The sequence below is a fragment of the Opisthocomus hoazin genome, chromosome 21 (genome assembly GCF_030867145.1).
Source record: "Opisthocomus hoazin isolate bOpiHoa1 chromosome 21, bOpiHoa1.hap1, whole genome shotgun sequence".
NCBI lineage: Eukaryota > Metazoa > Chordata > Aves > Opisthocomiformes > Opisthocomidae > Opisthocomus > Opisthocomus hoazin.
The window spans coordinates 14,179,007-14,248,187 of NC_134434.1; positions in this window are offsets into that span (position 1 = coordinate 14,179,007).

Consider the following 69,181-nt stretch of genomic DNA (forward strand, 5'->3'; position numbering starts at 1 on the left):
GACGTTCGCACTTTCGGAGACGGGCTGGGAAAGGAGCCTGGCAGAGACACCACCATTCTAAAGGCTACGTTTGAAGTTTCGAGTGGCAAGATAAGCAAGCAGCCCCAGTCTCTGTGCCTCTGTGCAAGCAGTGCCATGGGCAGATGAGGCTGAGCAACAGCTTTCCAGGCTAGCCCCTTCTGGCTGCCATCTACCTGCATACATTCGCATTTTAAGAGAAGGGTGCGAAAGGAGCCTGGCAGGAACACCAACTTTTCCAGGCTACGTTTGAAGCTTAAGGTGGCAAGACAAGGAAGCAGCTTCAGTCTCTGTGCCTCTGTGCGAGCAGTGCCATGGGCAGATGAGGCTGAGCAACAGCTTTCCAGGCTAGCCCCTTCTGGCTGCCAGCTATCTGCAGACATTCTCACTTTCAGAGCAGGTCTGCAAAAGGAGCCTGGCAGGGACACCACCATTCTCAGGCTACTTTTGAAGTTTGAGGTGGCAAGACAGGCAAGCAGCCCCAGTCTCTGTGCCTCTGTGCGAGCAGTGCCATGGGCAGATGAGGCTGAGCAACAGCTTTCCAGGCTAGCCCCTTCTGGCTGCCAGCTACCTGCAGACATTCGCATTTTAAGAGCAGGGCTGCGAAAGGAGCCTGGCAGTGAAACCACCATTCTCAGGCTACGTTTGAAGTTTGAGGTGGCAAGATAAGCAAGCAGCCCCAGTCTCTGTGCCTCTGAGCAAGCACTGCCATGGGCAGATGAGGCTGAGCAACAGCTTTCCAGGCTAGCCCCTTCTGGCTGCCAGCTATCTGCAAACGTTCGCATTTTAAGAGCAGGGCTGCGAAAGGAGGCTGGCAGGGACACCACCGTTCCCAGGTTACTTTTGAAGTTTGAGGTGGCAAGACAAGCAAGCAGCCCCATTCTCTGTGCCTCTGTGCGAGCAGTGCCATGGGCAGATGAGGCTGAGCAACAGCTTTCCAGGCTAGCCCCTTCTGGCTTCCAGCTACCTGCAGACGTTCGCATTTTAAGAGCAGGACTACGAAAGTAGCCTGGCAGGGACACCATCATTCTCAGTCTACTTTTGAAGTTTGAGGTGGCAAGACAAGCAAGCAGCCCCAGTCTCTGTGCCTCTGTGCGAGCAGTGCCATGGGCAGATGAGGCTGAGCAACAGCTTTCCAGGCTAGCCCCTTCTGGCTGCCAGCTATCTGCAGACGTTCGCATTTTAACAGCATGGCTGCGTATGGAGCCTGGCAGGGACACCTCCATTCTAAGGGTACGTTTGAAGTTTCAAGTTGCAAGATAAGCAAGCAGCCCCAGTCTCTGTGCCTCTGTGCGAACAGTGCCATGGGCAGATGAGGCTGAGCAACAGCTTTCCAGGCTAGCCCCTTCTGGCTGCCAGCTATCTGCAGACATTCTCACTTTCAGAGCAGGTCTGCAAAAGGAGCCTGGCAGGGACACCACCATTCTCAGGCTACTTTTGAAGTTTGAGGTGGCAAGACAAGCAAGCAGCCCCATTCTCTGTGCCTCTGTGCGAGCAGTGCCATGGGCAGATGAGGCTGAGCAACAGCTTTCCAGGCTAGCCCCTTCTGGCTGGCAGCTATCTGCAGACGTTCGCATTTTAAGAGCAGGGCTGCGAAAGGAGCCTGGCAGGGACACCACCGTTCCCAGGTTACTTTTGAAGTTTGAGGTGGCAAGACAAGCAAGCAGCCCCATTCTCTGTGCCTCTGTGCGAGCAGTGCCATGGGCAGATGAGGCTGAGCAACAGCTTTCCAGGCTAGCCCCTTCTGGCTGCCAGCTATCTGCAGACATTCTACTTTCAGAGCAGGACTACGAAAGGAGCCTGGCAGGGACACCACCATTCTCAGTCTACTTTTGAAGTTTGAGGTGGCAAGACAAGGAAGCAGCCCCAGTCTCTGTGCCTCTGTGCAAGCAGTGCCATGGGCAGATGAGGCTGAGCAACAGATTTCCAGGCTAGCCCCTTCTGACTGCCAGCTATCTGCAGACGTTCGCACTTTCGGAGACGGGCTGGGAAAGGAGCCTGGCAGGGACACCACCATTCTAAAGGCTACGTTTGAAGTTTCAAGTGGCAAGATAAGCAAGCAGCCCCAGTCTCTGTGCCTCTGTGCGAGCAGTGCCATGGGCAGATGAGGCTGAGCGACAGCTTTCCAGGCTAGCCCCTTCTGGCTGCCAGCTATCTGCAGACATTCTCACTTTCAGAGCAGGGCTGCGAAAGGAGCCTGGCGGGGACACCACCATTCTCAGTCTACTTTTGAAGTTTGAGGTGGCAAGACAAGCAAGCAGCCCCAGTCTCTGTGCCTCTGTGCGAGCAGTGCCATGGGCAGATGAGGCTGAGCAACAGCTTTCCAGGATAGCCCCTTCTGCCTGCCAGCTACCTGCAGACGTTCGCATTTTAAGACCAGGGCTGCGAAAGAAGCCTGGCATTGACACAACCTTTCCCAGGATACGTTTGAAGTTTAAGGTGGCAAGAGAAGCAAGCAGCCCCATTCTCTGTGCCTCTGTGCGAGCAGTGACATGGGCAGATGAGGCTGAGCAACCGCTTTCCCGGCTAGCCCCTTCTGGCTGCCAGCTATCTGCAGAGGTTCGCACTTTCGGAGCAGGGCTGCGAAAGGAGCCTGGCAGGGACACCAACATTCCCAGGCTACGTTTGAAGTTTCAGGTGGCAAGACAAGCAAGCAGCCCCGTTCTCTGTGCCTCTATGCGAACAGTGCCATGGGCAGATGAGGCTGAGCAACAGTTTTCCAGGCTAGCCCCTTCTGGCTGCCAGCTACCTGCAGACGTTCGCATTTTAAGAGCAGGGCTGCGAAAGGAGCCTGGCAGGGACACCACCATTCTAAGGCTACGTTTGAAGTTTAAGGTGGCAAGAGAAGCAAGCAGCCCCAGTCTCTGTGCCTCTGTGCGAGCAGTGCCATGGGCAGATGAGGCTGAGCAACAGCTTTCCAGGCTAGCCCCTTCTGGCTGCCAGCTACCTGCAGACATTCGCATTTTAAGAGCAGGGCTGCGAAAGGAGCCTGGCAGGGACACCACCTTTCTCAGGCTACGTTTGAAGTTTGAGGTGGCAAGAGAAGCAAGCAGCTCCAGTCTCTGTGCCTCTGTGCGAGCAGTGCCATGAGCGGAAGAGGCTGAGCAACAGCTTTCCAGGCTAGCCCGTTCTGGCTGCCAGCTATCTGCAGACGTTTGCACTTTCGGAGCAGGGCTGCGAAAGGAGCCTGGCAGGGACACCACCATTCTCAGGATACTTTTGAAGTTTGAGGTGGAAAGATAAGCAAGCAGCTCCAGTCTCTGTGCCTCTGTGCGAGCAGTGACATGGGCAGATGAGGCTGAGCAACAGCTTTCCAGGATAGCCCCTTCTGGCTGCCAGCTATCTGCATATGTTCGCATTTAAAACCAGGGCTGCGAAAGGAGCCTGGCAGGAACACCACCATTACCAAGGTACGTATGAAGTTTGAGGTGGCAAGACAAGCAAGCAGCCCCATTCTCTGTGCCTCTATGCGAACAGTGCCATGGGCAGATGAGGCTGAGCAACAGATTTCCAGGCTAGCCCCTTCTGGCTGCCAGCTATCTGCAGACATTCGCATTTTAAGAGCAGGGCTGCGAAAGGAGCCTGGCAGGAACACCAACATTCCCAGGCTACGTTTGAAGTTTGAGGTGGCAAGACAAGCAAGCAGCCCCAGTCTCTGTGCCTCTGTGCGAGCAGTGCCATGGGCAGATGAGGCTGAGCAACAGATTTCCAGGCTAGCCCCTTCTGGCAGCCAGCTACCTGCAGACATTCACATTTTAAGAGCAGGGCTGCGAAAGGAGCCTGGCAGTGAAACCACCATTCTCAGGCTACGTTTGAAGTTTGAGGTGGCAAGATAAGCAAGCAGCCCCAGTCTCTGTGCCTCTGAGCAAGCACTGCCATGGGCAGATGAGGCTGAGCAACAGCTTTCCAGGCTAGCCCCTTCTGGCTGCCAGCTATCTGCAAACGTTCGCATTTTAAGAGCAGGGCTGCGAAAGGAGGCTGGCAGGGACACCACCGTTCCCAGGTTACTTTTGAAGTTTGAGGTGGCAAGACAAGCAAGCAGCCCCATTCTCTGTGCCTCTGTGCGAGCAGTGCCATGGGCAGATGAGGCTGAGCAACAGCTTTCCAGGCTAGCCCTTTCTGGCTTCCAGCTACCTGCAGACGTTCGCATTTTAAGAGCAGGGCTGCGAAAGGAGCCTGGCAGGGACACCACCATTACCAGGCTACGTATGAAGTTTGAGGTGGCAAGACAAGCAGGCAGCCCCATTCTCTGTGCCTCTATGCGAACAGTGCCATGGGCAGATGAGGCTGAGCAACAGCTTTCCAGGCTAGCCCCTTCTGCCTGCCAGCTATCTGCAGACATTCTCACTTTCAGAGCAGGACTACGAAAGTAGCCTGGCAGGGACACCATCATTCTCAGTCTACTTTTGAAGTTTGAGGTGGCAAGACAAGCAAGCAGCCCCAGTCTCTGTGCCTCTGTGCGAGCAGTGCCATGGGCAGATGAGGCTGAGCAACAGCTTTCCAGGCTAGCCCCTTCTGGCTGCCAGCTATCTGCAGACGTTCGCATTTTAACAGCATGGCTGCGTAAGGAGCCTGGCAGGGACACCTCCATTCTAAGGGTACGTTTGAAGTTTCAAGTGGCAAGATAAGCAAGCAGCCCCAGTCTCTGTGCCTCTGTGCGAACAGTGCCATGGGCAGATGAGGCTGAGCAACAGCTTTCCAGGCTAGCCCCTTCTGGCTGCCAGCTATCTGCAGACATTCTCACTTTCAGAGCAGGTCTGCAAAAGGAGCCTGGCAGGGACACCACCATTCTCAGGCTACTTTTGAAGTTTGAGGTGGCAAGACAAGCAAGCAGCCCCAGTCTCTGTGCCTCTGTGCGAGCAGTGCCATGGGCAGATGAGGCTGAGCAACAGCTTTCCAGGCTAGCCCCTTCTGGCTGGCAGCTATCTGCAGACGTTCGCATTTTAAGAGCAGGGCTGCGAAAGGAGCCTGGCAGGGACACCACCGTTCCCAGGTTACTTTTGAAGTTTGAGGTGGCAAGATAAGCAAGCAGCCCCATTCTCTGTGCCTCTGTGCGAGCAGTGCCATGGGCAGATGAGGCTGCGCAACAGCTTTCCAGGCTAGCCCCTTCTGGCTGCCAGCTATCTGCAGACATTCTACTTTCAGAGCAGGACTACGAAAGGAGCCTGGCAGGGACACCACCATTCTCAGTCTACTTTTGAAGTTTGAGGTGGCAAGACAAGGAAGCAGCCCCAGTCTCTGTGCCTCTGTGCAAGCAGTGCCATGGGCAGATGAGGCTGAGCAACAGATTTCCAGGCTAGCCCCTTCTGACTGCCAGATATCTGCAGACGTTCGCACTTCGGAGACGGGCTGGGAAAGGAGCCTGGCAGGGACACCACCATTCTAAAGGCTACGTTTGAAGTTTCAAGTGGCAAGATAAGCAAGCAGCCCCAGTCTCTGTGCCTCTGTGCGAGCAGTGCCATGGGCAGATGAGGCTGAGCGACAGCTTTCCAGGCTAGCCCCTTCTGGCTGCCAGCTATCTGCAGACACTCTCACTTTCAGAGCAGGTCTACGAAAGGAGCCTGGCGGGGACACAACCATTCTCAGTCTACTTTTGAAGTTTGAGGTGGCAAGACAAGCAAGCAGCCCCAGTCTCTGTGCCTCTGTGCGAGCAGTGCAATGGGCAGATGAGGCTGAGCAACAGCTTTCCAGGCTAGCCCCTTCTGGCTGCCAGCTACCTGCAGACGTTCGCATTTTAAGACCAGGGCTGCGAAAGGAGCCTGGCAGGGACACCACCTTTCTCAGGCTACGTTTGAAGTTTGAGGTGGCAAGAGAAGCAAGCAGCTCCAGTCTCTGTGCCTCTGTGCGAGCAGTGCCATGGGCAGATGAGGCTGAGCAACAGCTTTCCAGGCTAGCCCCTTCTGGCTGCCAGCTATCTGCAGACGTTCGCACTTTCGGAGCAGGGCTGCGAAAGGAGCCTGGCAGGGACACCACCATTCTCAGGATACTTTTGAAGTTTGAGGTGGAAAGATAAGCAAGCAGCTCCAGTCTCTGTGCCTCTGTGCGAGCAGTGCCATGGGCAGATGAGGCTGAGCAACAGCTTTCCAGGATAGCCCTTCTGGCTGCCAGCTATCTGCATATGTTCGCATTTAAAACCAGGGCTGCGAAAGGAGCCTGGCAGGAACACCACCATTACCAAGGTACGTATGAAGTTTGAGGTGGCAAGACAAGCAAGCAGCCCCATTCTCTGTGCCTCTATGCGAACAGTGCCATGGGCAGATGAGGCTGAGCAACAGATTTCCAGGCTAGCCCCTTCTGGCTGCCAGCTATCTGCAGACATTCGCATTTTAAGAGAAGGGCTGCGAAAGGAGCCTGGCAGGAACACCAACATTCCCAGGCTACGTTTGAAGTTTGAGGTGGCAAGACAAGCAAGCAGCCCCAGTCTCTGTGCCTCTGTGCGAGCAGTGCCATGGGCAGATGAGGCTGAGCAACAGATTTCCAGGCTAGCCCCTTCTGGCAGCCAGCTACCTGCAGACATTCACATTTTAAGAGCAGGGCTGCGAAAGGAGCCTGGCAGTGAAACCACCATTCTCAGGCTACGTTTGAAGTTTGAGGTGGCAAGATAAGCAAGCAGCCCCAGTCTCTGTGCCTCTGAGCAAGCACTGCCATGGGCAGATGAGGCTGAGCAACAGCTTTCCAGGCTAGCCCCTTCTGGCTGCCAGCTATCTGCAAACGTTCGCATTTTAAGAGCAGGGCTGCGAAAGGAGGCTGGCAGGGACACCACCGTTCCCAGGTTACTTTTGAAGTTTGAGGTGGCAAGACAAGCAAGCAGCCCCATTCTCTGTGCCTCTGTGCGAGCAGTGCCATGGGCAGATGAGGCTGAGCAACAGCTTTTCAGGCTAGCCCTTTCTGGCTTCCAGCTACCTGCAGACGTTCGCATTTTAAGAGCAGGGCTGCGAAAGGAGCCTGGCAGGGACACCACCATTACCAGGCTACGTATGAAGTTTGAGGTGGCAAGACAAGCAGGCAGCCCCATTCTCTGTGCCTCTATGCGAACAGTGCCATGGGCAGATGAGGCTGAGCAACAGATTTCCAGGCTAGCCCCTTCTGCCTGCCAGCTATCTGCAGACATTCTCACTTTCAGAGCAGGACTACGAAAGTAGCCTGGCAGGGACACCATCATTCTCAGTCTACTTTTGAAGTTTGAGGTGGCAAGACAAGCAAGCAGCCCCAGTCTCTGTGCCTCTGTGCGAGCAGTGCCATGGGCAGATGAGGCTGAGCAACAGCTTTCCAGGCTAGCCCCTTCTGGCTGCCAGCTATCTGCAGACGTTCGCATTTTAACAGCATGGCTGCGTAAGGAGCCTGGCAGGGACACCTCCATTCTAAGGGTACGTTTGAAGTTTCAAGTGGCAAGATAAGCAAGCAGCCCCAGTCTCTGTGCCTCTGTGCGAACAGTGCCATGGGCAGATGAGGCTGAGCAACAGCTTTCCAGGCTAGCCCCTTCTGGCTGCCAGCTATCTGCAGACATTCTCACTTTCAGAGCAGGTCTGCAAAAGGAGCCTGGCAGGGACACCACCATTCTCAGGCTACTTTTGAAGTTTGAGGTGGCAAGACAAGCAAGCAGCCCCAGTCTCTGTGCCTCTGTGCGAGCAGTGCCATGGGCAGATGAGGCTGGTCAACAGCTTTCCAGGCTAGCCCCTTCTGGCTGGCAGCTATCTGCAGACGTTCGCATTTTAAGAGCAGGGCTGCGAAAGGAGCCTGGCAGGGACACCACCGTTCCCAGGTTACTTTTGAAGTTTGAGGTGGCAAGATAAGCAAGCAGCCCCATTCTCTGTGCCTCTGTGCGAGCAGTGCCATGGGCAGATGAGGCTGCGCAACAGCTTTCCAGGCTAGCCCCTTCTGGCTGCCAGCTATCTGCAGACATTCTACTTTCAGAGCAGGACTACGAAAGGAGCCTGGCAGGGACACCACCATTCTCAGTCTACTTTTGAAGTTTGAGGTGGCAAGACAAGGAAGCAGCCCCAGTCTCTGTGCCTCTGTGCAAGCAGTGCCATGGGCAGATGAGGCTGAGCAACAGATTTCCAGGCTAGCCCCTTCTGACTGCCAGCTATCTGCAGACGTTCGCACTTTCGGAGACAGGCTGGGAAAGGAGCCTGGCAGGGACACCACCATTCTAAAGGCTACGTTTGAAGTTTCAAGTGGCAAGATAAGCAAGCAGCCCCAGTCTCTGTGCCTCTGTGCGAGCAGTGCCATGGGCAGATGAGGCTGAGCGACAGCTTTCCAGGCTAGCCCCTTCTGGCTGACAGCTATCTGCAGACATTCTCACTTTCAGAGCAGGGCTGCGAAAGGAGCCTGGCGGGGACACCACCATTCTCAGTCTACTTTTGAAGTTTGAGGTGGCAAGACAAGCAAGCAGCCCCAGTCTCTGTGCCTCTGTGCGAGCAGTGCCATGGGCAGATGAGGCTGAGCAACAGCTTTCCAGGATAGCCCCTTCTGCCTGCCAGCTACCTGCAGACGTTCGCATTTTAAGACCAGGGCTGCGAAAGAAGCCTGGCATTGACACAACCTTTCCCAGGATACGTTTGAAGTTTAAGGTGGCAAGAGAAGCAAGCAGCCCCATTCTCTGTGCCTCTGTGCGAGCAGTGACATGGGCAGATGAGGCTGAGCAACCGCTTTCCCGGCTAGCCCCTTCTGGCTGCCAGCTATCTGCAGAGGTTCGCACTTTCGGAGCAGGGCTGCGAAAGGAGCCTGGCAGGGACACCAACATTCCCAGGCTACGTTTGAAGTTTCAGGTGGCAAGACAAGCAAGCAGCCCCGTTCTCTGTGCCTCTATGCGAACAGTGCCATGGGCAGATGAGGCTGAGCAACAGTTTTCCAGGCTAGCCCCTTCTGGCTGCCAGCTACCTGCAGACGTTCGCATTTTAAGAGCAGGGCTGCGAAAGGAGCCTGGCAGGGACACCACCATTCTAAGGCTACGTTTGAAGTTTAAGGTGGCAAGAGAAGCAAGCAGCCCCAGTCTCTGTGCCTCTGTGCGAGCAGTGCCATGGGCAGATGAGGCTGAGCAACAGCTTTCCAGGCTAGCCCCTTCTGGCTGCCAGCTACCTGCAGACATTCGCATTTTAAGAGCAGGGCTGCGAAAGGAGCCTGGCAGGGACACCACCTTTCTCAGGCTACGTTTGAAGTTTGAGGTGGCAAGAGAAGCAAGCAGCTCCAGTCTCTGTGCCTCTGTGCGAGCAGTGCCATGAGCGGAAGAGGCTGAGCAACAGCTTTCCAGGCTAGCCCGTTCTGGCTGCCAGCTATCTGCAGACGTTCGCACTTTCGGAGCAGGGCTGCGAAAGGAGCCTGGCAGGGACACCACCATTCTCAGGATACTTTTGAAGTTTGAGGTGGAAAGATAAGCAAGCAGCTCCAGTCTCTGTGCCTCTGTGCGAGCAGTGCCATGGGCAGATGAGGCTGAGCAACAGCTTTCCAGGATAGCCCTTCTGGCTGCCAGCTATCTGCATATGTTCGCATTTAAAACCAGGGCTGCGAAAGGAGCCTGGCAGGAACACCACCATTACCAAGGTACGTATGAAGTTTGAGGTGGCAAGACAAGCAAGCAGCCCCATTCTCTGTGCCTCTATGCGAACAGTGCCATGGGCAGATGAGGCTGAGCAACAGATTTCCAGGCTAGCCCCTTCTGCCTGCCAGCTATCTGCAGACATTCGCATTTTAAGAGCAGGGCTGCGAAAGGAGCCTGGCAGGAACACCAACATTCCCAGGCTACGTTTGAAGTTTGAGGTGGCAAGACAAGCAAGCAGCCCCAGTCTCTGTGCCTCTGTGCGAGCAGTGCCATGGGCAGATGAGGCTGAGCAACAGATTTCCAGGCTAGCCCCTTCTGGCAGCCAGCTACCTGCAGACATTCACATTTTAAGAGCAGGGCTGCGAAAGGAGCCTGGCAGTGAAACCACCATTCTCAGGCTACGTTTGAAGTTTGAGGTGGCAAGATAAGCAAGCAGCCCCAGTCTCTGTGCCTCTGAGCAAGCACTGCCATGGGCAGATGAGGCTGAGCAACAGCTTTCCAGGCTAGCCCCTTCTGGCTGCCAGCTATCTGCAAACGTTCGCATTTTAAGAGCAGGGCTGCGAAAGGAGGCTGGCAGGGACACCACCGTTCCCAGGTTACTTTTGAAGTTTGAGGTGGCAAGACAAGCAAGCAGCCCCATTCTCTGTGCCTCTGTGCGAGCAGTGCCATGGGCAGATGAGGCTGAGCAACAGCTTTCCAGGCTAGCCCTTTCTGGCTTCCAGCTACCTGCAGACGTTCGCATTTTAAGAGCAGGGCTGCGAAAGGAGCCTGGCAGGGACACCACCATTACCAGGCTACGTATGAAGTTTGAGGTGGCAAGACAAGCAGGCAGCCCCATTCTCTGTGCCTCTATGCGAACAGTGCCATGGGCAGATGAGGCTGAGCAACAGATTTCCAGGCTAGCCCCTTCTGCCTGCCAGCTATCTGCAGACATTCTCACTTTCAGAGCAGGACTACGAAAGTAGCCTGGCAGGGACACCATCATTCTCAGTCTACTTTTGAAGTTTGAGGTGGCAAGACAAGCAAGCAGCCCCAGTCTCTGTGCCTCTGTGCGAGCAGTGCCATGGGCAGATGAGGCTGAGCAACAGCTTTCCAGGCTAGCCCCTTCTGGCTGCCAGCTATCTGCAGACGTTCGCATTTTAACAGCATGGCTGCAAAAGGAGCCTGGCAGGGACACCTCCATTCTAAGGGTACGTTTGAAGTTTCAAGTGGCAAGATAAGCAAGCAGCCCCAGTCTCTGTGCCTCTGTGCGAACAGTGCCATGGGCAGATGAGGCTGAGCAACAGCTTTCCAGGCTAGCCCCTTCTGGCTGGCAGCTATCTGCAGACATTCTCACTTTCAGAGCAGGGCTGCGAAAGGAGCCTGGCAGGGACACCACCGTTCCCAGGTTACTTTTGAAGTTTGAGGTGGCAAGATAAGCAAGCAGCCCCATTCTCTGTGCCTCTGTGCGAGCAGTGCCATGGGCAGATGAGGCTGCGCAACAGCTTTCCAGGCTAGCCCCTTCTGGCTGCCAGCTATCTGCAGACATTCTACTTTCAGAGCAGGACTACGAAAGGAGCCTGGCAGGGACACCACCATTCTCAGTCTACTTTTGAAGTTTGAGGTGGCAAGACAAGGAAGCAGCCCCAGTCTCTGTGCCTCTGTGCAAGCAGTGCCATGGGCAGATGAGGCTGAGCAACAGATTTCCAGGCTAGCCCCTTCTGACTGCCAGATATCTGCAGACGTTCGCACTTCGGAGACGGGCTGGGAAAGGAGCCTGGCAGGGACACCACCATTCTAAAGGCTACGTTTGAAGTTTCAAGTGGCAAGATAAGCAAGCAGCCCCAGTCTCTGTGCCTCTGTGCGAGCAGTGCCATGGGCAGATGAGGCTGAGCGATAGCTTTCCAGGCTAGCCCCTTCTGGCTGCCAGCTATCTGCAGACATTCTCACTTTCAGAGCAGGTCTACGAAAGGAGCCTGGCGGGGACACAACCATTCTCAGTCTACTTTTGAAGTTTGAGGTGGCAAGACAAGCAAGCAGCCCCAGTCTCTGTGCCTCTGTGCGAGCAGTGCAATGGGCAGATGAGGCTGAGCAACAGCTTTCCAGGCTAGCCCCTTCTGGCTGCCAGCTACCTGCAGACGTTCGCATTTTAAGACCAGGGCTGCGAAAGGAGCCTGGCAGGGACACCACCTTTCTCAGGCTACGTTTGAAGTTTGAGGTGGCAAGAGAAGCAAGCAGCTCCAGTCTCTGTGCCTCTGTGCGAGCAGTGCCATGAGCGGAAGAGGCTGAGCAACAGCTTTCCAGGCTAGCCCCTTCTGGCTGCCAGCTATCTGCATATGTTCGCATTTAAAACCAGGGCTGCGAAAGGAGCCTGGCAGGAACACCACCATTACCAAGGTACGTATGAAGTTTGAGGTGGCAAGACAAGCAAGCAGCCCCATTCTCTGTGCCTCTATGCGAACAGTGCCATGGGCAGATGAGGCTGAGCAACAGATTTCCAGGCTAGCCCCTTCTGGCTGCCAGCTATCTGCAGACATTCGCATTTTAAGAGCAGGGCTGCGAAAGGAGCCTGGCAGGAACACCAACATTCCCAGGCTACGTTTGAAGTTTGAGGTGGCAAGACAAGCAAGCAGCCCCAGTCTCTGTGCCTCTGTGCGAGCAGTGCCATGGGCAGATGAGGCTGAGCAACAGATTTCCAGGCTAGCCCCTTCTGGCAGCCAGCTACCTGCAGACATTCACATTTTAAGAGCAGGGCTGCGAAAGGAGCCTGGCAGTGAAACCACCATTCTCAGGCTACGTTTGAAGTTTGAGGTGGCAAGATAAGCAAGCAGCCCCAGTCTCTGTGCCTCTGAGCAAGCACTGCCATGGGCAGATGAGGCTGAGCAACAGCTTTCCAGGCTAGCCCCTTCTGGCTGCCAGCTATCTGCAAACGTTCGCATTTTAAGAGCAGGGCTGCGAAAGGAGGCTGGCAGGGACACCACCGTTCCCAGGTTACTTTTGAAGTTTGAGGTGGCAAGACAAGCAAGCAGCCCCATTCTCTGTGCCTCTGTGCGAGCAGTGCCATGGGCAGATGAGGCTGAGCAACAGCTTTTCAGGCTAGCCCTTTCTGGCTTCCAGCTACCTGCAGACGTTCGCATTTTAAGAGCAGGGCTGCGAAAGGAGCCTGGCAGGGACACCACCATTACCAGGCTACGTATGAAGTTTGAGGTGGCAAGACAAGCAGGCAGCCCCATTCTCTGTGCCTCTATGCGAACAGTGCCATGGGCAGATGAGGCTGAGCAACAGATTTCCAGGCTAGCCTCTTCTGCCTGCCAGCTATCTGCAGACATTCTCACTTTCAGAGCAGGACTACGAAAGTAGCCTGGCAGGGACACCATCATTCTCAGTCTACTTTTGAAGTTTGAGGTGGCAAGACAAGCAAGCAGCCCCAGTCTCTGTGCCTCTGTGCGAGCAGTGCCATGGGCAGATGAGGCTGAGCAACAGCTTTCCAGGCTAGCCCCTTCTGGCTGCCAGCTATCTGCAGACGTTCGCATTTTAACAGCATGGCTGCGTAAGGAGCCTGGCAGGGACACCTCCATTCTAAGGGTACGTTTGAAGTTTCAAGTGGCAAGATAAGCAAGCAGCCCCAGTCTCTGTGCCTCTGTGCGAACAGTGCCATGGGCAGATGAGGCTGAGCAACAGCTTTCCAGGCTAGCCCCTTCTGGCTGCCAGCTATCTGCAGACATTCTCACTTTCAGAGCAGGTCTGCAAAAGGAGCCTGGCAGGGACACCACCATTCTCAGGCTACTTTTGAAGTTTGAGGTGGCAAGACAAGCAAGCAGCCCCAGTCTCTGTGCCTCTGTGCGAGCAGTGCCATGGGCAGATGAGGCTGAGCAACAGCTTTCCAGGCTAGCCCCTTCTGGCTGGCAGCTATCTGCAGACGTTCGCATTTTAAGAGCAGGGCTGCGAAAGGAGCCTGGCAGGGACACCACCGTTCCCAGGTTACTTTTGAAGTTTGAGGTGGCAAGATAAGCAAGCAGCCCCATTCTCTGTGCCTCTGTGCGAGCAGTGCCATGGGCAGATGAGGCTGCGCAACAGCTTTCCAGGCTAGCCCCTTCTGGCTGCCAGCTATCTGCAGACATTCTACTTTCAGAGCAGGACTACGAAAGGAGCCTGGCAGGGACACCACCATTCTCAGTCTACTTTTGAAGTTTGAGGTGGCAAGACAAGGAAGCAGCCCCAGTCTCTGTGCCTCTGTGCAAGCAGTGCCATGGGCAGATGAGGCTGAGCAACAGATTTCCAGGCTAGCCCCTTCTGACTGCCAGATATCTGCAGACGTTCGCACTTTCGGAGACGGGCTGGGAAAGGAGCCTGGCAGGGACACCACCATTCTAAAGGCTACGTTTGAAGTTTCAAGTGGCAAGATAAGCAAGCAGCCCCAGTCTCTGTGCCTCTGTGCGAGCAGTGCCATGGGCAGATGAGGCTGAGCGACAGCTTTCCTGGCTAGCCCCTTCTGGCTGCCAGCTATCTGCAGACATTCTCACTTTCAGAGCAGGTCTACGAAAGGAGCCTGGCGGGGACACCACCATTCTCAGTCTACTTTTGAAGTTTGAGGTGGCAAGACAAGCAAGCAGCTCCAGTCTCTGGGCCTCTGTGCGAGCAGTGCCATGGGCAGATGAGGCTGAGCAACAGCTTTCCAGGATAGCCCCTTCTGCCTGCCAGCTACCTGCAGACGTTCGCATTTTAAGACCAGGGCTGCGAAAGAAGCCTGGCATTGACACAACCTTTTCCAGGATACGTTTGAAGTTTAAGGTGGCAAGAGAAGCAAGCAGCCCCATTCTCTGTGCCTCTGTGCGAGCAGTGACATGGGCAGATGAGGCTGAGCAACCGCTTTCCCGGCTAGCCCCTTCTGGCTGCCAGCTATCTGCAGACGTTCGCACTTTTGGAGCAGGGCTGCGAAAGGAGCCTGGCAGGGACACCACCATTCTCAGGATACTTTTGAAGTTTGAGGTGGAAAGATAAGCAAGCAGCTCCAGTCTCTGTGCCTCTGAGCAAGCACTTCCATGGGCAGATGAGGCTGAGCAACAGCTTTCCAGGCTAGCCCCTTCTGGCTGCCAGCTATCTGCAGACATTCGCATTTTAAGAGCAGGGCTGCGAAAGGAGCCTGGCAGGAACACCAACATTCCCAGGCTACGTTTGAAGTTTGAGGTGGCAAGACAAGCAAGCAGCCCCAGTCTCTGTGCCTCTGTGCGAGCAGTGCCATGGGCAGATGAGGCTGAGCAACAGCTTTCCAGGCTAGCCCCTTCTGGCAGCCAGCTACCTGCAGACATTCACATTTTAAGAGCAGGGCTGCGAAAGGAGCCTGGCAGTGAAACCACCATTCTCAGGCTACGTTTGAAGTTTGAGGTGGCAAGATAAGCAAGCAGCCCCAGTCTCTGTGCCTCTGAGCAAGCACTGCCATGTGCAGATGAGGCTGAGCAACAGCTTTCCAGGCTAGCCCCTTCTGGCTGCCAGCTATCTGCAAACGTTCGCATTTTAAGAGCAGGGCTGCGAAAGGAGGCTGGCAGGGACACAACCGTTCCCAGGTTACTTTTGAAGTTTGAGGTGGCAAGACAAGCAAGCAGCCCCATTCTCTGTGCCTCTGTGCGAGCAGTGCCATGGGCAGATGAGGCTGAGCAACAGCTTTCCAGGCTAGCCCTTTCTGGCTTCCAGCTACCTGCAGACGTTCGCATTTTAAGAGCAGGGCTGCGGAAGGAGCCTGGCAGGGACACCACCATTACCAGGCTACGTATGAAGTTTGAGGTGGCAAGACAAGCAGGCAGCCCCATTCTCTGTGCCTCTATGCGAACAGTGCCATGGGCAGATGAGGCTGAGCAACAGATTTCCAGGCTAGCCCCTTCTGCCTGCCAGCTATCTGCAGACATTCTCACTTTCAGAGCAGGACTACGAAAGTAGCCTGGCAGGGACACCATCATTCTCAGTCTACTTTTGAAGTTTGAGGTGGCAAGACAAGCAAGCAGCCCCAGTCTCTGTGCCTCTGTGCGAGCAGTGCCATGGGCAGATGAGGCTGAGGAACAGCTTTCCAGGCTAGCCCCTTCTGGCTGGCAGCTATCTGCAGACGTTCGCATTTTAACAGCATGGCTGCGTAAGGAGCCTGGCAGGGACACCTCCATTCTAAGGGTACGTTTGAAGTTTCAAGTGGCAAGATAAGCAAGCAGCCCCAGTCTCTGTGCCTCTGTGCGAACAGTGCCATGAGCAGATGAGGCTGAGCAACAGCTTTCCAGGCTAGCCCCTTCTGGCTGCCAGCTATCTGCAGACATTCTCACTTTCAGAGCAGGTCTGCAAAAGGAGCCTGGCAGGGACACCACCATTCTCAGGCTACTTTTGAATTTTGAGGTGGCAAGACAAGCAAGCAGCCCCAGTCTCTGTGCCTCTGTGCGAGCAGTGCCATGGGCAGATGAGGCTGAGCAACAGCTTTCCAGGCTAGCCCCTTCTGCCTGGCAGCTACCTGCAGACATTCGCATTTTAAGAGCAGGGCTGCGAAAGGAGCCTGGCAGTGAAACCACCATTCTCAGGCTACGTTTGAAGTTTGAGGTGGCAAGATAAGCAAGCAGCCCCAGTCTCTGTGCCTCTGAGCAAGCACTGCCATGTGCAGATGAGGCTGAGCAACAGCTTTCCAGGCTAGCCCCTTCTGGCTGCCAGCTATCTGCAAACGTTCGCATTTTAAGAGCAGGGCTGCGAAAGGAGTCTGGCAGGGACACAACCGTTCCCAGGTTACTTTTGAAGTTTGAGGTGGCAAGACAAGCAAGCAGCCCCATTCTCTGTGCCTCTGTGCGAGCAGTGCCATGGGCAGATGAGGCTGAGCAACAGCTTTCCAGGCTAGCCCTTTCTGGCTTCCAGCTACCTGCAGACGTTCGCATTTTAAGAGCAGGGCTGCGAAAGGAGCCTGGCAGGGACACCACCATTACCAGGCTACGTATGAAGTTTGAGGTGGCAAGACAAGCAGGCAGCCCCATTCTCTGTGCCTCTATGCGAACAGTGCCATGGGCAGATGAGGCTGAGCAACAGATTTCCAGGCTAGCCCCTTCTGCCTGCCAGCTATCTGCAGACATTCTCACTTTCAGAGCAGGACTACGAAAGTAGCCTGGCAGGGACACCATCATTCTCAGTCTACTTTTGAAGTTTGAGGTGGCAAGACAAGCAAGCAGCCCCAGTCTCTGTGCCTCTGTGCGAGCAGTGCCATGGGCAGATGAGGCTGAGCAACAGCTTTCCAGGCTAGCCCCTTCTGGCTGCCAGCTATCTGCAGACGTTCGCATTTTAACAGCATGGCTGCGTAAGGAGCCTGGCAGGGACACCTCCATTCTAAGGGTACGTTTGAAGTTTCAAGTAGCAAGATAAGCAAGCAGCCCCAGTCTCTGTGCCTCTGTGCGAACAGTGCCATGAGCAGATGAGGCTGAGCAACAGCTTTCCAGGCTAGCCCCTTCTGGCTGCCAGCTATCTGCAGACATTCTCACTTTCAGAGCAGGTCTGCAAAAGGAGCCTGGCAGGGACACCACCATTCTCAGGCTACTTTTGAATTTTGAGGTGGGAAGACAAGCAAGCAGCCCCAGTCTCTGTGCCTCTGTGCGAGCAGTGCCATGGGCAGATGAGGCTGAGCAACAGCTTTCCAGGCTAGCCCCTTCTGGCTGCCAGCTATCTGCAGACGTTCGCATTTTAAGAGCAGGGCTGCGAAAGGAGGCTGGCAGGGACACCACCGTTCCCAGGTTACTTTTGAAGTTTGAGGTGGCAAGACAAGCAAGCAGCCCCATTCTCTGTGCCTCTGTGCGAGCAGTGCCATGGGCAGATGAGGCTGAGCAACAGCTTTCCAGGCTAGCCCCTTCTGCCTGCCAGGTATCTGCAGACATTCTACTTTCAGTGCAGGACTACGAAAGGAGCCTGGCATGGACACCACCATTCTCAGGCTACGTTTGAAGTTTGAGGTGGCAAGATAAGCAAGCAGCCCCAGTCTCTGTGCCTCTGTGCAAGCACTGCCATGGGCAGATGAGGCTGAGCAACAGCTTTCCAGGCTAGCCCCTTCTGGCTGCCAGCTATCTGCAAACGTTCGCATTTTAAGAGCAGGGCTGCGAAAGGAGGCTGGCAGGGACACCACCGTTCCCAGGTTACTTTTGAAGTTTGAGGTGGCAAGACAAGCAAGCAGCCCCATCCTCTGTGCCTCTGTGCGAGCAGTGCCATGGGCAGATGAGGCTGAGCAACAGCTTTCCAGGCTAGCCCCTTCTGCCTGCCAGCTATCTGCAGACATTCTGCTTTCAGAGCAGGACTACGAAAGGAGCCTGGCAGGGACACCACCATTCTCAGTCTACTTTTGAAGTTTGAAGTGGCAAGACAAGCAAGCAGCCCCAGTCTCTGTGCCTCTGTGCGAGCAGTGCCATGGGCAGATGAGGCTGAGCAAGAGATTTCCAGGCTAGCCCCTTCTGACTGCCAGATATCTGCAGACGTTCGCACTTTCGGAGACGGGCTGGGAAAGGAGCCTGGCAGGGACACCACCATTCTAAAGGCTACATTTGAAGTTTCGAGTGGCAAGATAAGCAAGCAGCCCCAGTCTCTGTGCCTCTGTGCAAGCAGTGCCATGGGCAGATGAGGCTGAGCGACAGCTTTCCTGGCTAGCCCCTTCTGGCTGCCAGCTATCTGCAGACATTCTCACTTTCAGAGCAGGTCTACGAAAGGAGCCTGGCGGGGACACCACCATTCTCAGTCTACTTTTGAAGTTTGAGGTGGCAAGACAAGCAAGCAGCCCCAGTCTCTGTGCCTCTGTGCGAGCAGTGCCATGGGCAGATGAGGCTGAGCAACAGCTTTCCAGGATAGCCCCTTCTGCCTGCCAGCTACCTGCAGACGTTCGCATTTTAAGACCAGGGCTGCGAAAGAAGCCTGGCATTGACACAACCTTTTCCAGGATACGTTTGAAGTTTAAGGTGGCAAGAGAAGCAAGCAGCCCCATTCTCTGTGCCTCTGTGCGAGCAGTGACATGGGCAGATGAGGCTGAGCAACCGCTTTCCCGGCTAGCCCCTTCTGGCTGCCAGCTATCTGCAGACGTTCGCACTTTTGGAGCAGGGCTGCGAAAGGAGCCTGGCAGGGACACCAACATTCCCAGGCTACGTTTGAAGTTTCAGGTGGCAAGACAAGCAAGCAGCCCCGTTCTCTGTGCCTCTATGCGAACAGTGCCATGGGCAGATGAGGCTGAGCAACAGGTTTCCAGGCTAGCCCCTTCTGGCTGCCAGCTACCTGCAGACGTTCGCATTTTAAGAGCAGGGCTGCGAAAGGAGCCTGGCAGGGACACCACCATTCTAAGGCTACGTTTGAAGTTTAAGGTGGCAAGAGAAGCAAGCAGCCCCAGTCTCTGTGCCTCTGTGCGAGCAGTGCCATGGGCAGATGAGGCTGAGCAACAGCTTTCCAGGCTAGCCCATTCTGGCTGCCAGCTACCTGCAGACATTCGCATTTTAAGAGCAGGGCTGCGAAAGGAGCCTGGCAGGGACACCACCTTTCTCAGGCTACGTTTGAAGTTTGAGGTGGCAAGAGAAGCAAGCAGCTCCAGTCTCTGTGCCTCTGTGCGAGCAGTGCCATGAGCGGAAGAGTCTGAGCAACAGCTTTCCAGGCTAGCCCCTTCTGGCTGCCAGCTATCTGCAGACGTTCGCATTTTAAGAGCAGGGCTGCGAAAGGAGCCTGGCAGGGACACCACCATTCTCAGGATACTTTTGAAGTTTGAGGTGGAAAGATAAGCAAGCAGCTCCAGTCTCTGTGCCTCTGAGCAAGCACTTCCATGGGCAGATGAGGCTGAGCAACAGCTTTCCAGGCTAGCCCCTTCTGGCTGCCAGCTATCTGCAAACGTTCGCATTTTAAGAGCAGGGCTGCGAAAGGAGGCTGGCAGGGACACCACCATTCTCAGTCTACTTTTGAAGTTTGAGGTGGCAAGACAAGGAAGCAGCCCCAGTCTCTGTGCCTCTGTGCGAGCAGTGCCATGGGCAGATGAGGCTGAGCAACAGATTTCCAGGCTAGCCCCTTCTGACTGCCAGATATCTGCAGACGTTCGCACTTTCGGAGACGGGCTGGGAAAGGAGCCTGGCAGGGACACCACCATTCTAAAGGCTACATTTGAAGTTTCGAGTGGCAAGATAAGCAAGCAGCCCCAGTCTCTGTGCCTCTGTGCGAGCAGTGCCATGGGCAGATGAGGCTGAGCGACAGCTTTCCTGGCTAGCCCCTTCTGGCTGCCAGCTATCTGCAGACATTCTCACTTTCAGAGCAGGTCTACGAAAGGAGCCTGGCGGGGACACCACCATTCTCAGTCTACTTTTGAAGTTTGAGGTGGCAAGACAAGCAAGCAGCTCCAGTCTCTGGGCCTCTGTGCGAGCAGTGCCATGGGCAGATGAGGCTGAGCAACAGCTTTCCAGGATAGCCCCTTCTGCCTGCCAGCTACCTGCAGACGTTCGCATTTTAAGACCAGGGCTGCGAAAGAAGCCTGGCATTGACACAACCTTTTCCAGGATACGTTTGAAGTTTAAGGTGGCAAGAGAAGCAAGCAGCCCCATTCTCTGTGCCTCTGTGCGAGCAGTGACATGGGCAGATGAGGCTGAGCAACCGCTTTCCCGGCTAGCCCCTTCTGGCTGCCAGCTATCTGCAGACGTTCGCACTTTTGGAGCAGGGCTGCGAAAGGAGCCTGGCAGGGACACCAACATTCCCAGGCTACGTTTGAAGTTTCAGGTGGCAAGACAAGCAAGCAGCCCCGTTCTCTGTGCCTCTATGCGAACAGTGCCATGGGCAGATGAGGCTGAGCAACAGTTTTCCAGGCTAGCCCCTTCTGGCTGCCAGCTACCTGCAGACGTTCGCATTTTAAGAGCAGGGCTGCGAAAGGAGCCTGGCAGGGACACCACCATTCTAAGGCTACGTTTGAAGTTTAAGGTGGCAAGAGAAGCAAGCAGCCCCAGTCTCTGTGCCTCTGTGCGAGCAGTGCCATGGGCAGATGAGGCTGAGCAACAGCTTTCCAGGCTAGCCCATTCTGGCTGCCAGCTACCTGCAGACATTCGCATTTTAAGAGCAGGGCTGCGAAAGGAGCCTGGCAGGGACACCACCTTTCTCAGGATACTTTTGAAGTTTGAGGTGGAAAGATAAGCAAGCAGCTCCAGTCTCTGTGCCTCTGAGCAAGCACTTCCATGGGCAGATGAGGCTGAGCAACAGCTTTCCAGGCTAGCCCCTTCTGGCTGCCAGCTATCTGCAAACGTTCGCATTTTAAGAGCAGGGCTGCGAAAGGAGGCTGGCAGGGACACCACCGTTCCCAGGTTACTTTTGAAGTTTGAGGTGGCAAGACAAGCAAGCAGCCCCATTCTCTGTGCCTCTGTGCGAGCAGTGCCATGGGCAGATGAGGCTGAGCAACAGCTTTCCAGGCTAGCCCCTTCTGGCTGCCAGCTATCTGCAGACATTCTACTTTCAGAGCAGGACTACGAAAGGAGCCTGGCAGGGACACCACCTTTCTCAGTCTACTTTTGAAGTTTGAGGTGGCAAGACAAGGAAGCAGCCCCAGTCTCTGTGCCTCTGTGCAAGCAGTGCCATGGGCAGATGAGGCTGAGCAACAGCTTTCCAGGCTAGCCCCTTCTGACTGCCAGCTATCTGCAGACGTTCGCACTTTCGGAGACGGGCTGGGAAAGGAGCCTGGCAGGGACACCACCATTCTAAAGGCTACGTTTGAAGTTTCGAGTGGCAAGATAAGCAAGCAGCCCCAGTCTCTGTGCCTCTGTGCGAGCAGTGCCATGGGCAGATGAGGCTGAGCGACAGCTTTCCAGGCTAGCCCCTTCTGGCTGCCAGCTATCTGCAGACATTCTCACTTTCAGAGCAGGTCTACGAAAGGAGCCTGGCGGGGACACCACCATTCTCAGTCTACTTTTGAATTTTGAGGTGGCAAGACAAGCAAGCAGCCCCAGTCTCTGTGCCTCTGTGCGAGCAGTGCCATGGGCAGATGAGGCTGAGCAACAGCTTTCCAGGATAGCCCCTTCTGCCTGCCAGCTACCTGCAGACGTTCGCATTTTAAGACCAGGGCTGCGAAAGAAGCCTGGCATTGACACAACCTTTCCCAGGATACGTTTGAAGTTTAAGGTGGCAAGAGAAGCAAGCAGCCCCATTCTCTGTGCCTCTGTGCGAGCAGTGACATGGGCAGATGAGGCTGAGCAACCGCTTTCCCGGCTAGCCCCTTCTGGCTGCCAGCTATCTGCAGACGTTCGCACTTTCGGAGCAGGGCTGCGAAAGGAGCCTGGCAGGGACACCAACATTCCCAGGCTACGTTTGAAGTTTCAGGTGGCAAGACAAGCAAGCAGCCCCGTTCTCTGTGCCTCTATGCGAACAGTGCCATGGGCAGATGAGGCTGAGCAACAGTTTTCCAGGCTAGCCCCTTCTGGCTGCCAGCTACCTGCAGACGTTCGCATTTTAAGAGCAGGGCTGCGAAAGGAGCCTGGCAGGGACACCACCATTCTAAGGCTACGTTTGAAGTTTAAGGTGGCAAGACAAGCAAGCAGCCCCAGTCTCTGTGCCTCTGTGCGAGCAGTGCCATGGGCAGATGAGGCTGAGCAACAGCTTTCCAGGCTAGCCCCTTCTGGCTGCCAGCTATCTGCAGACATTCGCACTTTCGGAGCAGGGCTGCGAAAGGAGCCTGGCAGGGACACCACCATTCTCAGGATACTTTTGAAGTTTGAGGTGAAAAGATAAGCAAGCAGCTCCAGTCTCTGTGCCTCTGTGCGAGCAGTGCCATGGGCAGATGAGGCTGAGCAACAGCTTTCCAGGATAGCCCTTCTGGCTGCCAGCTATCTGCATATGTTCGCATTTAAAACCAGGGCTGCGAAAGGAGCCTGGCAGGAACACCACCATTACCAAGCTACGTATGAAGTTTGAGGTGGCAAGACAAGCAAGCAGCCCCATTCTCTGTGCCTCTATGCGAACAGTGCCATGGGCAGATGAGGCTGAGCAACAGATTTCCAGGCTAGCCCCTTCTGGCTGCCAGCTATCTGCAGACATTCACATTTTAAGAGCAGGGCTGCGAAAGGAGCCTGGCAGGAACACCAACATTCCCAGGCTACGTTTGAAGTTTGAGGTGGCAAGACAAGCAAGCAGCCCCAGTCTCTGTGCCTCTGTGCGAGCAGTGCCATGGGCAGATGAGGCTGAGCAACAGCTTTCCAGGCTAGCCCCTTCTGGCAGCCAGCTACCTGCAGACATTCACATTTTAAGAGCAGGGCTGCGAAAGGAGCCTGGCAGTGAAACCACCATTCTCAGGCTACGTTTGAAGTTTGAGGTGGCAAGATAAGCAAGCAGCCCGAGTCTCTGTGCCTCTGAGCAAGCACTGCCATGGGCAGATGAGGCTGAGCAACAGCTTTCCAGGCTAGCCCCTTCTGGCTGCCAGCTATCTGCAAACGTTCGCATTTTAAGAGCAGGGCTGCGAAAGGAGGCTGGCAGGGACACCACCGTTCCCAGGTTACCTTTGAAGTTTGAGGTGGCAAGACAAGCAAGCAGCCCCATTCTCTGTGCCTCTGTGCGAGCAGTGCCATGGGCAGATGAGGCTGAGCAACAGCTTTCCAGGCTAGCCCTTTCTGGCTTCCAGCTACCTGCAGACTTTCGCATTTTAAGAGCAGGGCTGCGAAAGGAGCCTGGCAGGGACACCACCTTTACCAGGCTACGTATGATGTTTGAGGTGGCAAGACAAGCAGGCAGCCCCATTCTCTGTGCCTCTATGCGAACAGTGCCATGGGCAGATGAGGCTGAGCAACAGATTTCCAGGCTAGCCCCTTCTGCCTGCCAGCTATCTGCAGACATTCTCACTTTCAGAGCAGGACTACGAAAGTAGCCTGGCAGGGACACCATCATTCTCAGTCTACTTTTGAAGTTTGAGGTGGCAAGACAAGCAAGCAGCCCCAGTCTCTGTGCCTCTGTGCGAGCAGTGCCATGGGCAGATGAGGCTGAGAACACCTTTCCAGGCTAGCCCCTTCTGGCTGCCAGCTATCTGCAGACGTTCGCATTTTAACAGCATGGCTGTGTAAGGAGCCTGGCAGGGACACCACCATTCTCAGGCTACGTTTGAAGTTTCAAGTGGCAAGACAAGCAAGCAGCCCCAGTCTCTGTGCCTCTGTGCGAGCAGTGCCATGGGCAGATGAGGCTGAGCAACAGCTTTCCAGGCTAGCCCCTTCTGGCTGGCAGCTATCTGCAGACGTTCGCATTTTAAGAGCAGGGCTGCGAAAGGAGGCTGGCAGGGACACCACCGTTCCCAGGTTACTTTTGAAGTTTGAGGTGGCAAGACAAGCAAGCAGCCCCATTCTCTGTGCCTCTGTGCGAGCAGTGCCATGGGCAGATGAGGCTGAGCAACAGCTTTCCAGGCTAGCCCCTTCTGGCTGCCAGGTATCTGCAGACATTCTACTTTCAGTTCAGGACTACGAAAGGAGCCTGGCAGGGACACCACCATTCTCAGTCTACTTTTGAAGTTTGAGGTGGCAAGATAAGCAAGCAGCCCCAGTCTCTGTGCCTCTGAGCAAGCACTGCCATGGGCAGATGAGGCTGAGCAACAGCTTTCCAGGCTAGCCCCTTCTGGCTGCCAGCTATCTGCAAACGTTCGCATTTTAAGAGCAGGGCTGCGTAAGGAGCCTGGCAGGGACACCACCATTACCAGGCTACGTATGAAGTTTGAGGTGGCAAGACAAGCAGGCAGCCCCATTCTCTGTGCCTCTATGCGAACAGTGCCATGGGCAGATGAGGCTGAGCAACAGATTTCCAGGCTAGCCCCTTCTGCCTGCCAGCTATCTGCAGACATTCTCACTTTCAGAGCAGGACTACGAAAGTAGCCTGGCAGGGACACCATCATTCTCAGTCTACTTTTGAAGTTTGAGGTGGCAAGACAAGCAAGCAGCCCCAGTCTCTGTGCCTCTGTGCGAGCACTGCCATGGGCAGATGAGGCTGAGCAACAGCTTTCCAGGCTAGCCTCTTCTGGCTGCCAGCTATCTGCAGATGTTCGCACTTTTGGAGCAGGGCTGCGAAAGGAGCCTGGCTGGGACACCAACTTGCCCAGGCTGCGTTTGAAGTTTGAGGTGGCAAGAGAAGCAAGCAGCCCCAGTCTCTGTGCCTCTGTGCGAACAGTGCCATGGGCAGATGAGGCTGAGCAACAGATTTCCAGGCTAGCCCATTCTGGCTGCCACCTACCTGAAGACATTCGCATTTTAAGAGCAGGGCTGCGAAAGGAGCCTGGCAGGGACACCACCATTCTCAGGATACTTTTGAAGTTTGAGGTGGAAAGATAAGCAAGCAGCTCCAGTCTCTGTGCCTCTGTGCGAGCAGTGCCATGGGCAGATGAGGCTGAGCAACAGCTTTCCAGGATAGCCCTTCTGGCTGCCAGCTATCTGCATATGTTCGCATTTAAAACCAGGGCTGCGAAAGGAGCCTGGCAGGAACACCACCATTACCAAGCTATGTATGAAGTTTGAGGTGGCAAGACAAGCAAGCAGCCCCATTCTCTGTGCCTCTATGCGAACAGTGCCATGGGCAGATGAGGCTGAGCAACAGCTTTCCCGGCTAGCCCCTTCTGGCTTCCAGCTACCTGCAGACGTTCGCATTTTAATAGCAGGGCTGCGAAAGGAGCCTGGCAGGGACACCACCATTACCAGGCTACGTATGAAGTTTGAGTTGGCAAGACAAGCAGGCAGCCCCATTCTCTGTGCCTCTATGCGAACAGTGCCATGTGCAGATGAGGCTGAGCAACAGATTTCCAGGCTAGCCCCTTCTGCCTGCCAGCTATCTGCAGACATTCTCACTTTCAGAGCAGGACTACGAAAGTAGCCTGGCAGGGACACCATCATTCTCAGTCTACTTTTGAAGTTTGAGGTGGCAAGACAAGCAAGCAGCCCCAGTCTCTGTGCCTCTGTGCGAGCAGTGCCATGGGCACATGAGGCTGAGCAACACCTTTCCAGGCTAGCCCCTTCTGGCTGCCAGCTATCTGCAGACGTTCGCATTTTAACAGCATGGCTGCGTAAGGAGCCTGGCAGGGACACCTCCATTCTAAGGGTACGTTTGAAGTTTCAAGTGGCAAGATAAGCAAGCAGCCCCAGTCTCTGTGCCTCTGTGCGAGCAGTGCCATGGGCAGATGAGGCTGAGCAACAGCTTTCCAGGCTAGCCCCTTCTGGCTGCCAGCTATCTGCAGACGTTCGCATTTGAAGAGCAGGGCTGCGAAAGGAGGCTGGCAGGGACACCACCGTTCCCAGGTTACTTTTGAAGTTTGAGGTGGCAAGACAAGCAAGCAGCCCCATTCTCTGTGCCTCTGTGCGAGCAGTGCCATGGGCAGATGAGGCTGAGCAACAGCTTTCCAGGCTAGCCCCTTCTGTCTGCCAGCTATCTGCAGACATTCTACTTTCAGTGCAGGACTACGAAAGGAGCCTGGCAGGGACACCACCATTCTCAGTCTACTTTTGAAGTTTGAGGTGGCAAGACAAGCAAGCAGCCCCAGTCTCTGTGCCTCTGAGCAAGCACTGCCATGAGCAGATGAGGCTGAGCAACAGCTTTCCAGGCTAGCCCCTTCTGGCTGCCAGCTATCTGCAAACGTTCGCATTTTAAGAGCAGGGCTGCGAAAGGAGGCTGGCAGGGACACCACCGTTCCCAGGTTACTTTTGAAGTTTGAGGTGGCAAGACAAGCAAGCAGCCCCATTCTCTGTGCCTCTGTGCGAGCAGTGCCATGGGCAGATGAGGCTGAGCAACAGCTTTCCAGGCTAGCCCCTTCTGGCTTCCAGCTACCTGCAGACGTTCGCATTTTAAGAGCAGGGCTGCGAAAGGAGCCTGGCAGGGACACCACCATTACCAGGCTACGTATGAAGTTTGAGGTGGCCAGACAAGCAGGCAGCCCCATTCTCTGTGCCTCTATGCGAACAGTGCCATGGGCAGATGAGGCTGAGCAACAGATTTCCAGGCTAGCCCCTTCTGCCTGCCAGCTATCTGCAGACATTCTCACTTTCAGAGCAGGACTACGAAAGTAGCCTGGCAGGGACACCACAATTCTCAGGCTACTTTTGAAGTTTGAGGTGGCAAGACAAGCAAGCAGCCCCAGTCTCTGTGCCTCTGTGCGAGCAGTGCCCTGGGCAGATGAGGCTGAGCAACAGCTTTCCAGGCTAGCCCCTTCTGGCTGCCAGCTACCTGCAGACATTCGCATTTTAAGAGCAGGGCTGCGAAAGGAGCCTGGCAGGGACACCACCATTCTCAGGCTACGTTTGAAGTTTGAGGTGGCAAGATAAGCAAGCAGCCCCAGTCTCTGTGCCTCTGTGCGAGCAGTGCCATGGGCAGATGAGGCTGAGCAACAGCTTTCCAGGCTAGCCCCTTCTGCCTGCCAGCTATCTGCAGACGTTCGCATTTTAAGAGCAGGGATGCGAAAGGAGGCTGGCAGGGACACCACCGATCCCAGGTTACTTTTGAAGTTTGAGGTGGCAAGACAAACAAGCAGCCCCAGTCTCTGTGCCTCTGTGCGAGCAGTGCCATGGGCAGATGAGGCTGAGCAACAGCTTTCCAGGCTAGCCCCTTCTGGCTGCCAGCTATCTGCACACGTTCGCACTTTCGGAGCAGGGCTGGGAAAGGAGCCTGGCAGGGACACCACCATTCTAAAGGCTACTTTTGAAGTTTCGAGTGGCAAGATAAGCAAGCAGCCCCAGTCTCTGTGCCTCTGTGCGAGCAGTGCCGTGGGCAGATGAGGCTGAGCAACAGCTTTCCAGGCTAGCCCCTTCTGGCTGCCAGCTATCTGCAGACATTCTCACTTTCAGAGCAGGTCTACGAAAGGAGCCTGGCAGGGACACCACCATTCTCAGTCTACTTTTGAACTTTGAGGTGGCAAGACAAGCAAGCAGCCCCAGTCTCTGTGCCTCTGTGCGAGCAGTGCCATGGGCAGATGAGGCTGAGCAACAGCTTTCCAGGATAGCCCCTTCTGCCTGCCAGCTACCTGCAGACGTTCGCATTTTAGAGACCAGGGCTGCGAAAAAAGCCTGGCATTGACACAACCTTTCCCAGGCTACGTTTGAAGTTTAAGGTGGCAAGAGAAGCAAGCAGCCCCATTCTCTGTGCCTCTGTGCGAGCAGTGCCATGGGCAGATGAGGCTGAGCAACAGCTTTCCAGGCTAGCCCCTTCTGGCTGCCAGCTATCTGCAGACGTTCGCACTTTCGGAGCAGGGCTGCGAAAGGATCCTGGCAGGGACACCACCATTCTCAGGATACGTTTGAAGTTTGAGGTGGCAAGATAAGCAAGCAGCTTCAGTCTCTGTGCCTCTGTGCGAGCACTGCCATGGGCAGATGAGGCTGAGCAACAGCTTTCCAGGCTAGCCCCTTCTGTCTAGCAGCTATCTGCAGACGTTCGCATTTTAAGAGCAGGGCTGCGAAAGGAGGCTGGCAGGGACACCACCGTTCCCAGGTTAGTTTTGAAGTTTGAGGTGGCAAGACAAGCAAGCAGCCCCATTCTCTGTGCCTCTGTGCGAGCAGTGCCATGGGCAGATGAGGCTGAGCAACAGCTTTCCAGGCTAACCCCTTCTGGCTGCCAGCTATCTGCAGACATTCTACTTTCAGAGCAGGACTACGAAAGGAGCCTGGCAGGGACACCACCATTCTCAGTCTACTTTTGAAGTTTGAGGTGGCAAGACAAGAAAGCAGCCCCAGTCTCTGTGCCTCTGTGCAAGCAGTGCCATGGGCAGATGAGGCTGAGCAACAGATTTCCAGGCTAGCCCCTTCTGACTGCCAGCTATCTGCAGACGTTCGCACTTTCGGAGCAGGGCTGCGAAAGGAGCCTGGCAGGGACACCAACATTCCCAGGCTACGTTTGAAGTTTCAGGTGGCAAGACAAGCAAGCAGCCCCGTTCTCTGTGCCTCTATGCGAACAGTGCCATGGGCAGATGAGGCTGAGCAACAGTTTTCCAGGCTAGCCCCTTCTGGCTGCCAGCTACCTGCAGACGTTCGCATTTTAAGAGCAGGGCTGCGAAAGGAGCCTGGCAGGGACACCACCATTCTAAGGGTACGTTTGAAGTTTAAGGTGGCAAGAGAAGCAAGCAGCCCCAGTCTCTGTGCCTCTGTGCGAGCAGTGCCATGGGCAGATGAGGCTGAGCAACAGCTTTCCAGGCTAGCCCCTTCTGGCTGCTAGCTACCTGCAGACATTCGCATTTTAAGAGCAGGGCTGCGAAAGGAGCCTGGCAGGGACACCACCATTCTCAGGCTACGTTTGAAGTTTAAGGTGGCAAGAGAAGCAACAGCTCCAGTCTCTGTGCCTCTGTGCGAGCAGTGCCATGGGCAGATGAGGCTGAGCAACAGTTTTCCAGGCTAGCCCCTTCTGGCTGCCAGCTACCTGCAGACATTCGCATTTTAAGAGCAGGGCTGCGAAAGGAGCCTGGCAGGGACACCACCATTCTCAGGCTACGTTTGAAGTTTAAGGTGGCAAGAGAAGCAAGCAGCTCCAGTCTCTGTGCCTCTGTGCGAGCAGTGCCATGAGCGGAAGAGGCTGAGCAACAGCTTTCCAGGCTAGCCCCTTCTGGCTGCCAGCTATCTGCAGACGTTCGCACTTTCGGAGCAGGGCTGCAAAAGGAGCCTGGCAGGGACATCACCATTCTCAGGATACTTTTGAAGTTTGAGGTGGAAAGATAAGCAAGCAGCTCCAGTCTCTGTGCCTCTGTGCGAGCAGTGCCATGGGCAGATGAGGCTGAGCAACAGCTTTCCAGGATAGCCCTTCTGGCTGCCAGTTATCTGCATATGTTCCCATTTAAGACCAGGGCAGCGAAAGGAGCCTGGCAGGAACACGACCATTACCAAGCTACGTATGAAGTTTGAGGTGGCAAGACAAGCAAGCAGCCCAATTCTCTGTGCCTCTATGTGAACAGTGCCATGGGCAGATGAGGCTGAGCAACAGCTTTCCAGGCTAGCCCCTTCTGGCTGCCAGCTATCTGCAGACATTCGCATTTTAAGAGCAGGGGTGCGAAAGGAGCCTGGCAGTGAAACCACCATTCTCAGGCTACGTTTGAAGTTTGAGGTGGCAAGATAAGCAAGCAGCCCCAGTCTCTGTGCCTCTGTGCGAGCACTGCCATGGGCAGATGAGGCTGAGCAACAGCTTTCCAGGCTAGCCCCTTCTGGCTGCCAGCTATCTGCAAATGTTCGCATTTTAAGAGCAGGGCTGCGAAAGGAGCCTGGCAGGGACACCACCGTTCCCAGGTTACTTTTGAAGTTTGAGGTGGGAAGACAAGCAAGCAGCCCCATTCTCTGTGCCTCTGTGCGAGCAGTGCCATGGGCAGATGAGGCTGAGCAACAGCTTTCCAGGCTAGCCCCTTCTGGCTGCTAGCTATCTGCAGACGTTCTCACTTTCAGAGCAGGAGTACGAAAGGAGCCTGGCAGGGACACCACCATTCTCAGGCTACGTTTGAAGTTTGAAGTGGCAAGACAAGCAAGCAGCCCCAGTCTCTGTGCCTCTGTGCGAGCAGTGCCATGGGCAGATGAGTCTGAGCAACAGCTTTCCAGGCTAGCCCCTCCTGGCTGCCAGCTATCTGCAGACGTTCGCATTTTAAGAGCAGGGCTGCGAAAGGAGCCTGGCAGGAACACCACCATTACCAGGCTACGTATGAAGTTTGAGGTGGCAAGACAAGCAGGCAGCCCCAGTCTCTGTGCCTCTATGCGAACAGTGCCATAAGCAGATGAGGCTGAGCAAGAGATTTCCAGGCTAGCCCCTTCTGGCTGCCATCTACCTGCATACATTCGCATTTTAAGAGAAGGGCTGCGAAAGGAGCCTGGCAGAAACACCAACTTTCCCAGGCTACGTTTGAAGTTTGAGGTGGCAAGACAAGCAAGCAGCCCCAGTCTCTGTGCCTCTGTGCGAGCAGTGCCATGGGCAGATGAGGCTGAGCAACAGCTTTCCAGGCTAGCCCCTTCTGGCTGCCAGCTATCTGCAGACGTTCGCATTTTAACAGCATGGCTGCGTATGGAGCCTGGCAGGGACACCTCCATTCTAAGGCTACGTTTGAAGTTTAAGGTGGCAAGAGAAGCAAGCAGCCCCAGTCTCTGTGCCTCTGTGCGAGCAGTGCCATGGGCAGATGAGGCTGAGCAACAGCTTTCCAGGCTAGCCCCTTCTGGCTGCTAGCTACCTGCAGACATTCGCATTTTAAGAGCAGGGCTGCGAAAGGAGCCTGGCAGGGACACCACCATTCTCAGGCTACGTTTGAAGTTTAAGGTGGCAAGAGAAGCAACAGCTCCAGTCTCTGTGCCTCTGTGCGAGCAGTGCCATGGGCAGATGAGGCTGAGCAACAGTTTTCCATGCTAGCCCCTTCTGGCTGGCAGCTATCTGCAGACGTTCGCATTTTAAGAGCAGGGCTGCGAAAGGAGCCTGGCAGGGACACCACCATTCTAAGGCTACGTTTGAAGTTTAAGGTGGCAAGAGAAGCAAGCAGCCCCATTCTCTGTGCCTCTGTGCGAGCAGTGCCATGGGCAGATGAGGCTGAGCAACAGCTTTCCAGGCTAGCCCCTTCTGACTGCCACCTACCTGCAGACATTCGCATTTTAAGAGCAGGGCTGCGAAAGGAGCCTGGCAGGGACACCACCATTCTCAGGCTACGTTTGAAGTTTAAGGTGGCAAGAGAAGCAAGCAGCTCCAGTCTCTGTGCCTCTGTGCGAGCAGTGCCATGAGCGGAAGAGGCACAGAGCAACAGCTTTCCAGGCTAGCCCCTTCTGGCTGCCAGCTATCTGCAGACGTTCGCACTTTCGGAGCAGGGCTGCGAAAGGAGCCTGGCAGGGACACCACCATTCTCAGGATACTTTTGAAGTTTGAGGTGGCAAGACAAGCAAGCAGCCCCAGTCTCTGTGCCTCTGTGCGAGCAGTGCCATGGGCAGATGAGGCTGAGCAACAGCTTTCCAGGATAGCCCTTCTGGCTGCCAGTTATCTGCATATGTTCGCATTTAAGACCAGGGCAGCGAAAGGAGCCTGGCAGGAACACCACCATTACCAAGCTACGTATGAAGTTTGAGGTGGCAAGACAAGCAAGCAGCCCCATTCTCTGTGCCTCTATGTGAACAGTGCCATGGGCAGATGAGGCTGAGCAACAGCTTTCCAGGCTAGCCCCTTCTGGCTGCCAGCTATCTGCAGACATTCGCATTTTAAGAGCAGGGCTGCGAAAGGAGCCTGGCAGGAACACCAACATTCCCAGGCTACGTTTGAAGTTTGAGGTGGCAAGACAAGCAAGCAGCCCCAGTCTCTGTGCCTCTGTGCGAGCAGTGCCATGGGCAGATGAGGCTGAGCAACAGCTTTCCAGGCTAGCCCCTTCTGGCAGCCAGCTACCTGCAGACATTCGCATTTTAAGAGCAGGGCTGCGAAAGGAGCCTGGCAGTGAAACCACCATTCTCAGGCTACGTTTGAAGTTTGAGGTGGCAAGATAAGCAAGCAGCCCCAGTCTCTGTGCCTCTGTGCGAGCACTGCCATGGGCAGATGAGGCTGAGCAACAGCTTTCCAGGCTAGCCCCTTCTGGCTGGCAGCTATCTGCAAACGTTCGCATTTTAAGAGCAGGGCTGCGAAAGGAGGCTGGCAGGGACACCACCGTTCCCAGGTTACTTTTGAAGTTTGAGGTGGGAAGACAAGCAAGCAGCCCCATTCTCTGTGCCTCTGTGCGAGCAGTGCCATGGGCAGATGAGGCTGAGCAACAGCTTTCCAGGCTAGCCCCTTCTGCCTGCCAGCTATCTGCAGACGTTCGCATTTTAACAGCATGGCTGCGTATGGAGCCTGGCAGGGACACCTCCATTCTAAGGGTACGTTTGAAGTTTCAAGTGGCAAGACAAGCAAGCAGCCCCATTCTCTGTGCCTCTGTGCGAACAGTGCCATGGGCAGATGAGTCTGAGCAACAGCTTTCCAGGCTAGCCCCTTCTGGCTGCCAGCTATCTGCAGACATTCTCACTTTCAGAGAAGGTCTGCAAAAGGAGCCTGGCAGGGACACCACCATTCTCAGGCTACTTTTGAAGTTTGAGGTGGCAAGACAAGCAAGCAGCCCCAGTCTCTGTGCCTCTGTGCGAGCACTGCCATGGGCAGATGAGGCTGAGCAACAGCTTTCCAGGCTAGCCCCTTCTGCCTGCCAGCTATCTGCAGACATTCTCACTTTCAGAGCAGGACTACGAAAGTAGCCTGGCAGGGACACCATCATTCTCAGTCTACTTTTGAAGTTTGAGGTGGCAAGACAAGCAAGCAGCCCCAGTCTCTGTGCCTCTGTGCGAGCAGTGCCATGGGCACATGAGGCTGAGCAACACCTTTCCAGGCTAGCCCCTTCTGGCTGCCAGCTATCTGCAGACGTTCGCATTTTAACAGCATGGCTGCGTAAGGAGCCTGGCAGGGACACCTCCATTCTAAGGGTACGTTTGAAGTTTCAAGTGGCAAGATAAGCAAGCAGCCCCAGTCTCTGTGCCTCTGTGCGAGCAGTGCCATGGGCAGATGAGGCTGAGCAACAGCTTTCCAGGCTAGCCCCTTCTGGCTGCCAGCTATCTGCAGACGTTCGCATTTGAAGAGCAGGGCTGCGAAAGGAGGCTGGCAGGGACACCACCGTTCCCAGGTTACTTTTGAAGTTTGAGGTGGCAAGACAAGCAAGCAGCCCCATTCTCTGTGCCTCTGTGCGAGCAGTGCCATGGGCAGATGAGGCTGAGCAACAGCTTTCCAGGCTAGCCCCTTCTGTCTGCCAGCTATCTGCAGACATTCTACTTTCAGTGCAGGACTACGAAAGGAGCCTGGCAGGGACACCACCATTCTCAGTCTACTTTTGAAGTTTGAGGTGGCAAGACAAGCAAGCAGCCCCAGTCTCTGTGCCTCTGAGCAAGCACTGCCATGAGCAGATGAGGCTGAGCAACAGCTTTCCAGGCTAGCCCCTTCTGGCTGCCAGCTATCTGCAAACGTTCGCATTTTAAGAGCAGGGCTGCGAAAGGAGGCTGGCAGGGACACCACCGTTCCCAGGTTACTTTTGAAGTTTGAGGTGGCAAGACAAGCAAGCAGCCCCATTCTCTGTGCCTCTGTGCGAGCAGTGCCATGGGCAGATGAGGCTGAGCAACAGCTTTCCAGGCTAGCCCCTTCTGGCTTCCAGCTACCTGCAGACGTTCGCATTTTAAGAGCAGGGCTGCGAAAGGAGCCTGGCAGGGACACCACCATTACCAGGCTACGTATGAAGTTTGAGGTGGCCAGACAAGCAGGCAGCCCCATTCTCTGTGCCTCTATGCGAACAGTGCCATGGGCAGATGAGGCTGAGCAACAGATTTCCAGGCTAGCCCCTTCTGCCTGCCAGCTATCTGCAGACATTCTCACTTTCAGAGCAGGACTACGAAAGTAGCCTGGCAGGGACACCACAATTCTCAGGCTACTTTTGAAGTTTGAGGTGGCAAGACAAGCAAGCAGCCCCAGTCTCTGTGCCTCTGTGCGAGCAGTGCCCTGGGCAGATGAGGCTGAGCAACAGCTTTCCAGGCTAGCCCCTTCTGGCTGCCAGCTACCTGCAGACATTCGCATTTTAAGAGCAGGGCTGCGAAAGGAGCCTGGCAGGGACACCACCATTCTCAGGCTACGTTTGAAGTTTGAGGTGGCAAGATAAGCAAGCAGCCCCAGTCTCTGTGCCTCTGTGCGAGCAGTGCCATGGGCAGATGAGGCTGAGCAACAGCTTTCCAGGCTAGCCCCTTCTGCCTGCCAGCTATCTGCAGACGTTCGCATTTTAAGAGCAGGGATGCGAAAGGAGGCTGGCAGGGACACCACCGATCCCAGGTTACTTTTGAAGTTTGAGGTGGCAAGACAAACAAGCAGCCCCAGTCTCTGTGCCTCTGTGCGAGCAGTGCCATGGGCAGATGAGGCTGAGCAACAGCTTTCCAGGCTAGCCCCTTCTGGCTGCCAGCTATCTGCACACGTTCGCACTTTCGGAGCAGGGCTGGGAAAGGAGCCTGGCAGGGACACCACCATTCTAAAGGCTACTTTTGAAGTTTCGAGTGGCAAGATAAGCAAGCAGCCCCAGTCTCTGTGCCTCTGTGCGAGCAGTGCCGTGGGCAGATGAGGCTGAGCAACAGCTTTCCAGGCTAGCCCCTTCTGGCTGCCAGCTATCTGCAGACATTCTCACTTTCAGAGCAGGTCTACGAAAGGAGCCTGGCAGGGACACCACCATTCTCAGTCTACTTTTGAACTTTGAGGTGGCAAGACAAGCAAGCAGCCCCAGTCTCTGTGCCTCTGTGCGAGCAGTGCCATGGGCAGATGAGGCTGAGCAACAGCTTTCCAGGATAGCCCCTTCTGCCTGCCAGCTACCTGCAGACGTTCGCATTTTAGAGACCAGGGCTGCGAAAAAAGCCTGGCATTGACACAACCTTTCCCAGGCTACGTTTGAAGTTTAAGGTGGCAAGAGAAGCAAGCAGCCCCATTCTCTGTGCCTCTGTGCGAGCAGTGCCATGGGCAGATGAGGCTGAGCAACAGCTTTCCAGGCTAGCCCCTTCTGGCTGCCAGCTATCTGCAGACGTTCGCACTTTCGGAGCAGGGCTGCGAAAGGATCCTGGCAGGGACACCACCATTCTCAGGATACGTTTGAAGTTTGAGGTGGCAAGATAAGCAAGCAGCTTCAGTCTCTGTGCCTCTGTGCGAGCACTGCCATGGGCAGATGAGGCTGAGCAACAGCTTTCCAGGCTAGCCCCTTCTGTCTAGCAGCTATCTGCAGACGTTCGCATTTTAAGAGCAGGGCTGCGAAAGGAGGCTGGCAGGGACACCACCGTTCCCAGGTTAGTTTTGAAGTTTGAGGTGGCAAGACAAGCAAGCAGCCCCATTCTCTGTGCCTCTGTGCGAGCAGTGCCATGGGCAGATGAGGCTGAGCAACAGCTTTCCAGGCTAACCCCTTCTGGCTGCCAGCTATCTGCAGACATTCTACTTTCAGAGCAGGACTACGAAAGGAGCCTGGCAGGGACACCACCATTCTCAGTCTACTTTTGAAGTTTGAGGTGGCAAGACAAGAAAGCAGCCCCAGTCTCTGTGCCTCTGTGCAAGCAGTGCCATGGGCAGATGAGGCTGAGCAACAGATTTCCAGGCTAGCCCCTTCTGACTGCCAGCTATCTGCAGACGTTCGCACTTTCGGAGCAGGGCTGCGAAAGGAGCCTGGCAGGGACACCAACATTCCCAGGCTACGTTTGAAGTTTCAGGTGGCAAGACAAGCAAGCAGCCCCGTTCTCTGTGCCTCTATGCGAACAGTGCCATGGGCAGATGAGGCTGAGCAACAGTTTTCCAGGCTAGCCCCTTCTGGCTGCCAGCTACCTGCAGACGTTCGCATTTTAAGAGCAGGGCTGCGAAAGGAGCCTGGCAGGGACACCACCATTCTAAGGGTACGTTTGAAGTTTAAGGTGGCAAGAGAAGCAAGCAGCCCCAGTCTCTGTGCCTCTGTGCGAGCAGTGCCATGGGCAGATGAGGCTGAGCAACAGCTTTCCAGGCTAGCCCCTTCTGGCTGCTAGCTACCTGCAGACATTCGCATTTTAAGAGCAGGGCTGCGAAAGGAGCCTGGCAGGGACACCACCATTCTCAGGCTACGTTTGAAGTTTAAGGTGGCAAGAGAAGCAACAGCTCCAGTCTCTGTGCCTCTGTGCGAGCAGTGCCATGGGCAGATGAGGCTGAGCAACAGTTTTCCAGGCTAGCCCCTTCTGGCTGCCAGCTACCTGCAGACATTCGCATTTTAAGAGCAGGGCTGCGAAAGGAGCCTGGCAGGGACACCACCATTCTCAGGCTACGTTTGAAGTTTAAGGTGGCAAGAGAAGCAAGCAGCTCCAGTCTCTGTGCCTCTGTGCGAGCAGTGCCATGAGCGGAAGAGGCTGAGCAACAGCTTTCCAGGCTAGCCCCTTCTGGCTGCCAGCTATCTGCAGACGTTCGCACTTTCGGAGCAGGGCTGCAAAAGGAGCCTGGCAGGGACATCACCATTCTCAGGATACTTTTGAAGTTTGAGGTGGAAAGATAAGCAAGCAGCTCCAGTCTCTGTGCCTCTGTGCGAGCAGTGCCATGGGCAGATGAGGCTGAGCAACAGCTTTCCAGGATAGCCCTTCTGGCTGCCAGTTATCTGCATATGTTCCCATTTAAGACCAGGGCAGCGAAAGGAGCCTGGCAGGAACACGACCATTACCAAGCTACGTATGAAGTTTGAGGTGGCAAGACAAGCAAGCAGCCCAATTCTCTGTGCCTCTATGTGAACAGTGCCATGGGCAGATGAGGCTGAGCAACAGCTTTCCAGGCTAGCCCCTTCTGGCTGCCAGCTATCTGCAGACATTCGCATTTTAAGAGCAGGGGTGCGAAAGGAGCCTGGCAGTGAAACCACCATTCTCAGGCTACGTTTGAAGTTTGAGGTGGCAAGATAAGCAAGCAGCCCCAGTCTCTGTGCCTCTGTGCGAGCACTGCCATGGGCAGATGAGGCTGAGCAACAGCTTTCCAGGCTAGCCCCTTCTGGCTGCCAGCTATCTGCAAATGTTCGCATTTTAAGAGCAGGGCTGCGAAAGGAGCCTGGCAGGGACACCACCGTTCCCAGGTTACTTTTGAAGTTTGAGGTGGGAAGACAAGCAAGCAGCCCCATTCTCTGTGCCTCTGTGCGAGCAGTGCCATGGGCAGATGAGGCTGAGCAACAGCTTTCCAGGCTAGCCCCTTCTGGCTGCTAGCTATCTGCAGACGTTCTCACTTTCAGAGCAGGAGTACGAAAGGAGCCTGGCAGGGACACCACCATTCTCAGGCTACGTTTGAAGTTTGAAGTGGCAAGACAAGCAAGCAGCCCCAGTCTCTGTGCCTCTGTGCGAGCAGTGCCATGGGCAGATGAGTCTGAGCAACAGCTTTCCAGGCTAGCCCCTCCTGGCTGCCAGCTATCTGCAGACGTTCGCATTTTAAGAGCAGGGCTGCGAAAGGAGCCTGGCAGGAACACCACCATTACCAGGCTACGTATGAAGTTTGAGGTGGCAAGACAAGCAGGCAGCCCCAGTCTCTGTGCCTCTATGCGAACAGTGCCATAAGCAGATGAGGCTGAGCAAGAGATTTCCAGGCTAGCCCCTTCTGGCTGCCATCTACCTGCATACATTCGCATTTTAAGAGAAGGGCTGCGAAAGGAGCCTGGCAGAAACACCAACTTTCCCAGGCTACGTTTGAAGTTTGAGGTGGCAAGACAAGCAAGCAGCCCCAGTCTCTGTGCCTCTGTGCGAGCAGTGCCATGGGCAGATGAGGCTGAGCAACAGCTTTCCAGGCTAGCCCCTTCTGGCTGCCAGCTATCTGCAGACGTTCGCATTTTAACAGCATGGCTGCGTATGGAGCCTGGCAGGGACACCTCCATTCTAAGGCTACGTTTGAAGTTTAAGGTGGCAAGAGAAGCAAGCAGCCCCAGTCTCTGTGCCTCTGTGCGAGCAGTGCCATGGGCAGATGAGGCTGAGCAACAGCTTTCCAGGCTAGCCCCTTCTGGCTGCTAGCTACCTGCAGACATTCGCATTTTAAGAGCAGGGCTGCGAAAGGAGCCTGGCAGGGACACCACCATTCTCAGGCTACGTTTGAAGTTTAAGGTGGCAAGAGAAGCAACAGCTCCAGTCTCTGTGCCTCTGTGCGAGCAGTGCCATGGGCAGATGAGGCTGAGCAACAGTTTTCCATGCTAGCCCCTTCTGGCTGGCAGCTATCTGCAGACGTTCGCATTTTAAGAGCAGGGCTGCGAAAGGAGCCTGGCAGGGACACCACCATTCTAAGGCTACGTTTGAAGTTTAAGGTGGCAAGAGAAGCAAGCAGCCCCATTCTCTGTGCCTCTGTGCGAGCAGTGCCATGGGCAGATGAGGCTGAGCAACAGCTTTCCAGGCTAGCCCCTTCTGGCTGCCACCTACCTGCAGACATTCGCATTTTAAGAGCAGGGCTGCGAAAGGAGCCTGGCAGGGACACCACCATTCTCAGGCTACGTTTGAAGTTTAAGGTGGCAAGAGAAGCAAGCAGCTCCAGTCTCTGTGCCTCTGTGCGAGCAGTGCCATGAGCGGAAGAGGCACAGAGCAACAGCTTTCCAGGCTAGCCCCTTCTGGCTGCCAGCTATCTGCAGACGTTCGCACTTTCGGAGCAGGGCTGCGAAAGGAGCCTGGCAGGGACACCACCATTCTCAGGATACTTTTGAAGTTTGAGGTGGCAAGACAAGCAAGCAGCCCCAGTCTCTGTGCCTCTGTGCGAGCAGTGCCATGGGCAGATGAGGCTGAGCAACAGCTTTCCAGGATAGCCCTTCTGGCTGCCAGTTATCTGCATATGTTCGCATTTAAGACCAGGGCAGCGAAAGGAGCCTGGCAGGAACACCACCATTACCAAGCTACGTATGAAGTTTGAGGTGGCAAGACAAGCAAGCAGCCCCATTCTCTGTGCCTCTATGTGAACAGTGCCATGGGCAGATGAGGCTGAGCAACAGCTTTCCAGGCTAGCCCCTTCTGGCTGCCAGCTATCTGCAGACATTCGCATTTTAAGAGCAGGGCTGCGAAAGGAGCCTGGCAGGAACACCAACATTCCCAGGCTACGTTTGAAGTTTGAGGTGGCAAGACAAGCAAGCAGCCCCAGTCTCTGTGCCTCTGTGCGAGCAGTGCCATGGGCAGATGAGGCTGAGCAACAGCTTTCCAGGCTAGCCCCTTCTGGCAGCCAGCTACCTGCAGACATTCGCATTTTAAGAGCAGGGCTGCGAAAGGAGCCTGGCAGTGAAACCACCATTCTCAGGCTACGTTTGAAGTTTGAGGTGGCAAGATAAGCAAGCAGCCCCAGTCTCTGTGCCTCTGTGCGAGCACTGCCATGGGCAGATGAGGCTGAGCAACAGCTTTCCAGGCTAGCCCCTTCTGGCTGGCAGCTATCTGCAAACGTTCGCATTTTAAGAGCAGGGCTGCGAAAGGAGGCTGGCAGGGACACCACCGTTCCCAGGTTACTTTTGAAGTTTGAGGTGGGAAGACAAGCAAGCAGCCCCATTCTCTGTGCCTCTGTGCGAGCAGTGCCATGGGCAGATGAGGCTGAGCAACAGCTTTCCAGGCTAGCCCCTTCTGCCTGCCAGCTATCTGCAGACGTTCGCATTTTAACAGCATGGCTGCGTATGGAGCCTGGCAGGGACACCTCCATTCTAAGGGTACGTTTGAAGTTTCAAGTGGCAAGACAAGCAAGCAGCCCCATTCTCTGTGCCTCTGTGCGAACAGTGCCATGGGCAGATGAGTCTGAGCAACAGCTTTCCAGGCTAGCCCCTTCTGGCTGCCAGCTATCTGCAGACATTCTCACTTTCAGAGAAGGTCTGCAAAAGGAGCCTGGCAGGGACACCACCATTCTCAGGCTACTTTTGAAGTTTGAGGTGGCAAGACAAGCAAGCAGCCCCAGTCTCTGTGCCTCTGTGCGAGCACTGCCATGGGCAGATGAGGCTGAGCAACAGCTTTCCAGGCTAGCCCCTTCTGTCTGCCAGCTACCTGCAGACGTTCGCATTTTAAGACCAGGGCTGCGAAAGAAGCCTGGCATTGACACCACCATTCCCAGGATACGTTTGAAGTTTGAGGTGGCAAGACAAGCAGGCAGCCCCGTTCTCTGTGCCTCTATGCGAGCACTGCCATGGGCAGATGAGGCTGAGCAACAGCTTTCCAGGCTAGCCCCTTCTGGCTGCCACCTACCTGCAGACATTCGCATTTTAAGAGCAGGGCTGCGAAAGGAGCCTGGCAGGGACACCACCATTCTCAGGCTACGTTTGAAGTTTAAGGTGGCAAGAGAAGCAAGCAGCCCCATTCTCTGTGCCTCTGTGCGAGCAGTGCCATGGGCAGATGAGGCTGAGCAACAGCTTTCCAGGCTAGCCCCTTCTGGCTGCCACCTACCTGCAGACATTCGCATTTTAAGAGCAGGGCGTCGAAAGGAGCCTGGCAGGGACACCACCATTCTCAGGCTACGTTTGAAGTTTAAGGTGGCAAGAGAAGCAAGCAGCTACAGTCTCTGTGCCTCTGTGCGAGCAGTGCCATTAGCGGAAGAGGCTGAGCAACAGCTTTCCAGGCTAGCCCCTTCTGGCTGCCAGCTATCTGCAGACGTTCGCACTTTCGGAGCAGGGCTGCGAAAGGAGCCTGGCAGGGACACCACCATTCTGAGGATACTTTTGAAGTTTGAGGTGGAAAGATAAGCAAGCAGCTCCAGTCTCTGTGCCTCTGTGCGAGCAGTGCCATGGGCAGATGAGGCTGAGCAACAGCTTTCCAGGATAGCCCTTCTGGCTGCCAGCTATCTGCATATGTTCGCATTTAAAACCAGGGCTGCGAAAGGAGCCTGGCAGGAACACCACCATTACCAAGCTACGTATGAAGTTTGAGGTGGCAAGACAAGCAAGCAGCCCCATTCTCTGTGCCTCTATGCGAACAGTGCCATGGGCAGATGAGGCTGAGCAACAGCTTTCCAGGCTAGCCCCTTCTGGCTGCCAGCTATCTGCAGACATTCGCATTTTAAGAGCAGGGCTGCGAAAGGAGCCTGGCAGGAACACCAACATTCCCAGGCTACGTTTGAAGTTTGAGGTCGCAAGAGAAGCAAGCAGCCCCAGTCTCTGTGCCTCTGTGCGAGCAGTGCCATGGGCAGATGAGGCTGAGCAACAGCTTTCCAGGCTAACCCCTTCTGGCAGCCAGCTACCTGCAGACATTCGCATTTTAAGAGTAGGGCTGCGAAAGGAGCCTGGCAGTGAAACCACCATTCTCAGGCTACGTTTGAAGTTTGAGGTGGCAAGATAAGCAAGCAGCCCCAGTCTCTGTGCCTCTGTGCGAGCACTGCCATGGGCAGATGAGGCTGAGCAACAGCTTTCCAGGCTAGCCTCTTCTGGCTGGCAGCTATCTGCAAACGTTTGCATTTTAAGAGCAGGGCTGCGAAAGGAGCCTGGCAGGGACACCACCGTTCCCAGGTTACTTTTGAAGTTTGAGGTGGGAAGACAAGCAAGCAGCCCCATTCTCTGTGCCTCTGTGCGAGCAGTGCCATGGGCAGATGAGGCTGAGCAACAGCTTTCCAGGCTAGCCCCTTCTGGCAGCCAGCTACCTGCAGACATTCGCATTTTAAGAGCAGGGCTGCGAAAGGAGCCTGGCAGTGAAACCACCATTCTCAGGCTACGTTTGAAGTTTGAGGTGGCAAGATAAGCAAGCAGCCCCAGTCTCTGTGCCTCTGTGCGAGCACTGCCATGGGCAGATGAGGCTGAGCAACAGCTTTCCAGGCTAGCCCCTTCTGGCTGGCAGCTATCTGCAAACGTTCGCATTTTAAGAGCAGGGCTGCGAAAGGAGCCTGGCAGGGACACCACCGTTCCCAGGTTACTTTTGAAGTTTGAGGTGGGAAGACAAGCAAGCAGCCCCATTCTCTGTGCCTCTGTGCGAGCAGTGCCATGGGCAGATGAGGCTGAGCAACAGCTTTCCAGGCTAGCCCCTTCTGGCTGCCAGCTATCTGCAGACGTTCGCATTTTAAGAGCAGGGCTGCGAAAGGAGCCTGGCAGGGACACCACCATTCTAAGGCTACGTTTGAAGTTTAAGGTGGCAAGAGAAGCAAGCAGCCCCAGTCTCTGTGCCTCTGTGCGAGCAGTGCCATGGGCAGATGAGGCTGAGCAACAGCTTTCCAGGCTAGCCCCTTCTGACTGCCAGCTATCTGCAGAAGTTCGCACTTTCGGAGACGGGCTGGGAAAGGAGCCTGGCAGGGACACCACCATTCTAAAGGTTACGTTTGAAGTTTCCAGTGGCAAGATAAGCAAGCAGCCCCAGTCTCTGTGCCTCTGTGCGAGCAGTGCCACGGGCAGATGAGGCTGAGCGACAGCTTTCCAGGCTAGCCCCTTCTGGCTGCCAGCTATCTGCAGACATTCTCACTTTCAGAGCAGGTCTACGAAAGGAGCCTGGCAGGGACACCACCATTCTCAGTCTACGTTTGAAGTTTGAGGTGGCAAGACAAGCAAGCAGCCCCAGTCTCTGTGCCTCTGTGCGAGCAGTGCCATGGGCAGATGAGGCTGAGCAACAGCTTTCCAGGATAGCCTCTTCTGCCTGCCAGCTACCTGCAGACGTTCGCATTTTAAGACCAGGGCTGCGAAAGAAGCCTGGCATTGACACCACCATTCCCAGGATACGTTTGAAGTTTGAGGTGGCAAGACAAGCAGGCAGCCCCGTTCTCTGTGCCTCTATGCGAGCACTGCCATGGGCAGATGAGGCTGAGCAACAGCTTTCCAGGCTAGCCCCTTCTGGCTGGCAGCTATCTGCAAACGTTCGCATTTTAAGAGCAGGGCTGCGAAAGGAGCCTGGCAGGGACACCACCGTTCCCAGGTTACTTTTGAAGTTTGAGGTGGGAAGACAAGCAAGCAGCCCCATTCTCTGTGCCTCTGTGCGAGCAGTGCCATGGGCAGATGAGGCTGAGCAACAGCTTTCCAGGCTAGCCCCTTCTGGCTGCTAGCTACCTGCAGACGTTCGCATTTTAAGAGCAGGGCTGCGAAAGGAGCCTGGCAGGGACACCACCATTCTAAGGCTACGTTTGAAGTTTAAGGTGGCAAGAGAAGCAAGCAGCCCCAGTCTCTGTGCCTCTGTGCGAGCAGTGCCATGGGCAGATGAGGCTGAGCAACAGCTTTCCAGGCTAGCCCCTTCTGGCTGCCACCTACCTGCAGACATTCGCATTTTAAGAGCAGGGCTGCGAAAGGAGCCTGGCAGGGACACCACCATTCTCAGGCTACGTTTGAAGTTTAAGGTGGCAAGAGAAGCAAGCAGCCCCATTCTCTGTGCCTCTGTGCGAGCAGTGCCATGGGCAGATGAGGCTGAGCAACAGCTTTCCAGGCTAGCCCCTTCTGGCTGCCACCTACCTGCAGACATTCGCATTTTAAGAGCAGGGCGTCGAAAGGAGCCTGGCAGGGACACCACCATTCTCAGGCTACGTTTGAAGTTTAAGGTGGCAAGAGAAGCAAGCAGCTACAGTCTCTGTGCCTCTGTGCGAGCAGTGCCATTAGCGGAAGAGGCTGAGCAACAGCTTTCCAGGCTAGCCCCTTCTGGCTGCCAGCTATCTGCAGACGTTCGCACTTTCGGAGCAGGGCTGCGAAAGGAGCCTGGCAGGGACACCACCATTCTGAGGATACTTTTGAAGTTTGAGGTGGAAAGATAAGCAAGCAGCTCCAGTCTCTGTGCCTCTGTGCGAGCAGTGCCATGGGCAGATGAGGCTGAGCAACAGCTTTCCAGGATAGCCCTTCTGGCTGCCAGCTATCTGCATATGTTCGCATTTAAAACCAGGGCTGCGAAAGGAGCCTGGCAGGAACACCACCATTACCAAGCTACGTATGAAGTTTGAGGTGGCAAGACAAGCAAGCAGCCCCATTCTCTGTGCCTCTATGCGAACAGTGCCATGGGCAGATGAGGCTGAGCAACAGCTTTCCAGGCTAGCCCCTTCTGGCTGCCAGCTATCTGCAGACATTCGCATTTTAAGAGCAGGGCTGCGAAAGGAGCCTGGCAGGAACACCAACATTCCCAGGCTACGTTTGAAGTTTGAGGTCGCAAGAGAAGCAAGCAGCCCCAGTCTCTGTGCCTCTGTGCGAGCAGTGCCATGGGCAGATGAGGCTGAGCAACAGCTTTCCAGGCTAGCCCCTTCTGGCAGCCAGCTACCTGCAGACATTCGCATTTTAAGAGTAGGGCTGCGAAAGGAGCCTGGCAGTGAAACCACCATTCTCAGGCTACGTTTGAAGTTTGAGGTGGCAAGATAAGCAAGCAGCCCCAGTCTCTGTGCCTCTGTGCGAGCACTGCCATGGGCAGATGAGGCTGAGCAACAGCTTTCCAGGCTAGCCCCTTCTGGCTGGCAGCTATCTGCAAACGTTTGCATTTTAAGAGCAGGGCTGCGAAAGGAGCCTGGCAGGGACACCACCGTTCCCAGGTTACTTTTGAAGTTTGAGGTGGGAAGACAAGCAAGCAGCCCCATTCTCTGTGCCTCTGTGCGAGCAGTGCCATGGGCAGATGAGGCTGAGCAACAGCTTTCCAGGCTAGCCCCTTCTGGCAGCCAGCTACCTGCAGACATTCGCATTTTAAGAGCAGGGCTGCGAAAGGAGCCTGGCAGTGAAACCACCATTCTCAGGCTACGTTTGAAGTTTGAGGTGGCAAGATAAGCAAGCAGCCCCAGTCTCTGTGCCTCTGTGCGAGCACTGCCATGGGCAGATGAGGCTGAGCAACAGCTTTCCAGGCTAGCCCCTTCTGGCTGGCAGCTATCTGCAAACGTTCGCATTTTAAGAGCAGGGCTGCGAAAGGAGCCTGGCAGGGACACCACCGTTCCCAGGTTACTTTTGAAGTTTGAGGTGGGAAGACAAGCAAGCAGCCCCATTCTCTGTGCCTCTGTGCGAGCAGTGCCATGGGCAGATGAGGCTGAGCAACAGCTTTCCAGGCTAGCCCCTACTGGCTGCCAGCTATCTGCAGACGTTCTCACTTTCAGAGCAGGACTACGAAAGGAGCCTGGCAGGGACACCACCATTCTCAGGCTACGTTTGAAGTTTGAAGTGGCAAGACAAGCAAGCAGCCCCAGTCTCTGTGCCTCTGTGCGAGCAGTGCCATGGGCAGATGAGTCTGAGCAACAGCTTTCCAGGCTAGCCCCTTCTGGCTGCCAGCTATCTGCAGACGTTCGCATTTTAAGAGCAGGGCTGCGAAAGGAGCCTGGCAGGGACACCACCATTACCAGGCTACGTATGAAGTTTGAGGTGGCAAGACAAGCAGGCAGCCCCATTCTCTGTGCCTCTATGCGAACAGTGCCATAAGCAGATGAGGCTGAGCAAGAGATTTCCAGGCTAGCCCCTTCTGGCTGCCATCTACCTGCATACATTCGCATTTTAATAGAAGGGCTGCGAAAGGAGCCTGGCAGGAACACCAACTTTCCCAGGCTACGTTTGAAGTTTGAGGTGGCAAGACAAGCAAGCAGCCCCAGTCTCTGTGCCTCTGTGCGAGCAGTGCCATGGGCAGATGAGGCTGAGCAACAGCTTTCCAGGCTAGCCCCTTCTGGCTGCCAGCTATCTGCAGACGTTCGCATTTTAACAGCATGGCTGCGTATGGAGCCTGGCAGGGACACCTCCATTCTAAGGGTACGTTTGAAGTTTCAAGTGGCAAGACAAGCAAGCAGCCCCATTCTCTGTGCCTCTGTGCGAACAGTGCCATGGGCAGATGAGGCTGAGCAACAGTTTTCCAGGCTAGCCCCTTCTGGCTGCCACCTACCTGCAGACATTCTCACTTTCAGAGAAGGTCTGCAAAAGGAGCCTGGCAGGGACACCACCATTCTCAGGCTACTTTTGAAGTTTGAGGTGGCAAGACAAGCAAGCAGCCCCAGTCTCTGTGCCTCTGTGCGAGCACTGCCATGGGCAGATGAGGCTGAGCAACAGCTTTCCAGGCTAGCCCCTTCTGTCTGCCAGCTACCTGCAGACGTTCGCATTTTAAGACCAGGGCTGCGAAAGAAGCCTGGCATTGACACCACCATTCCCAGGCTACGTTTGAAGTTTGAGGTGGCAAGACCAGCAGGCAGCCCCGTTCTCTGTGCCTCTATGCGAGCACTGCCATGGGCAGATGAGGCTGAGCAACAGCTTTCCAGGCTAGCCCCTTCTGGCTGGCAGCTATCTGCAAACGTTGGCATTTTAAGAGCAGGGCTGCGAAAGGAGCCTGGCAGGGACACCACCGTTCCCAGGTTACGTTTGAAGTTTGAGGTGGGAAGACAAGCAAGCAGCCCCATTCTCTGTGCCTCTGTGCGAGCAGTGCCATGGGCAGATGAGGCTGAGCAACAGCTTTCCAGGCTAGCCCCTTCTGGCTGCTAGCTACCTGCAGACGTTCGCATTTTAAGAGCAGGGCTGCGAAAGGAGCCTGGCAGGGACACCACCATTCTAAGGCTACGTTTGAAGTTTAAGGTGGCAAGAGAAGCAAGCAGCCCCAGTCTCTGTGCCTCTGTGCGAGCAGTGCCATGGGCAGATGAGGCTGAGCAACAGCTTTCCAGGCTAGCCCCTTCTGACTGCCAGCTATCTGCAGAAGTTCGCACTTTCGGAGACGGGCTGGGAAAGGAGCCTGGCAGGGACACCACCATTCTAAAGGTTACGTTTGAAGTTTCGAGTGGCAAGATAAGCAAGCAGCCCCAGTCTCTGTGCCTCTGTGCGAGCAGTGCCACGGGCAGATGAGGCTGAGCGACAGCTTTCCAGGCTAGCCCCTTCTGGCTGCCAGCTATCTGCAGACATTCTCACTTTCAGAGCAGGTCTACGAAAGGAGCCTGGCAGGGACACCACCATTCTCAGTCTACGTTTGAAGTTTGAGGTGGCAAGACAAGCAAGCAGCCCCAGTCTCTGTGCCTCTGTGCGAGCAGTGCCATGGGCAGATGAGGCTGAGCAACAGCTTTCCAGGATAGCCTCTTCTGCCTGCCAGCTACCTGCAGACGTTCGCATTTTAAGACCAGGGCTGCGAAAGAAGCCTGGCATTGACACAACCTTTCCCAGGCTACGTTTGAAGTTTAAGGTGGCAAGAGAAACAAGCAGCCCCATTCTCTGTGCCTCTGTGCGAGCAGTGACATGGGCAGATGAGGCTGAGCAACAGCTTTCCAGGCTAGCCCCTTCTGGCTGCCAGCTATCTGCAGACGTTTGCACTTTCGGAGCAGGGCTGCGAAAGGAGCCTGGCAGGGACACCAACATTCCCAGGCTACGTTTGAAGTTTCAGGTGGCAAGACAAGCAAGCAGCCCCGTTCTCTGTGCCTCTATGCGAACAGTGCCATGGGCAGATGAGGCTGAGCAACAGTTTTCCAGGCTAGCCCCTTCTGGCTGCCAGCTACCTGCAGACGTTCGCATTTTAAGAGCAGGGCTGCGAAAGGAGCCTGGCAGGGACACCACCATTCTAAGGCTACGTTTGAAGTTTAAGATGGCAAGAGAAGCAAGCAGCCCCAGTCTCTGTGCCTCTGTGCGAGCAGTGCCATGGGCAGATGAGGCTGAGCAACAGCTTTCCAGGCTAGCCCCTTCTGGCAGCCAGCTACCTGCAGACATTCGCATTTTAAGAGCAGGGCTGCGAAAGGAGCCTGGCAGTGAAACCACCATTCTCAGGCTACGTTTGAAGTTTGAGGTGGCAAGATAAGCAAGCAGCCCCAGTCTCTGTGCCTCTGTGCGAGCACTGCCATGGGCAGATGAGGCTGAGCAACAGCTTTCCAGGCTAGCCCCTTCTGGCTGGCAGCTATCTGCAAACGTTCGCATTTTAAGAGCAGGGCTGCGAAAGGAGCCTGGCAGGGACACCACCGTTCCCAGGTTACTTTTGAAGTTTGAGGTGGGAAGACAAGCAAGCAGCCCCATTCTCTGTGCCTCTGTGCGAGCAGTGCCATGGGCAGATGAGGCTGAGCAACAGCTTTCCAGGCTAGCCCCTACTGGCTGCCAGCTATCTGCAGACGTTCTCACTTTCAGAGCAGGACTACGAAAGGAGCCTGGCAGGGACACCACCATTCTCAGGCTACGTTTGAAGTTTGAAGTGGCAAGACAAGCAAGCAGCCCCAGTCTCTGTGCCTCTGTGCGAGCAGTGCCATGGGCAGATGAGTCTGAGCAACAGCTTTCCAGGCTAGCCCCTTCTGGCTGCCAGCTATCTGCAGACGTTCGCATTTTAAGAGCAGGGCTGCGAAAGGAGCCTGGCAGGAACACCACCATTACCAGGCTACGTATGAAGTTTGAGGTGGCAAGACAAGCAGGCAGCCCCATTCTCTGTGCCTCTATGCGAACAGTGCCATAAGCAGATGAGGCTGAGCAAGAGATTTCCAGGCTAGCCCCTTCTGGCTGCCATCTACCTGCATACATTCGCATTTTAATAGAAGGGCTGCGAAAGGAGCCTGGCAGGAACACCAACTTTCCCAGGCTACGTTTGAAGTTTGAGGTGGCAAGACAAGCAAGCAGCCCCAGTCTCTGTGCCTCTGTGCGAGCAGTGCCATGGGCAGATGAGGCTGAGCAACAGCTTTCCAGGCTAGCCCCTTCTGCCTGCCAGCTATCTGCAGACGTTCGCATTTTAACAGCATGGCTGCGTATGGAGCCTGGCAGGGACACCTCCATTCTAAGGGTACGTTTGAAGTTTCAAGTGGCAAGACAAGCAAGCAGCCCCATTCTCTGTGCCTCTGTGCGAACAGTGCCATGGGCAGATGAGGCTGAGCAACAGCTTTCCAGGCTAGCCCCTTCTGGCTGCCAGCTATCTGCAGACATTCTCACTTTCAGAGAAGGTCTGCAAAAGGAGCCTGGCAGGGACACCACCATTCTCAGGCTACTTTTGAAGTTTGAGGTGGCAAGACAAGCAAGCAGCCCCAGTCTCTGTGCCTCTGTGCGAGCAGTGCCATGGGCAGATGAGGCTGAGCAACAGCTTTCCAGGCTAGCCCCTTCTGTCTGCCAGCTACCTGCAGACGTTCGCATTTTAAGACCAGGGCTGCGAAAGAAGCCTGGCATTGACACCACCATTCCCAGGCTACGTTTGAAGTTTGAGGTGGCAAGACAAGCAGGCAGCCCCGTTCTCTGTGCCTCTATGCGAGCACTGCCATGGGCAGATGAGGCTGAGCAACAGCTTTCCAGGCTAGCCCCTTCTGGCTGGCAGCTATCTGCAAACGTTGGCATTTTAAGAGCAGGGCTGCGAAAGGAGCCTGGCAGGGACACCACCGTTCCCAGGTTACTTTTGAAGTTTGAGGTGGGAAGACAAGCAAGCAGCCCCATTCTCTGTGCCTCTGTGCGAGCAGTGCCATGGGCAGATGAGGCTGAGCAACAGCTTTCCAGGCTAGCCCCTTCTGGCTGCTAGCTACCTGCAGACGTTCGCATTTTAAGAGCAGGGCTGCGAAAGGAGCCTGGCAGGGACACCACCATTCTAAGGCTACGTTTGAAGTTTAAGGTGGCAAGAGAAGCAAGCAGCCCCAGTCTCTGTGCCTCTGTGCGAGCAGTGCCATGGGCAGATGAGGCTGAGCAACAGCTTTCCAGGCTAGCCCCTTCTGACTGCCAGCTATCTGCAGAAGTTCGCACTTTCGGAGACGGGCTGGGAAAGGAGCCTGGCAGGGACACCACCATTCTAAAGGTTACGTTTGAAGTTTCAAGTGGCAAGATAAGCAAGCAGCCCCAGTCTCTGTGCCTCTGTGCGAGCAGTGCCACGGGCAGATGAGGCTGAGCGACAGCTTTCCAGGCTAGCCCCTTCTGGCTGCCAGCTATCTGCAGACATTCTCACTTTCAGAGCAGGTCTACGAAAGGAGCCTGGCAGGGACACCACCATTCTCAGTCTACTTTTGAAGTTTGAGGTGGCAAGACAAGCAAGCAGCCCCAGTCTCTGTGCCTCTGTGCGAGCAGTGCCATGGGCAGATGAGGCTGAGCAACAGCTTTCCAGGATAGCCTCTTCTGCCTGCCAGCTACCTGCAGACGTTCGCATTTTAAGACCAGGGCTGCGAAAGAAGCCTGGCATTGACACAACCTTTCCCAGGCTACGTTTGAAGTTTAAGGTGGCAAGAGAAGCAAGCAGCCCCATTCTCTGTGCCTCTGTGCGAGCAGTGACATGGGCAGATGAGGCTGAGCAACAGCTTTCCAGGCTAGCCCCTTCTGGCTGCCAGCTATCTGCAGACGTTTGCACTTTCGGAGCAGGGCTGCGAAAGGAGCCTGGCAGGGACACCAACATTCCCAGGCTACGTTTGAAGTTTCAGGTGGCAAGACAAGCAAGCAGCCCCGTTCTCTGTGCCTCTATGCGAGCAGTGCCATGGGCAGATGAGGCTGAGCAACAGCTTTCCAGGCTAGCCCCTTCTGACTGCCAGCTATCTGCAGAAGTTCGCAGTTTCGGAGACGGGCTGGGAAAGGAGCCTGGCAGGGACACCACCATTCTAAAGGTTACGTTTGAAGTTTCGAGTGGCAAGATAAGCAAGCAGCCCCAGTCTCTGTGCCTCTGTGCGAGCAGTGCCACGGGCAGATGAGGCTGAGCGACAGCTTTCCAGGCTAGCCCCTTCTGGCTGCCAGCTATCTGCAGACATTCTCACTTTCAGAGCAGGTCTACGAAAGGAGCCTGGCAGGGACACCACCATTCTCAGTCTACTTTTGAAGTTTGAGGTGGCAAGACAAGCAAGCAGCCCCAGTCTCTGTGCCTCTGTGCGAGCAGTGCCATGGGCAGATGAGGCTGAGCAACAGCTTTCCAGGATAGCCTCTTCTGCCTGCCAGCTACCTGCAGACGTTCGCATTTTAAGACCAGGGCTGCGAAAGAAGCCTGGCATTGACACAACCTTTCCCAGGCTACGTTTGAAGTTTAAGGTGGCAAGAGAAACAAGCAGCCCCATTCTCTGTGCCTCTGTGCGAGCAGTGACATGGGCAGATGAGGCTGAGCAACAGCTTTCCAGGCTAGCCCCTTCTGGCTGCCAGCTATCTGCAGACGTTTGCACTTTCGGAGCAGGGCTGCGAAAGGAGCCTGGCAGGGACACCAACATTCCCAGGCTACGTTTGAAGTTTCAGGTGGCAAGACAAGCAAGCAGCCCCGTTCTCTGTGCCTCTATGCGAACAGTGCCATGGGCAGATGAGGCTGAGCAACAGTTTTCCAGGCTAGCCCCTTCTGGCTGCCAGCTATCTGCAGACGTTCGCATTTTAAGAGCATGGCTGCGTATGGAGCCTGGCAGGGACACCACCATTCTAAGGCTACGTTTGAAGTTTAAGATGGCAAGAGAAGCAAGCAGCCCCAGTCTCTGTGCCTCTGTGCGAGCAGTGCCATGGGCAGATGAGGCTGAGCAACAGCTTTCCAGGCTAGCCCCTTCTGGCAGCCAGCTACCTGCAGACATTCGCATTTTAAGAGCAGGGCTGCGAAAGGAGCCTGGCAGTGAAACCACCATTCTCAGGCTACGTTTGAAGTTTGAGGTGGCAAGATAAGCAAGCAGCCCCAGTCTCTGTGCCTCTGTGCGAGCACTGCCATGGGCAGATGAGGCTGAGCAACAGCTTTCCAGGCTAGCCCCTTCTGGCTGGCAGCTATCTGCAAACGTTCGCATTTTAAGAGCAGGGCTGCGAAAGGAGCCTGGCAGGGACACCACCGTTCCCAGGTTACTTTTGAAGTTTGAGGTGGGAAGACAAGCAAGCAGCCCCATTCTCTGTGCCTCTGTGCGAGCAGTGCCATGGGCAGATGAGGCTGAGCAACAGCTTTCCAGGCTAGCCCCTACTGGCTGCCAGCTATCTGCAGACGTTCTCACTTTCAGAGCAGGACTACGAAAGGAGCCTGGCAGGGACACCACCATTCTCAGGCTACGTTTGAAGTTTGAAGTGGCAAGACAAGCAAGCAGCCCCAGTCTCTGTGCCTCTGTGCGAGCAGTGCCATGGGCAGATGAGTCTGAGCAACAGCTTTCCAGGCTAGCCCCTTCTGGCTGCCAGCTATCTGCAGACGTTCGCATTTTAAGAGCAGTGCTGCGAAAGGAGCCTGGCAGGAACACCACCATTACCAGGCTACGTATGAAGTTTGAGGTGGCAAGACAAGCAGGCAGCCCCATTCTCTGTGCCTCTATGCGAACAGTGCCATAAGCAGATGAGGCTGAGCAAGAGATTTCCAGGCTAGCCCCTTCTGGCTGCCATCTACCTGCATACATTCGCATTTTAATAGAAGGGCTGCGAAAGGAGCCTGGCAGGAACACCAACTTTCCCAGGCTACGTTTGAAGTTTGAGGTGGCAAGACAAGCAAGCAGCCCCAGTCTCTGTGCCTCTGTGCGAGCAGTGCCATGGGCAGATGAGGCTGAGCAACAGCTTTCCAGGCTAGCCCCTTCTGGCTGCCAGCTATCTGCAGACGTTCGCATTTTAACAGCATGGCTGCGTATGGAGCCTGGCAGGGACACCTCCATTCTAAGGGTACGTTTGAAGTTTCAAGTGGCAAGACAAGCAAGCAGCCCCATTCTCTGTGCCTCTGTGCGAACAGTGCCATGGGCAGATGAGGCTGAGCAACAGCTTTCCAGGCTAGCCCCTTCTGGCTGCCAGCTATCTGCAGACATTCTCACTTTCAGAGAAGGTCTGCAAAAGGAGCCTGGCAGGGACACCACCATTCTCAGGCTACTTTTGAAGTTTGAGGTGGCAAGACAAGCAAGCAGCCCCAGTCTCTGTGCCTCTGTGCGAGCAGTGCCATGGGCAGATGAGGCTGAGCAACAGCTTTCCAGGCTAGCCCCTTCTGCCTGCCAGCTACCTGCAGACGTTCGCATTTTAAGACCAGGGCTGCGAAAGAAGCCTGGCATTGACACCACCATTCCCAGGCTACGTTTGAAGTTTGAGGTGGCAAGACAAGCAGGCAGCCCCGTTCTCTGTGCCTCTATGCGAGCACTGCCATGGGCAGATGAGGCTGAGCAACAGCTTTCCAGGCTAGCCCCTTCTGGCTGGCAGCTATCTGCAAACGTTGGCATTTTAAGAGCAGGGCTGCGAAAGGAGCCTGGCAGGGACACCACCGTTCCCAGGTTACTTTTGAAGTTTGAGGTGGGAAGACAAGCAAGCAGCCCCATTCTCTGTGCCTCTGTGCGAGCAGTGCCATGGGCAGATGAGGCTGAGCAACAGCTTTCCAGGCTAGCCGCTTCTGGCTGCTAGCTACCTGCAGACGTTCGCATTTTAAGAGCAGGGCTGCGAAAGGAGCCTGGCAGGGACACCACCATTCTAAGGCTACGTTTGAAGTTTAAGGTGGCAAGAGAAGCAAGCAGCCCCAGTCTCTGTGCCTCTGTGCGAGCAGTGCCATGGGCAGATGAGGCTGAGCAACAGCTTTCCAGGCTAGCCCCTTCTGACTGCCAGCTATCTGCAGAAGTTCGCACTTTCGGAGACGGGCTGGGAAAGGAGCCTGGCAGGGACACCACCATTCTAAAGGTTACGTTTGAAGTTTCAAGTGGCAAGATAAGCAAGCAGCCCCAGTCTCTGTGCCTCTGTGCGAGCAGTGCCACGGGCAGATGAGGCTGAGCGACAGCTTTCCAGGCTAGCCCCTTCTGGCTGCCAGCTATCTGCAGACATTCTCACTTTCAGAGCAGGTCTACGAAAGGAGCCTGGCAGGGACACCACCATTCTCAGTCTACTTTTGAAGTTTGAGGTGGCAAGACAAGCAAGCAGCCCCAGTCTCTGTGCCTCTGTGCGAGCAGTGCCATGGGCAGATGAGGCTGAGCAACAGCTTTCCAGGATAGCCTCTTCTGCCTGCCAGCTACCTGCAGACGTTCGCATTTTAAGACCAGGGCTGCGAAAGAAGCCTGGCATTGACACAACCTTTCCCAGGCTACGTTTGAAGTTTAAGGTGGCAAGAGAAGCAAGCAGCCCCATTCTCTGTGCCTCTGTGCGAGCAGTGACATGGGCAGATGAGGCTGAGCAACAGCTTTCCAGGCTAGCCCCTTCTGGCTGCCAGCTATCTGCAGACGTTTGCACTTTCGGAGCAGGGCTGCGAAAGGAGCCTGGCAGGGACACCAACATTCCCAGGCTACGTTTGAAGTTTCAGGTGGCAAGACAAGCAAGCAGCCCCGTTCTCTGTGCCTCTATGCGAACAGTGCCATGGGCAGATGAGGCTGAGCAACAGTTTTCCAGGCTAGCCCCTTCTGGCTGCCAGCTACCTGCAGACATTCGCATTTTAAGAGCAGGGCTGCGAAAGGAGCCTGGCAGGGACACCACCATTCTCAGGCTACGTTTGAAGTTTAAGGTGGCAAGAGAAGCAACAGCTCCAGTCTCTGTGCCTCTGTGCGAGCAGTGCCATGGGCAGATGAGGCTGAGCAACAGTTTTCCAGGCTAGCCCCTTCTGGCTGCCAGCTACCTGCAGACATTCGCATTTTAAGAGCTGGGCTGCGAAAGGAGCCTGGCAGGGACACCACCATTCTAAGGCTACGTTTGAAGTTTAAGGTGGCAAGAGAAGCAAGCAGCCCCATTCTCTGTGCCTCTGTGCGAGCAGTGCCATGGGCAGATGAGGCTGAGCAACAGCTTTCCAGGCTAGCCCCTTCTGGCTGCCACCTACCTGCAGACATTCGCATTTTAAGAGCAGGGCTGCGAAAGGAGCCTGGCAGGGACACCACCATTCTCAGGCTACGTTTGAAGTTTAAGGTGGCAAGAGAAGCAAGCAGCTCCAGTCTCTGTGCCTCTGTGCGAGCAGTGCCATGAGCGGAAGAGGCTGAGCAACAGCTTTCCAGGCTAGCCCCTTCTGGCTGCCAGCTATCTGCAGATGTTCGCACTTTCGGAGCAGGGCTGCGAAAGGAGCCTGGCAGGGATACCACCATTCTCAGGATACTTTTGAAGTTTGAGGTGGAAAGATAAGCAAGCAGCTCCAGTCTCTGTGCCTCTGTGCGAGCAGTGCCATGGGCAGATGAGGCTGAGCAACAGCTTTCCAGGATAGCCCTTCTGGCTGCCAGCTATCTGCATATGTTCGCATTTAAGACCAGGGCAGCGAAAGGAGCCTGGCAGGAACACCACCATTACCAAGCTACGTATGAAGTTTGAGGTGGCAAGACAAGCAAGCAGCCCCATTCTCTGTGCCTCTATGCGAACAGTGCCATGGGCAGATGAGGCTGAGCAACAGCTTTCCAGGCTAGCCCCTTCTGGCTGCCAGCTATCTGCAGACATTCGCATTTTAAGAGCAGGGCTGCGAAAGGAGCCTGGCAGGAACACCAACATTCCCAGGCTACGTTTGAAGTTTGAGGTGGCAAGACAAGCAAGCAGCCCCAGTCTCTGTGCCTCTGTGCGAGCAGTGCCATGGGCAGATGAGGCTGAGCAACAGCTTTCCAGGCTAGCCCCTTCTGGCAGCCAGCTACCTGCAGACATTCGCATTTTAAGAGCAGGGCTGCGAAAGGAGCCTGGCAGGGACACCACCATTCTCAGGCTACGTTTGAAGTTTGAGGTGGCAAGATAAACAAGCAGCCCCAGTCTCTGTGCCTCTGTGCGAGCACTGCCATGGGCAGATGAGGCTGAGCAATAGCTTTCCAGGCTAGCCCCTTCTGGCTGGCAGCTATCTGCAAACGTTCGCATTTTAAGAGCAGGGCTGCGAAAGGAGCCTGGCAGGGACACCACCGTTCCAAGGTTACTTTTGAAGTTTGAGGTGGGAAGACAAGCAAGCAGCCCCATTCTCTGTGCCTCTGTGCGAGCAGTGCCATGGGCAGATGAGGCTGAGCAACAGCTTTCCAGGCTAGCCCCTTCTGGCTGCCAGCTATCTGCAGACGTTCGCATTTTAACAGCATGGCTGCGTATGGAGCGTGGCAGGGACACCTCCATTCTAAGGGTACGTTTGAAGTTTCAAGTGGCAAGACAAGCAAGCAGCCCCATTCTCTGTGCCTCTGTGCGAACAGTGCCATGGGCAGATGAGGCTGAGCAACAGCTTTCCAGGCTAGCCCCTTCTGGCTGCCAGCTATCTGCAGACATTCTCACTTTCAGAGAAGGTCTGCAAAAGGAGCCTGGCAGGGACACCACCATTCTCAGGCTACTTTTGAAGTTTGAGGTGGCAAGACAAGCAAGCAGCCCCAGTCTCTGTGCCTCTGTGCGAGCACTGCCATGGGCAGATGAGGCTGAGCAACAGCTTTCCAGGCTAGCCCCTTCTGTCTGCCAGCTACCTGCAGACGTTCGCATTTTAAGACCAGGGCTGCGAAAGAAGCCTGGCATTGACACCACCATTCCCAGGCTACGTTTGAAGTTTGAGGTGGCAAGACAAGCAGGCAGCCCCGTTCTCTGTGCCTCTATGCGAGCACTGCCATGGGCAGATGAGGCTGAGCAACAGCTTTCCAGGCTAGCCCCTTCTGGCTGGCAGCTATCTGCAAACGTTCGCATTTTAAGAGCAGGGCTGCGAAAGGAGCCTGGCAGGGACACCACCGTTCCCAGGTTACTTTTGAAGTTTGAGGTGGGAAGACAAGCAAGCAGCCCCAGTCTCTGTGCCTCTGTGCGAGCAGTGCCATGGGCAGATGAGGCTGAGCAACAGCTTTCCAGGCTAGCCCCTTCTGGCTGCTAGCTACCTGCAGACGTTCGCATTTTAAGAGCAGGGCTGCGAAAGGAGCCTGGCAGGGACACCACCATTCTAAGGCTACGTTTGAAGTTTAAGGTGGCAAGAGAAGCAAGCAGCCCCAGTCTCTGTGCCTCTGTGCGAGCAGTGCCATGGGCAGATGAGGCTGAGCAACAGCTTTCCAGGCTAGCCCCTTCTGGCTGCCAGCTACCTGCAGACATTCGCATTTTAAGAGCAGGGCTGCGAAAGGAGCCTGGCAGGGACACCACCATTCTCAGGCTACGTTTGAAGTTTAAGGTGGCAAGAGAAGCAAGCAGCCCCATTCTCTGTGCCTCTGTGCGAGCAGTGCCATGGGCAGATGAGGCTGAGCAACAGCTTTCCAGGCTAGCCCCTTCTGGCTGCCACCTACCTGCAGACATTCGCATTTTAAGAGCAGGGCTGCGAAAGGAGCCTGGCAGGGACACCACCATTCTCAGGCTACGTTTGAAGTTTAAGGTGGCAAGAGAAGCAAGCAGCTCCAGTCTCTGTGCCTCTGTGCGAGCAGTGCCATGGGCAGATGAGGCTGAGCAACAGCTTTCCAGGCTAGCCCCTTCTGGCTGCCAGCTATCTGCAGACGTTCGCACTTTCGGAGCAGGGCTGCGAAAGGAGCCTGGCAGGGACACTACCATTCTCAGGATACTTTTGTAGTTTGAGGTGGAAAGATAAGCAAGCAGCTCCAGTCTCTGTGCCTCTGTGCGAGCAGTGCCATGGGCAGATGAGGCTGAGCAACAGCTTTCCAGGATAGCCCTTCTGGCTGCCAGCTATCTGCAGACATTCGCATTTTAAGAGCAGGGCTGCGAAAGGAGCCTGGCAGGAACACCAACATTCCCAGGCTACGTTTGAAGTTTGAGGTGGCAAGACAACCAAGCAGCCCCAGTCTCTGTGCCTCTGTGCAAGCAGTGCCATGGGCAGATGAGGCTGAGCAACAGCTTTCCAGGCTAGCCCCTTCTGGCAGCCAGCTACCTGCAGACATTCGCATTTTAAGAGCAGGGCTGCGAAAGGAGCCTGGCAGGGACACCACCATTCTCAGGCTACGTTTGAAGTTTGAGGTGGGAAGACAAGCAAGCAGCCCCATTCTCTGTGCCTCTGTGCGAGCAGTGCCATGTGCAGATGAGGCTGAGCAACAGCTTTCCAGGCTAGCCCCTTCTGGCTGCCAGCTATCTGCAGACGTTCGCATTTTAACAGCATGGCTGCGTATGGAGCCTGGCAGGGACACCTCCATTCTAAGGGTACGTTTGAAGTTTCAAGTGGCAAGACAAGCAAGCAGCCCCATTCTCTGTGCCTCTGTGCGAACAGTGCCATGGGCAGATGAGGCTGAGCAACAGCTTTCCAGGCTAGCCCCTTCTGGCTGCCAGCTATCTGCAGACATTCTCACTTTCAGAGAAGGTCTGCAAAAGGAGCCTGGCAGGGACACCACCATTCTCAGGCTACTTTTGAAGTTTGAGGTGGCAAGACAAGCAAGCAGCCCCAGTCTCTGTGCCTCTGTGCGAGCACTGCCATGGGCAGATGAGGCTGAGCAACAGCTTTCCAGGCTAGCCCCTTCTGTCTGCCAGCTACCTGCAGACGTTCGCATTTTAAGACCAGGGCTGCGAAAGAAGCCTGGCATTGACACCACCATTCCCAGGCTACGTTTGAAGTTTGAGGTGGCAAGACAAGCAGGCAGCCCCGTTCTCTGTGCCTCTATGCGAGCACTGCCATGGGCAGATGAGGCTGAGCAACAGCTTTCCAGGCTAGCCCCTTCTGGCTGGCAGCTATCTGCAAACGTTCGCATTTTAAGAGCAGGGCTGCGAAAGGAGCCTGGCAGGGACACCACCGTTCCCAGGTTACTTTTGAAGTTTGAGGTGGGAAGACAAGCAAGCAGCCCCAGTCTCTGTGCCTCTGTGCGAGCAGTGCCATGGGCAGATGAGGCTGAGCAACAGCTTTCCAGGCTAGCCCCTTCTGGCTGCTAGCTACCTGCAGACGTTCGCATTTTAAGAGCAGGGCTGCGAAAGGAGCCTGGCAGGGACACCACCATTCTAAGGCTACGTTTGAAGTTTAAGGTGGCAAGAGAAGCAAGCAGCCCCAGTCTCTGTGCCTCTGTGCGAGCAGTGCCATGGGCAGATGAGGCTGAGCAACAGCTTTCCAGGCTAGCCCCTTCTGGCTGCCACCTACCTGCAGACATTCGCATTTTAAGAGCAGGGCTGCGAAAGGAGCCTGGCAGGGACACCACCATTCTCAGGCTACGTTTGAAGTTTAAGGTGGCAAGAGAAGCAAGCAGCCCCATTCTCTGTGCCTCTGTGCGAGCAGTGCCATGGGCAGATGAGGCTGAGCAACAGCTTTCCAGGCTAGCCCCTTCTGGCTGCCACCTACCTGCAGACATTCGCATTTTAAGAGCAGGGCTGCGAAAGGAGCCTGGCAGGGACACCACCGTTCCCAGGTTACTTTTGAAGTTTGAGGTGGGAAGACAAGCAAGCAGCCCCATTCTCTGTGCCTCTGTGCGAGCAGTGCCATGGGCAGATGAGGCTGAGCAACAGCTTTCCAGGCTAGCCCCTTCTGGCTGCCAGCTATCTGCAGACGTTCTCACTTTCAGAGCAGGACTACGAAAGGAGCCTGGCAGGGACACTACCATTCTCAGGCTACGTTTGAAGTTTGAAGTGGCAAGACAAGCAAGCAGCCCCAGTCTCTGTGCCTCTGTGCGAGCAGTGCCATGGGCAGATGAGTCTGAGCAACAGCTTTCCAGGCTAGCCCCTTCTGGCTGCCAGCTATCTGCAGACGTTCGCATTTTAAGAGCAGGCCTGTGAAAGGAGCCTGGCAGGAACACCACCATTACCAGGCTACGTATGAAGTTTGAGGTGGCAAGACAAGCAGGCAGCCCCATTCTCTGTGCCTCTATGCGAACAGTGCCATAAGCAGATGAGGCTGAGCAAGAGATTTCCAGGCTAGCCCCTTCTGGCTGCCATCTACCTGCATACATTCGCATTTTAAGAGAAGGGCTGCGAAAGGAGCCTGGCAGGAACACCACCATTCTAAGGCTACGTTTGAAGATTCGAGTGGCAAGAGAAGCAAGCAGCCCCAGTCTCTGTGCCTCTGTGCGAGCAGTGCCATGGGCAGATGAGGCTGAGCAACAGCTTTCCAGGCTAGCCCCTTCTGCCTGCCAGCTACCTGCAGACGTTCGCATTTTAAGAGCAGTGCTGCGAAAGGAGCCTGGCAGGGACACCACCATTCTAAGGCTACGTTTGAAGTTTCGAGTGGCAAGATAAGCAAGCAGCCCCAGTCTCTGTGCCTCTGTGCGAGCAGTGCCATGGGCAGATGAGGCTGAGCAACAGCTTTCCAGGCTAGCCCCTTCTGCCTGCCAGCTACCTGCAGACGTTCGCATTTTCGGAATAGGGCTGTCGGAGGCTCCCGGCACCGACCCCCATAAGCTATGTTTGAAGTTTGAGGTGGCAAGACAAGCAAGCAGCCCCAGTCTCTGTGCCTCTGTGCGAGCAGTGCCCTGGGCAGATGAGGTATAGCAACAGCTTTCCAGGCTAGCCCCTTCTAGCTGCCAGCTATCTGCAGACGTTCGCGTTTTCGGAGCAGGGTTTTCGCAAGCTCCCTTCGTGGACCCCATAAGCTACGTTTGAAGTTTGAGGTGGCAAGACAAGCAAGCAGCCCCAGTCTCTGTGCCTCTGTGCGAGCAGTGCCGTGGGCAGATGAGGCTGAGCAACAGCTTTCCAGGCTAGTCCCTTCTACCTGCCAGGTATTTGTAGACGTTCGCATTTTTAGAGAAGGGCTGCCGCGGGATCCCGGAACAGACCCCATAAGATACATTTGAAGTTTGAGGTGGCAAGACAAGCAAGCAGCCCCAGTCTCTGTGCCTCTGTGCGAGCAGTGCCCTGGGCAGATGAGGCTGAGCAACAGCTTTCCAGGCTAGACCCTTCTGCCTGCCAGCTATCCGCAGACGTTAGCATTTTCGGAGCAGGGCGGCCGGAGGCTCCCGGCACGGACCCCATAGGCTATGTTTGAAGTTTGAGGTGGCAAGACAAGCAAGCAGCTCCAGTCTCTGTGCCTCTGTGCGAACAGTGCCGTGGGAAGATGAGGCTGAGCAACAGCTTTCCAGGCTAGCCCCTTCTGCCTGCCATCTATCTGCAGACGTTCGCATTTTCGGAGCAGGGCGGCCGGAGGCTCAAGGCACGGACCCCCATAAGCTATGTTTGAAGTCTGAGGTGGCAAGACAAGCAAGCAGCCCCAGTCTCTGTGCCTCTGTGCGAGCAGTGTCCCGGGCAGATGAGGCTGAGCAACAGCTTTCCAGGCTAGCCTCTTCTGGCTGCCAGCTATCTGCAGACGTTCGCATTTTTGGAGCAGGGTTACCGCAGGCTTCCGGCACGGACCCCATAAGCTACGTTTGAAGTTTGAGGTGGCAAGACAAGCAAGCAGCCCCAGTCTCTGTGCCTCTGTGCGAGCAGTGCCGTGGGCAGATGAGGCTGAGCAACAGCTTTCCAGGCTAGCCCCTTCTGCCTGCCAGCTATCTGCAGACGTTCGCATTTTCGGAGCAGGGATGCCGGAGGCTCCCGGCACAGACCCCCATAAGCTACATTTGAAGTTTGCGGTGGCAAGACAAGCAAGCAGCCCCAGTCTCTGTGCCTCTGTGCGAGCAGTGCCGTGGGCAGATGATGCTGAGCAACAGCTTTCCAGGCTAGCCCCTTGTGGCTTCCAGCTATCTGCAGACGTTCGCATTTTCGGAGCAGGGCTGCCGGAGGCTCAGGGCACGGACCCCCATAAGTTACTTTTGAAGTTTGAGGTGGCAAGACAAGCAAGCAGCCCCAGTCTCTGTGCCTCTGTGCGAGCAGTGCCATGGGCAGATGAGGCTGAGCAACAGCTTTCCAGGCTAGCCTCTTCTGGCTGCCAGCTATCTGCAGACGTTCGCATTTTTGGAGCAGGGTTGCCGCAGGCTTCCGGCACGGACCCCATAAGCTACGTTTGAGGTGGCAAGACAAGTAAGCAGCCCCAGTCTCTGTGCCTCTGTGCGAGCAGTGCCGTGGGCAGATGAGGCTGAGCAACAGCTTTCCAGGCTAGCCCCTTCTGCCTGCCAGCTATCTGCAGACGTTCGCATTTTAGGAGCAGGGCTGCCGGAGGCTCCCGGCACGGACCCCATAAGCAACGTTTGAAGTTTGAGGTGGCAAGACAAGCAAGCAGCTCCGGTCTCTGTGACTCTGTGCGAACAGTGCCATGGGCAGATGAGGCTGAGCAACAGCTTTCCAGGCTAGCCCCTTCTGGCTGTCAGCTATCTGCAGACGTTCGCATTTTTGGAGCAGGGTTGCCGCAGGCTCCCGGCACGGACCTTATAAGCTATGTTTGAAGTTTGAGGTGGCAAGACAAGCAAGCAGCCCCAGTCTCTGTTCCTCTGTGCGAGCAGTGCCGTGGGCAGATGAGGCTGAGCAACGGCTTTCCAGGTTAGCCTTTTCTGCCTGCCAGCTATCTGCAGACGTTCGCATTTTTGGAGCAGGGCTGCCGCAGGCTCCCGGCACTGACCCCATAAGAAACGTTTGAAGTTTGAGGTGGCAAGACAAGCAAGCAGCCCCAGTCTCTGGGCCTCTGTGCGAGCAGTGCCCTGGGCAGATGAGGTATAGCAACAGCTTTCCAGGCTAGCCCCTTCTGCCTGCCAGCTATCTGCAGACGTTCGCATTTTCGGAGCAGGGTTTCCGCAAGCTCCCTTCGTGGACCCCATAAGCTATGTTTGAAGTTTGAGGTGGCAAGACAAGCAAGCAGCCCCAGTCTCTGTGCCTCTGTGCGAGCAGTGCCGTGGGCAGATGAGGCTGAGCAACAGCTTTCCAGGCTAGCCCCTTCTGCCTGCCAGGTATTTGCAGACGTTCGCATTTTTAGAGAAGGGCTGCCGCAGTATCCCGGCACAGACCCCATAAGATACATTTGATGTTTGCGGTGGCAAGACAAGCAAGCAGCCCCAGTCTCTGTGCCTCTGTGCAAGCAGTGCCCTGGGCAGATGAGGCTGAGCAACAGCTTTCCAGTCTAGCCCCTTCTGCCTGCCAGCTATCTGCAGACGTTCGCATTTTCGGATCAGGGCTGCCGCAGGCTCCCGGCACGGACCTTATAAGCTACGTTTGAAGTTTGAGGTGGCAAGAAAAGCAAGCAGCCCCAGTCTCTGTGCGTCTGTGCGAGCAGTGCCGTGGGCAGATGATGCTGAGCAACAGCTTTCCAGGCTAGCCCCTTCTGCCTGCCATCTATCTGCAGACGTTCGCATTTTCGGAGCAGGGCTGTCGGAGTCTCCCTGCAACGACCCCCATAAGCTATATTTGAAGTTTGAGGTGGCAAGACAAGCAAGCAGGCCCAGTCTCTGTGACTCTGTGCGAGCAGTGCCCTGGGCAGATGAGGCTGAGCAACAGCTTTCCAGGCTAGCCCCTTCTGCCTGCTAGCTATCTGCAGACGTTCGCATTTTCGGAGCAGGGCTGCCGGAGGCTCCCGGCACGGACCCCCATAAGTTACTTTTGAAGTTTGAGGTGGCAAGACAAGCAAGCAGCCCCAGTCTCTGTGCCTCTGTGCGAGCAGTGCCCTGGGCAGATGAGGCTGAGCAACAGCTTTCCAGTCTAGCCCCTTCTGCCTGCCAGCTATCTGCAGACGTTCGCATTTTCGGATCAGGGCTGCCGCAGGCTCCCGGCACGGACCTTATAAGCTACGTTTGAAGTTTGAGGTGGCAAGAAAAGCAAGCAGCCCCAGTCTCTGTGCGTCTGTGCGAGCAGTGCCGTGGGCAGATGAGGTTGAGCAACAGCTTTCCAGGCTAGCCCCTTCTGCCTGCCAGCCATCTGCAGACGTTCGCATTTTCGGAGCAGGGCTGCGGCAGGCTCCCGGCACAGACCCCATAAGTTACGTTTCAAGTTTGAGGTTGCAAGACAAGCAAGCAGGCCCACTCTCTGTGCCTCTGTGCGAACAGTGCCATGGGCAGATGAGGCTGAGCAATAGCTTTCCAGGCTAGCCCCTTCTGGCTGTCAGCTATCTGCAGACGTTCACATTTTTGGAGCAGGGTTGCCGCAGGCTCCCGGCACGGACCTTATAAGCTATGTTTGAAATTTGAGGTGGCAAAACAAGCAAGCAGCCCCAGTCTCTGTGCCTCTGTGCGAGCAGTGCCGTGGGCAGATGAGGCTGAGCAACGGCTTTCCAGGCTAGCCCTTTCTGCCTGCCAGCTATCTGCAGACGTTCGCATTTTTGGAACAGGGCTGCCGCAGGCTCCCGGCACTGACCCCATAAGAAACGTTTGAAGTTTGAGGTGGCAAGACAAGCAAGCAGCCCCAGTCTCTGGGCCTCTGTGCGAGCAGTGCCCTGGGCAGATGAGGTATAGCAACAGCTTTCCAGGCTAGCCCCTTCTGCCTGCCAGCTATCTGCAGACGTTCGCATTTTCGGAGCAGGGTTTCCGCAAGCTCCCTTCGTGGACCCCATAAGCTACGTTTGAAGTTTGAGGTGGCAAGACAAGCAAGCAGCCCCAGTCTCTGTGCCTCTGTGCGAGCAGTGCCCTGGGCAGATGAGGCTGAGCAACAGCTTTCCAGTCTAGCCCCTTCTGCCTGCCAGCTATCTGCAGACGTTCGCATTTTCGGATCAGGGCTGCCGCAGGCTCCCGGCACGGACCTTATAAGCTACGTTTGAAGTTTGAGGTGGCAAGAAAAGCAAGCAGCCCCAGTCTCTGTGCGTCTGTGCGAGCAGTGCCGTGGGCAGATGAGGTTGAGCAACAGCTTTCCAGGCTAGCCCCTTCTGCCTGCCAGCTATCTGCAGACGTTCGCATTTTCGGAGCAGGGCTGCGGCAGGCTCCCGGCACAGACCCCATAAGTTACGTTTCAAGTTTGAGGTTGCAAGACAAGCAAGCAGGCCCACTCTCTGTGCCTCTGTGCGAACAGTGCCATGGGCAGATGAGGCTGAGCAATAGCTTTCCAGGCTAGCCCCTTCTGGCTGTCAGCTATCTGCAGACGTTCACATTTTTGGAGCAGGGTTGCCGCAGGCTCCCGGCACGGACCTTATAAGCTATGTTTGAAATTTGAGGTGGCAAAACAAGCAAGCAGCCCCAGTCTCTGTGCCTCTGTGCGAGCAGTGCCGTGGGCAGATGAGGCTGAGCAACGGCTTTCCAGGCTAGCCCTTTCTGCCTGCCAGCTATCTGCAGACGTTCGCATTTTTGGAACAGGGCTGCCGCAGGCTCCCGGCACTGACCCCATAAGAAACGTTTGAAGTTTGAGGTGGCAAGACAAGCAAGCAGCCCCAGTCTCTGGGCCTCTGTGCGAGCAGTGCCCTGGGCAGATGAGGTATAGCAACAGCTTTCCAGGCTAGCCCCTTCTGCCTGCCAGCTATCTGCAGACGTTCGCATTTTCGGAGCAGGGTTTCCGCAAGCTCCCTTCGTGGACCCCATAAGCTACGTTTGAAGTTTGAGGTGGCAAGACAAGCAAGCAGCCCCAGTCTCTGTGCCTCTGTGCGAGCAGTGCCGTGGGCAGATGAGGCTGAGCAACAGCTTTCCAGGCTAGCCCCTTCTGCCTGCCAGGTATTTGCAGACGTTCGCATTTTTAGAGAAGGGCTGCCGCGGGATCCCGGCACAGACCCCATAAGATACATTTGAAGTTTGCGGTGGCAAGACAAGCAAGCAGCCCCAGTCTCTGTGCCTCTGTGCGAGCAGTGCCCTGGGCAGATGAGGCTGAGCAACAGCTTTCCAGTCTAGCCACTTCTGCCTGCCAGCTATCTGCAGACGTTCGCATTTTCGGAGCAGGGCTGTCGGAGGCTCCCGGCAACGACCCCCATAAGCTATATTTGAAGTTTGAGGTGGCAAGACAAGCAAGCAGGCCCAGTCTCTGTGACTCTGTGCGAGCAGTGCCCTGGGCAGATGAGGTATAGCAACAGCTTTCCAGGCTAGCCCCTTCTGCCTGCTAGCTATCTGCAGACGTTCGCATTTTCGGAGCAGGGCTGCCGGAGGCTCCCGGCACGGACCCCCATAAGTTACTTTTGAAGTTTGAGGTGGCAAGACAAGCAAGCAGCCCCAGTCTCTGTGCCTCTGTGCGAGCAGTGCTGTGGGCAGATGAGGCTGAGCAACAGCTTTCCAGGCTAGCCTCTTCTGCCTGCCAGCTATCTGCAGACATTCGCATTTTCGGAGCAGGGCTGCCGGAGGCTCAAGGCACAGACCCCCATAAGCTACGTTTGAAGTTTGCGGTGGCAAGACAAGCAAGCAGCCCCAGTCTCTGTGCCTCTGTGCGAGCAGTGCCGTGGGCAGATGAGGTTGAGCAACAGCTTTCCAGGCTAGCCCCTTCTGCCTGCTAGCTATCTGCAGACGTTCGCATTTTCGGAGCAGGGCTGTCGGAGGCTCCCGGCACCGACCCCGATAAGTTATGTTTGAAGTTTGAGGTGGCAAGACAAGCAAGCAGCCCCAGTCTCTGTGCCTCTGTGCGAACAGTGGCATGGGCAGATGAGGCTGAGCAACAGGTTTCCAGGCTAGTCCCTTCTGCCTGCCAGGTATTTGCAGACGTTCGCATTTTTAGAGAAGGGCTGCCGCGGGATGCCGGCACAGACCCCATAAGATACATTTGAAGTTTGAGGTGGCAAGACAAGCAAGCAGCCCCAGTCTCTGTGCGTCTGTGCGAGCAGTGCCGTGGGCAGATGAGGCTGAGCAACAGCTTTCCAGGCTAGCCCCTTCTGCCTGCTAGCTATCTGCAGACGTTCGCATTTTCGAAGCAGGGCTGCCGGAGGCTCAAGGCACGGACCCCCATAAGCTATGTTTGAAGTCTGAGGTGGCAAGACAAGCAAGCAGCCCCAGTCTCTGTGCCTCTGTGCGAGCAGTGCCCTGGGCAGATGAGGCTTAGCAACAGCTATCCAGGCTAGCCCCTTCTGCCTGCCAGCTATCTGCAGACGTTCGCATTTTAGGAGCAGGGCTGCCGGCGGCTCCCGGCACGGACCCCATAAGCTACGTTTGAAGTTTGAGGTGGCAAAACAAGGAAGCAGCCCCACTCTCTGTGCCTCTGTGCGAGCAGTGCCGTGGGCAGATGATGCTGAGCAACAGCTTTCCAGGCTAGCCCCTTGTGGCTTCCAGCTATCTGCAGACGTTCGCATTTTCGGAGCAGGGCTGCCGGACGCTCAGGGCACGGACTCCCATAAGTTACTTTTGAAGTTTGAGGTGGCAAGACAAGCAAGCAGCCCCAGTCTCTGTGCCTCTGTGCGAGCAGTGCTGTGGGCAGATGAGGCTGAGCAACAGCTTTCCAGGCTAGCCTCTTCGGCCTGCCAGCTATCTGCAGACATTCACATTTTCGGAGCAGGGCTGCCGGAGGCTCAAGGCACAGACCCCCATAAGCTACGTTTGAAGTTTGCGGTGGCAAGACAAGCAAGCAGCCCCAGTCTCTGTGCCTCTGTGCGAGCAGTGCCGTGGGCAGATGAGGTTGAGCAACAGCTTTCCAGGCTAGCCCCTTCTGCCTGCCAGCTATCTGCAGACGTTCGCATTTTCGGAGCAGGGCTGCGGCAGGCTCCCGGCACGGACCCCATAAGTTACGTTTCAAGTTTGAGGTTGCAAGACAAGCAAGCAGGCCCACTCTCTGTGCCTCTGTGCGAACAGTGCCATGGGCAGATGAGGCTGAGAAACAGGTTTCCAGGCTAGTCCCTTCTGCCTGCCAGGTATTTGCAGACGTTCGCATTTTTAGAGAAGGGCTGCCGCGGGATGCCGGCACAGACCCCATAAGATACATTTGAAGTTTGAGGTGGCAAGACAAGCAAGCAGCCCCAGTCTCTGTGCGTCTGTGCGAGCAGTGCCGTGGGCAGATGAGGCTGAGCAACAGCTTTCCAGGCTAGCCCCTTCTGCCTGCTAGCTATCTGCAGACGTTCGCATTTTCGAAGCAGGGCGGCCGGAGCCTCAAGGCACGGACCCCCATAAGCTATGTTTGAAGTCTGAGGTGGCAAGACAAGCAAGCAGCCCCAGTTTCTGTGCCTCTGTGCGAGCAGTGCCCTGGGCAGATGAGGCTGAGCAACAGCTATCCAGGCTAGCCCCTTCTGCCTGCCAGCTATGTGCAGACGTTCGCATTTTCGGAGCAGGGCTGCCGGCGGCTCCCGGCACGGACCCCATAAGATACGTTTGAAGTTTGAGGTGGCAAGACAAGGAAGCAGCCCCAGTCTCTGTGCCTCTGTGCGAGCAGTGCCGTGGGCAGATGATGCTGAGCAACAGCTTTCCAGGCTAGCCCCTTGTGGCTTCCAGCTATCTGCAGACGTTCGCATTTTCGGAGCACGGCTGCCGGAGGCTCAGGGCCCGGACCCCCATAAGTTACTTTTGAAGTTTGAGGTGGCAAGACAAGCAAGCAGCCCCAGTCTCTGTGCCTCTGTGCGAGCAGTGCCATGGGCAGATGAGGCTGAGCAACAGCTTTCCTGGCTAGCCTCTTCTGCCTGCCAGCTATCTGCAGACGTTCGCATTTTTGGAGCAGGGTTGCCGCAGGCTTCCGGCACGGACCCCATAAGCTACGTTTGAAGTTTGAGGTGGCAAGACAAGCAAGCAGCCCCAGTCTCTGTGCCTCTGTGCGAGCAGTGCCGTGGGCAGATGAGGCTGAGCAACAGCTTTCCAGGCTAGCCCCTTCTGGCTGCCAGCTATCTGCAGACGTTCGCATTTTCGGAGCAGGGCTGCCGCAGGCTCCCGGCACAGACCCCCATAAGCTACTTTTGAAGTTTGAGGTGGCAAGACAAGCAAGCAGCCCCAGTCTCTGTGCCTCTGTGCGAGCAGTGCCGTGGGCAGATGAGGCTGAGCAACAGCTTTCCAGGCTAGCCCCTTCTGCCTGCCAGCTATCTGCAGACGTTCGCATTTTCGGAGCAGGGCTGCCGCAGGCTCCCGGCACGGACCCCATAAGTTACGTTTGAAGTTTGAGGTTGCAAGACAAGCAAGCAGGCCCACTCTCTGTGCCTCTGTGCGAGCAGTGCCGTGGGCAGATGAGGCTGAGCAACAGCTTTCCAGGCTAGCCCCTTCTGCCTGCCAGCTATCTGCAGACGTTCGCATTTTCGGAGCAGGGCTGCCGCAGGCTCCCGGCACCGACCCCCATAAGATATGTTTGAAGTTTGAGGTGGCAAGACAAGCAAGCAGCTCCAGTCTCTGTGCCTCTGTGCGAGCAGTGCCGTGGGCAGATGAGGCTGAGCAACAGCTTTCCAGGCTAGCCCCTTCTGCCTGCCAGCTATCTGCAGACGTTCGCATTTTCGGAGCAGGGCTGCCGCAGGCTCCCGGCACGGACCCCATAAGATACGTTTGAAGTTTGAGGTTGCAAGACAAGCAAGCAGGCCCACTCTCTGTGCCTCTGTGCGAGCAGTGCCGTGGGCAGATGAGGCTGAGCAACAGCTTTCCAGGCTAGCCCCTTCTGCCTGCCAGCTCTCTGCAGACGTTCGCATTTTCGGAGCAGGGCTGTCGGAGGCTCCCGGCACCGACCCCATAAGCTATGTTTGAAGTTTGAGGTGGCAAGACAAGCAAGCAGCCCCAGTCTCTGTGCCTCTGTGCGAGCAGTGCCGTGGGAAGATGAGGCTGAGCAACAGCTTTCCAGGCTAGCCCCTTCTGCCTGCCAGCTATCTGCAGACGTTCGCATTTTCGGAGCAGGGCTGCCGCAGGCTCCCGGCACGGACCCCATAAGTTACGTTTGAAGTTTGAGGTTGCAAGACAAGCAAGCAGGCCCACTTTCTGTGCCTCTGTGCGAGCAGTGCCGTGGGCAGATGAGGCTGAGCAACAGCTTTCCAGGCTAGCCCCTTCTGCCTGCCAGCTATCTGCAGACGTTCGCATTTTCGGAGCAGGGTTGCCGCAGGCTCCCGG